Genomic DNA, 72,089 nt, shown 5'->3' on the forward strand with positions numbered 1-72,089 from the left:
ATATAATTTATATTTTGTTGTTTTATTTGTCCCTTTTATAATTTTTAAAGCTTTTTATAGTCTTTCTTTTTCTATATGTATGCATGTGGTCTTAATCTTTTTATTATATTTGTATGGTTGATTTCATTAATAAAATGATATATGACATTTTATATAAAAAAATATTCTTAGCTAACACTAATAAAAAAATATTTTTGCTTAAAAATATTTTAGTATCTTTTAACCCTAATATAATATAAACATCAAAATTAATTTACTCCTAACATCATTAGAGAGAGATTAATTCAATTTTACCGTATAGGATGAGCCACTATTAATTTTTATAATAGAAATTTGAATTTAATCTTTTCTTACAACAACAAAATCTCTCTAAATAAACATTAATAAAAATTGTAAATATTAATTGTTGTCATAGTACCCAGAGGATGAAGAAAATTTGTTATTGCAAATTTCACATCTATTTAATTAAAATAATATATTGTGTGGATTAAAAAACTCACACAAATTTTTATAAGGATGGAAAAGGGGATAGAAAATTTGGGATAACATATTTTTTCCTCCAGGGAGAGACCGAAACCGTAATTACCAAAAAACTCTCAACTTCTTTATCTATGTTTATTAATTTTTGTCAGCTTTTAATCGAAAGATAATACATTGTGGATTAGGAGAACCCGCATCATATGGCTTTTTTATGGGGTCAAATACATGAATATCATAATTAAGTACAAAATTACAACTAAGTCATATCACCAAACTTAATTCTTAATATGTCATTATTCTCTATATATTATGATTTTATACCATAGTTTAAAAATTCTAGATTCCAATTCATAAATTATAAACCCTAGAAAATATAATCTAGACTTCTAATTTACAAATTCTAATCCTTAAAATATATTAAATGTACTGATTTTACTAGTTTGACATAATTCAAAATTATGACTTGACATAGTTGTAAATAGTTGTTAAAAGATGAATTTCTGTATAATTTTCCCTTTTTTTATGTGACTAACAAGGAATTTGGGCCATATATGTTCTTTTACATGGGAGAGACCAAAATCCTCACTCTAAAAAAAAAAACTCTCAATTTCTTTATACAAATTTATGAGTTTCTTTTTCGATTTGTAACCAGAAGATAAATCTCTTCTTAATTTGTTTTGCTTTTTCTTTAGTGATATAACCCTTTTAAACTATTTATTTTAAGTTTTTTATTTTATTTTTTCTGAACGTGTTTCCTACCTTTGTACTTGAAAATTTAGATTCAAATTGATATACTTCTAAATTTTAATTTTTTAATTATTTATATGGGAGTTTATTGTTTTTTATAAGTAAATAAAACAATTACTTTTTTTCTACACATTAAAGCTTTCGAAGGAGAGTAAAATTAGACTAAAATGAGCAAATTTTTATTTTGTACAATAATAACAAAGTTTTCAGTTTTTCTCTTTTTCTTTTTCTTTTCTATAGAAAAAGCTTTGAGTAAACAATTGCTTCTTTTCTTTTCTATAATTATCTAAATCAAATAAAACGGCGTCGTATAACTAGGGATAAGACAGTTTTCCTGAATTAATTGTTTAATAAAAAAAATGGAAATGTGGGTAATTATTATATTACTTTCTGTGCTGCTATGTCCAAATTCCAAACTAAGTTACTTCTCCCATTCAGACAAGCAAACTCCATCATCTCTCTCTCTCTCTCTGCTCTCTGTAAAATTCCTCTCTCTGAAACGGTGCGATTCAAGTTCGAAGAAGGAAATCATGTCGTCCCCAAGCAAGCGCCGTGAGATGGACTTGATGAAATTGTTAATCCCCTAATCAATCTCTTCAATTTTCTCAATTTTTCATCTTCTTCTTCATCATCATCTACTTCTGTTTAATCTTATTTGGGGTTTTAATTCTGTGATTGATTAGGATGATGAGTGACTACAAAGTTGAGATTATCAATGATGGCATGCACGAGTTCTATGTTCATTTCCATGGACCCAATGACAGTAAAATCATATTTTATATTTCCCCCTTTTCTAGATTTAATCTTGTAGTTCATATCTGTAGATTCTAAAATGGTTTATTGGATTTAGGGCAACATTTGCCCTATAAAGTTTACTTCTTTTTGTTGTGTAGTGATTGCTTTCAGATTCAATTTAAGTATCCCTAATCTTTGATTGCTATGGATTAATGGCAGGTCCTTATCATGGAGGTGTGTGGAAGATAAGAGTTGAGCTACCAGATGCTTATCCATATAAATCTCCCTCCATAGGGTTTATTAATAAAATCTACCACCCAAATGTTGATGAAATGTGAGTTCTTAATTACTCATAACAACACCAGTTTCTTTGATTATTGGGCTCAGGAAGATTGATTGATTGATTGATTGAATGAATGAATTGTCTGTGAAGCTGATGTTGATTGATTCTGATTTTAGGTCTGGCTCAGTTTGTTTGGATGTTATCAATCAGACTTGGAGCCCCATGTTTGGTAAACAATTTCATTACTTACGCCCTTGTTGAGATAGGCAATAGGCTTAATTTAATACATTAGGGCATAAACAATCCGATTGACCCTCCTAATTTCGGAGATATATCATTACCCCTTATTGGGGACAAGTTTCCGTTTTGCTTTGGCACTTGTGACTTAGGGGTTAATCATGTGACTTTAAGCGAGTTTAGCGGGCTAATGAGATATCTCCAACATTCAGGAGAGAAATCGGATTATTTGGCCAAGTATATATAGGGATCCCCTTATGTGTTAAGCCTAAGAAATATTTAGTTAGAGGTGTCAGGAATTTACTTGTTGATGCACATTGTGTTCAGATTTGGTAAATGTGTTTGAAGTGTTTCTACCGCAACTTCTTCTGTATCCGAACCCATCAGACCCGTTAAATGGAGAGGCTGCAGCTCTCATGATGCGTGATCGGTCTGCTTATGAACAAAGAGTTAAAGGTAATACCTTTATTTCTTTCTTTTGAGCTGTTGGATGAAAATTGCATATATGTTGAAAATGGCATGCTTTGGCTTTTGCTGATAATTGCTCATCTGAATTAGTAGTTTGTGTTTTTTGTTAATCAAGTCTCGGTTATGATTCGGAACAAGAAGCATGTTCGACTCAAGGGACAACCCGTGTGACTTTGTTGCATTCATATCTTATATAATAATGTGGAATATATAGATTGCATAACATGATTATGACACGGAAACTCAGTTTGACACCCCCAAGTTATCGTTTAGCTCCTATAGTTGGAGACCGCGGTATACTCTAGTTTTTCTTGCCTTTGAACCCTTGACAGATAATTCCGTGTACACACGCACTGTTACACAATCGGAGAGACTATTGGTTGTGAAAATGATCCGACGACAGTGCTTTTGAATGGTCTGTCAAGGGTTAAATTTAGCATTTTCCGCTCGAATGTTACGAAATTCGAAGTTATTCTTGCTTGATGAGTTATAGCAGAAGTCTGTTTTATGCCATCTTTCGTGTTTCAAGGTTGAATAAAACGTTAGACATGGTGTTGTTTGTGTGTGAATCAGAATACTGTGAAAAATATGCAAAGCTACAAGATATTGGGGCAGCCCCAGAAGGAGAAGAAGAAGAAATGTCTAGTGTTGAAGCAAGTGATAATGAATATGAGTCTGATGATGACGAAATGGCAGGCCCAGCTGATCCATAGTGATGTTGCCTCGCATCTTCCGAACTGTTGTATCCAGGGACGGATCTAGGGGGTCAGGAGGGGGTTTGAGCATCCGCTAAAACTCCATTTAACCTGTGTATGGAGCTTCAATTAAGCGTCCATAGGCATTGGAGCACCCCCAAATCCTGGATCCGTCACTGGTTGTATCTGTACATGATTTAAGTAGTGTTGTGTAACTCATTGTAAAATGGAGTTGTGATTCTCTATAATGGCCGGGAAAAGGGAACATTTTTCAGTTTCCGGCCTCTCTGTTTAGTTTCGTCTGTAAATATATGTATCATTGCTTGATGTTATTTGATTAGTGATGTGGTGCTTGATTTATGGTGTCTAGTGACAAAGTTGTGATTAATGGTCAATTTGGCTCTTAAAACTTTTGGCTTTAGGGTTATAAGTATTAATTCAGACATTTGGAGTCAAATCAACTAAAATCATGTATGTTTAGTAAAATAGTAAGTCAAAAATTCACAAATTATATGTACATCAAAGACATGTAGGCAGTGGCGAATACAGGATTAGTTGGTCGGAGGGGCTGATTTTACACGTTTCAAAAGAATTTCGTACAATTCTCAAAATTAAGTTACATTGTGTTTAAAAATCAGATTTAGGAGGAGTCTAATAGATCAAAAAAAATTTAGAAATTTGGATTTAAGAAGGGGCTGACATACCAAAAAGATTAGAAATTTAGATTTAAGGACCTAACATATAAAAAAAAATTAGAATTTTGGATTTAGAGGGGTCAAAAGAAATTAGAATTTTTTATTAGAGACGACCTAACAAACTTAAAAAATAGAATTTTCTATTTAGAAAGAGCCTAACAGGACCTGAGTCTATTTTGGAGTGCTAATTCAGTACCCATCAAAAAAATTTGGAGACAGAAAATCGGAACTATCACAACCTCAAGTTTTGTGGAGACCGATATCCGCCCCTGCATGTAGGAAGATTAATGGCTTAATATATCCTCTTTGAATTTGGCCAAATGTGACATTATAACTTTAATTTAAGGATGTTTATCTTTTGAACTTGTTAAATGTGACATTATTAATCCAATGTTAAAAGATTTGACAAATATTACTTTAACTAATGGTTAATATAACACTTTTAGCAAGTTTTGATATGTTATATTAAACAAGTTAAAAAATATGAGCTGAAATAAGTTTGAATTTTTTTAACCGAACTCGGATTCGGGGGATTAAATTTGCAAATCAAATTCCAAACCCAATTTAAAAGGCTCATCTTATATATTTATTATTTTGGTCCATCTTATTTTCTTTATATATATATACTTATCCATTTTATTTTTATAAATCTTAATAAATCTCAAGTTGGCATAAAAATAGGATAGTTTAGAAGGTTTAGGTGCGCTTTCGGATTTAATGTCATTTTTTTCTATCTAAATCCAACTTATTAAATGCATGATTAGATAAATCATGAGAACTTCTACTATATTCTGGGTATAATACACTATATTAATTAAAAAAGAGACGTATATTATTGCACGAGGTGTAAAAGAGATGAATGAATACAAATAATATCGAGAAATATAAAAAATTCGATAAGATGTATAGATCTATGAACAAATTTACTTTCTCACCCTAAGGGTGCAGTTGATTATTCATGAACCTGGGAAGGGATATGCTTATAAAATCTGTACTATGAGCAAAGATGCAAGATTTGATTGACATATACCTAAATTGATTCATTCATTGTATCTAATGTACCAAAACAATAATTAAATCATATCAAATTAAACAACACTGCACATTTATCTAATATTTTGCACATGTGATGTCATAACATTAATAAATATTAATATGTAAATTTATTGTTTCAAATAACTATTTGAACACTTTTTTGCATGAAAAGTTATTTAAATAATTCAATCTACTTAATATATAATTACATATTTGAACTTGTAATGGAGAACTTGGCTAGACGGTTCTAACGAGAGAGAGTTTTACCTAGTTTCATGCAAATATAAGGATGTGTACATGTGTCATTATTTAGAAAGTATAGGGACGCGTGATACAAGAAGAGCCTCCGGATCAAACCATACTGGGATATATAACTGTCAAGATACGTAGACCAATGAGAGTTATTCTGAATCAATATTGTAATAAGAGTCTAAAATACACGACGGAAATATAAGGATTACAGTTTGGATAGACTATAAATTGCCTAAATTACATCTGCAATCCAGGGGTCGACATCTATCCTAAAAATGAACTACGGTGCGCACCTTCAACCAACTACCGGAACTGCTACTGGTATCTTATAAAATAGAACATGATGTCACAGTCAAGGTACATACACATCTATTACAATTCATACTTAATTGTTTGATGCTCACCTTCCAAAACTCTACTAAATTAATCATCAAAGTGGGTTCTCTAATCATCGACCCCGCCTTGATCCTTTTTTGTTTTACCTCAGGCTTAGAAGGATTTCCATCCATCATCGGAGCATTATCACCCATATTCAACCGTATCAAATTTGTGCAGTGGGTGTGGATCGAACAAATATGCATCTATTACCGAAGAGAGGCCTTGTCCCAAGAGCTAACGACACTGAGCTGAAAAAAGTTCCTTTAACTCATGCAACGGGCTTGGGATTTTGTCAAATGGAACAGACACAAGCTCAACCCCAGCTAAAAACCACCAATGGAAAGGATCACTTGGGTCCGGATAATAGTTCAAAGCATGATCACAAGGAAGATAGGGATAGAGATTGTAGCTTCATACCACTTAATGCCCCTAAGAAAAAGAAAGTGTTGTACTGGGTAAAAAAGATAAACACTGCATCGAAATCCCTTGAAGCTTAAGTGTTCAAGACGCTGGAGCAATGGGACGTACTATGAGTTCCATAAGAGTGAAGGTCACAACACCGAGGATTATGGGCAGTTGACAATAGAGCTGGGCAAAATGGAACATAGGGAAGTATTGGATCATTTTCTAAAGAATTCATCAAAGGAACCATCCACATATCAAAAGAAATCACAAGTTATACGGAGCACACTCTTCGAGGAGCCATCAATGTGATTTTCGGAGGAACCTAAGGAGATCCATCATTAAAGATAAAAAAAAGAGCATATGAAGACAAGAAAAAGCTTTAGGAGTCTAGTTCGGAGTTCTTGTTCAGTAGCTTGAAAAATGCACCTAAGTAGGAACATGAAGATGACTTGGTCATCGAGGTACTCATCGAAAATTCCACCGTCAAAAGGGTATATATTAACACTGGGAGCTCAGTGAATATCATCGACATGAAGGCTTACGAGGCACTAAGTACGGTGTCAAATAGGTTGGTTCCTACCTTATCTCCTTTAGGAATGCGTGGCACACAGTCCCCCTGCTTGGCAGTATCACATTGAAAGTAGAAATAGGTGACAAACATCCGAAATGGAGAACTAAAGTTGAATTCCTCATGGTTGATACGACTGTGAGTGCACAATACTTTCGGAGGGAATCTCACAGCCCTTCGAAAAATAAGTGCATCGTGTCACGAGTGTGATAAAATGATCGATGTTTGGTAAAATGTGACTTTAAACAATACATAGCTGAATTGTACAAAGTCCCCACTTGATCCACAAGATAAAAAGAAAATCAATATAGTAGATAGAGCGCTCTATTCATATACCCTTTAGAGATAGGTTCGGTATAGTCACTTACTTATCTTTAATGTTAAATTAATTTAAACTTTTACACTTAATTTATTTTGAATGATACTTTGATTGATTAATTAATATGAATGTTGATACAGTGGAAGCGAAAATTAATTACATAATTATAACAAATAGATAAATGTGGGAATACCAAACTAGGATATACAACATGGGAACAGTCTTAAATATATACATATCTATTAAACCTGCAGAATAATAACAGTTAGGGTTGAGGGCCTTTAGGGACCATCTTCGGATGCTTTTGGGATGTCGGGCTCGATATTTACAAAACTCAAATATAGATATGAAATATACAGAGTAAGGAGTGCTATGTGAAATGTTGCAAAACGCAATTGATTCTAATTTAATAATTAATTTATAGAAATATATTCAAATTTTCATAATAAATATCAATCAACTCATATTGAATAAAAAATATTACTCAAAATAGTTAACTAATTAATATTTATTATGAAAAATTGATCTCTAATTTCAATAACCAACTAATCATTAATAATTAACGATTGATTGATTATTAGAAAGTATCTTCGAAATGCCCTCACTAAACTTGTCTGTATCCAAAAATTTAACCCCAAATCACCATTCCAATGACCAACAACATCCAACTCCAACAATAAAAAAAAAAAATTCCAACTCTTTTATTAAATCTTGTTTTAAAGCGTTAATCTTCATCTTTAAGCTATTAATTTCATTTCTCAATCCTTCAATTTGTTTAGAATCAAGTTTCCATCGATCCATTATTGTCATCTTAAAAAAAAATAAAATTACAAGCTTTCTTCAATATAAATTCCAAGTTTCCAAAATACATTTTCTTCACTCAAATACTTCTTTAAATTATTAATTATTTTCTCACTTCCATATTCAAGCTTATTAAATTATTCCAATCTTTGTTTCGCATCAATTTCCTATTTTTTAATATTCTCGAATTTTCACATTTGATTCGTTATGTTCTTCATTCAAATCTTATTTGTTGATTTCGACTAGCCAAATCGAATTTTTGAAAATAATTCAAGTTACTTGTTGTCAATTTTTCCATATTTGACTTGTTCGATTTGAGGCATTTCTGCAAACTGATTCCAACATTTTCTTTCGACATCTTCGTGACAAGTTACAACTCATTTTTGTTAAAGCCTGCGGCCTATATTCGTTCAAATTTCTGTTTGATCATTCACATCAATTTCAATTCCAGCTTTGTCAATAATTTCATTCATACTTAATTTAATTTCAACTAATTGATATTGTTAAGCGTAATTTCTCCACGAAATTAATGTAGTTTTTTCAATTTTTTCAGCTGTATTTATTCATTTTCTTTTCCAATTTCATCATTTGTAATCAAAATAATATTTTATAAAATCAATAAAAAGGAACAAAATTAAAATCCTTTGTGTTGATATAAATTTTTTCATGGTGTCATTTGGTGAGCTAGTAAAGCTTTTTACAGTGAAAGTAACCCAAAAATATTTTTATTTTTCAATTCTTGAATCGTTCGTCCAATCACTTGGTTTTCTAGAAGTTAAGTTTAACACATATTTTACAACTCAAAATCTATAATTAAGAATTAACTTCTCTAACACACCTGCATTAAATCTACACGATTCAAAGTTGAAATAGGTATATTTGCAAAATATCGCCAAACACTAATAGCACCCCTTGAGCTCGGAGTGTGCAAACCCAGTGTAACCTCAATATTCTAAAGAAATCTCAAAGGCGAGGTATCTTGCACTACAGGTTCTATGTTTTCCTTATCAATTTCCCCAGTTTCATAAGATTCAGTTCTATTGTTGTCCCCTATAATATTTCTATAAATGAGGAAATGTAAAATAACGTAGTTTTGTATAAAATTTAGTTTGTAGTTTTGTATTAAAGCAATTTTAAATTAATTAATATAATTAATGAGTTGTTCGTGAGCGAAGTTCATGATCTGAATTTTTAAGCTGCTCGCAAGCAAAGCTCATGAACAGGCTTAAGAATAAAATTTTGAGCTCGAACTCATTAATTTTCTAACGAGTCGAGCTTGAGCAGACCAAAGCTCGCCCGGCTCGATTACAGCCATAAGATCGGCACATGCTTCTTTCGAGTGACCATAAAGACTGCTCTTCGTACATGCAACGGAGTCCCTCGTACTCAACTCGATACAATTCCTCTTCATGCTAGAAAATTGAGCTACAATGGGCCTATATAAATCAATCTTCACACGCACTCTGGCAAAACGCCCTCTAGATGCTTTGGCCGTAACTCGAACTCTCGACCGTTTGGTCCTAAAGACTCTGATACCATATCATGGAACCAATTTAATTAAAAGTCCAAGCTGATAACTAAGGTTCAATCATATATCTTATATTAATCTTCATTTCATATTTTTACATACTCCAAGTACAAAGATCAGAATGAGAAGAAAATAAAAATTTATGTTGTGTTTTACCTTATATCAAGCATATTTTTAGGAATCCCACGTAGTCGGACAGGGGGTGCTGATAAGTTGTTTTGGTCGGAGTCTCATTTTGGAACATATGAGATGAAGATCGGATATAGAACGTCTTTTGATCTTAATGGGGTCTTGCATAATGTTCCGGGTTCTTCGGTGGGGCCGAATCCCAATTGGAAACAGTTGTGGAAGCTGTGTTTACCCCCTAAGATCATTCATTTTCTCTGTTCATTCTGTCATAACTCCCTACCTTGTCCGACGAATTTAAAGGCGAGACATATTCCTGTGGATAGCTGTTGCTGTCTCTGTGGTTTTCCGGATGGATCGTTGCTCCACATTTTTAAAGAATGCTTTGTTTCTCGGAAGAGATGGAAAGCGGTCGAATTTGCAGTGAAAGTATATCAGATTGAGGGCGGAAGCTGTATGGATTGGTTCGTGAATATTAAGAACATTCTCTCCCGGGATGATTTTCGTACCTTTTGTAGTTTCCTGTGGATGATATGGTTTAATTTTATCAGGGTGAAGCATGGGTCTCAATCGCTGCCAGATTCGGTCTTCCTGTCGTCTGCGAAAGCGGCTATTGCTAGGATTTCTGGTGTGCGAAAAACCGGTGTGAGTTTATCGGGGTTGGGGGCTGTCTAGGCTCCTCCGCCGGAGGGCTACATTAAGCTAAACTGTGACGCAGCGGTCCGTATGGAGGGGCGAGTGTGTGCGGTGGGATTTGTGGCGAGGGACGGGAATGACGAGGTTATGATGTCGAGGGAGGTGCCTCTGAGCTGCTGTGTTTCAGTAATGCAGGCGGAGCTGCTCGCAATGTTGAACGCTATGGCCAGGCAATGCGGCTTCTCTTCTTTGATTGTTGCATCCGACTGCAAGTTGGCTATTGAAGCTATTGGTTCGGGTCAGGATCGGAGTTATACTGATTCTATTGCTAAGATAATTCGGGTGGAGGCACTGCAATTTTCTCGCTGTGTCTTTGAAATTGAACATAGAGAGTCTAATCTTGAAGCACATGAGTTAGCTCGATGGGGGTGTAATCTCCCATCTCCTCAAATCTTGATAGAAGATTTTCCTTCGTTTCTTTTACCTTGTAATCGGTTGAATGTTTCTACTTAAATGCAAGGTATTTTTCTCCTCAAAAAAACATAAAAAAGAACAAGCATGGAAAATGGAAATATTGCCATAGGATAGTCCATAATTCATCACATACTATATTTTTACTCCCTAAGCTATTCGTGTCTCATATCTGGTTACGAATTCTCATTCTTTTTCTCGTTCCATCTCTTTTATGTCTATTCATCTTTCTCATTAATCATTAGCAATGGATCTCGTAACCTTAAAAAAAATAGCAAAAGAAGTTCAATTAATTACTGTTAGAGCAAAATATACCAAGAATCCAATATAGAGAAATATCAGAGAAAGATGAGAATGAAGGAAAACAAGGAAAATATTATTCCATCATCCGAAAAGTTTTGCCAGCACCCTTACAGACTAAAAAGGTAAAGGAGCAAAAGAGACAAACTCACTAGCAGACAAATGACACGTCTCAGCCAGGAGAAGGTTTCTAACAGTACAAATTAGATAAAAGAAAATAAATACAATAAAATAGGTAAAATAGCTAAGAGGTCCCTTAATACTCCCCCTCAAGCTGAGGAGGAAGAGGAAGAAGTTGCTCCCAGCTTGGACGGATGATAATTGTGTTGCTTGACAGAAAGAACCTTAGTAAGTAAGTCAGCTACTTGATCGGCAGATGAGACATACATCGAAGTGACAGTGCCAGCCTTAAATTGATCACGTACATAGTGACAGTCGATCTCAATATGCTTCGTGCGTTCATGAAGGACTGGGTTTGCTGCAATGGCCAGGGCGGCCTGGTTGTCACATTTAAGAACTGTGGGAGGCAAATTCTTAATGCCCAGATCTTTCAAAAGAGACGCGAGCCAAGTAATCTCACAAATAGTGAGGGTCATAGCCCTGTATTCAGCTTCAGCAGAGGATCTGGACACAACAGATTGCTTTTTGGCCTTCCAAAAAACGGGAGAATCACCAAAAAAGATGCAAAAACCTGTAGTTGATCTTCTAGTATTGGGACAGCTAGCCCAGTCACTATCACAGTAGGCTGTGAGGACAGCAGTAGAAGAAGAAGCTAAGAGAATGCCCTGAGATAGAGTTCCTGCAAGATATCGGAGAATGCGTTTTGCAGCCTGCATATGAACTGAAGAGGGTTGATGAAGAAACTGAGTAACGAGTTGCACAAGGAAGGCAATGTCAGGTCTGGTGATTGTCAAATAGATAAGTTTGCCTAAGAGGCGTTGATAAGAAGTCGGGTCTGGGAGAGGAGTGCCTTTATCTGGGGTAAGATGTAAATTGCCTTCCATGGGAATTTTCAAAGGCTTGCAGTGTGTCATATCAAACTCGGAGAGGATATCTTGAGCATATTTATACTGAGAAATGAAGAAACCAGCATCTGTTCTATCAACTTCAAGACCCAAAAAATACCTCAATGACCCCAAATCCTTCATATGAAATGTCTGTGATAACATATGCTTAAGATGATCAATGGAGGAGATATCATTACCTGTGATTAATAAATCATCAACATATACTAAGACCACAGTAATGATGTGAGCATTATGCAGTATGAACAAGCTGTAATCAGATTTGGATTGAATGAAGCCCAATGATAAAAGAGTGTTAGATAACTTGGAGAACCACTGCCTCGGGGCCTGTTTAAGTCCATATAACGATTTCTTCAATTTGCAGACATGTGGAGATTTAGAATGAGCACTTGGTGATGAATCAGTGTGAACAGAAATCCTGCAAACAAGATGAGTATAACCTGGAGGCATAAGCATGTAAACATGTTCAACCAAATCTCTATGGAGAAAAGCATTGGTGACATCCATTTTAAAGGCATGCCAATTGTTCAATGCAGCAACAGCTAGCAAGGTTCTCATAGTTGTCATTTTGGCAACAGGGCAAAAGTCTCCATATAGTCTTCACCATACTTTTGGTGACAACCAAGTATAACTAACCTTGCTTTATGTCTTTCAATAGTGCCATCAGGGTTGTACTTGGTTTTGAACAACCATTTGCTGCCAATAGCAGTTTTATGAGGTGGCAGAGTGGTGACTTCCCAAGTATCATTACATTCCAATGCATCCAGTTCAAGATTCATAGTTGCAACCCAGTGTGAGTTTTTTACAGCTTCTTTGTAGAAGATGGGATCAGAATTGGTGGTGAGAGTAGCAACAAAGCATTGGGAAGTAGGACTAGAATTAGTGTAAGCAAGGTTGGAAATATGAGGAGCGGAATGGTCTTTGAGCCATGCTGGTGGGGCATAGTGTCGAGTAGATCTTCTTAAGGTAGGTGAGGAAAAAGGTATAGTGGTTTGAGTGGAGTCAATGGGAGGGGAGATAGATGTAGGAGGTAAAGGATTGATACCTGGAGAGGATACAGGTACAAGAGTTGAATCTGGTGAGGATTCAGATGTGGTATGATCAATGTAAAGATCATCAAACATAGATGGAGAAGGTCCAATGGACTGTACGATAGGAAGTGGATGCATATAAGAGGAGGAGGAGCTTGGATGAAAAGGAAAGATGGCCTCGTGAAAGAGAACACCTCTAGAGATGAAAATTTGGGAAGTTGTAAGATTCAAGAGTTTGTAACCCTTCTGAGTTGGAGGATAACCCAAGAAGACACAGGGTACACCCCTTGGTGAGAGTTTATCCGAAGAAAATAAAGGATTAGAGGCAAAAGCCAAACAACCAAACACTCTTAGATGGTCATAAATACAAGGTGCATTGTGTAGAGTTTCAAAAGGGGTGAGATTGTTAAGAATGGGAGTAGGAAGCCTGTTTATAATGTGCACTGCTGTAAGCACACAGTCCCCCCAATAGGACAATGGAAGACCAGCCTGAAATCGCAAGGCACGAGCTATCTCAAGTATGTGCCTATGCTTTCGCTCAACACGAGCATTTTGCTGGGGCCTTCTAACACATGAAGTCTGATGAATTATACCATTTTTGGTAAAGAAATCAATGCACTGAGCATCTGTAAACTCAAGGGCATTGTCAGACCTGAGGTACTTAATGGATTTTTGAAAATGAGTTCTAGCATAATGAAGAAATTTGACAAGAATCAGGAAGCAATCAGACTTATATTGCATTAAGTACACCCAAGTTGTCCTAGTGCAGTCATCAACAAGTGTGAGAAAGTATCTGTATTTTCCTCTAGTGGTAACTTTGTAAGGTCCCCAGGTATCAATATGTATAAGAGAGAAAGGTTCAGTGGCATGAGATTTGCTCAAAGTGAAAGGCTGCTTGGTAAATTTAGATAATGGATAGGTCAAGCATAGTTTACTGGCATGCTTAAGATAAGGCTTGACACAAGAGATATGTTGGAGTTTGGTTACAGGGGCATGCCCCAATCTGTGATGCCATAGATCAAGAGTAGTGGAAACATTTATATTTAGCTCAGCAGTAAGACAAATAGAACCATTTGCACTAGACACCCACTCCTTAGGCCATTTCTCTGTAACATGATTAATCAAATAGTATAGCCTATGTTTTTTTCTTCCTATACCTAGCAATCTTTTAGTGACACCATCAATGATCAAACAATGAATAGGATAAAATGTTACCTCACATTGGCTGGCCTGAATTGTTTTTTGCACAGATAGCAGATTGTGTCTGAAATACGGCACACACAGAACATTGGTGAGTTGCAATCCTGTTGGTAGCATTACATTACCGGTGTGAGTCACAGTTGCAGTGTGTCCATTTGGGAGATTGATAGATGCATTGGTGGGTGAAGCCATAGGATTGACAACATTGTGCAAATGGGGTGTCATGTGATCAGATGCCCCTGAATCAATGATCCATTCATCAGGGTGAGCAGTTGCATAGTGGCATGTGATCATTCCAGAGAAGTGATGGTCAATCTCTTCATCACTCTCTGACCCCTTTCCCTGCTGCATCTGAAGTTTGGGCATAATTTGCATCAATTGCTCAAGCTGTTGAGGAGTGAAGAGGAGTCCTGCAGCATCACTTTTATGACTACTTTGAGCTGTGGCAGCCATCTTACCAGTCTATTGGCCACTTTTAAAGGTCCATTTTGGATTTGTAGAGGTAGATGTGTTCTGATATCCGCCCTTAGGCTTACTTTTATGCCTAGAATGCCATTTAGGATACCCAACTATAGTCCAACATCTGTCTATACTGTGACCCTTTCCTCCACAAGCAGCACAAATCTGCACCTTGTCAGTTTGAGTCCTACTATACATAGCAGAAATTTCAGAGTCAAACTTTGAGCAACTAAGAACTTCTCTTTGAGCCTCCTCTTGTTGCAGAGCTGCAGAAGCAGTTTCAACTGAAGGTAGAGGACTTTGCAGCAAAAGTTGGCTCCTTTGAGCATTATAGGAGTCATTTAGGCCATTTAAGAACTGAAATAGTTTCGCTTCCTCTCTCTGAAGATCAATGGCATTAAGCAGAGTTTTAACTTCATCATTTGGTTCGCTCACAATTGGAAGTAGGTTAAGAGAGTCTAATTCCTCCCATGCAGCTTTCATGGCAGTATAATAATCATTAACACTCATCTGTTGTTGTCTTTCTTCAAATAACTCTTTATTAAGCTTATACTTCCTAGATCCATTAGTGAGAGAAAACCTTTTCTCCAGATTCGACCAGATATCTTTAGCAGATGTCATATACATGACAGATTTCTTAATATTAGGAGAGAGATTATGAGTTATCCAGGCTATTACCATGTTATTGCAGGTCTCCCACAGCTCTGCTTTAGCTTCATCATCACTGTCCTTCTTCACAGATCCAGTTGCAGATCCCAGTTTGCGCTTTGATGAGAGGTTGATCTCCATGGTTCTGCATCAGGCTCTATAGTGCGAAGATCCTTGAAGCTTGTCCACCACGACAGAGTGTGCTCCTTCAGATGGATGAAGAAACAATGGATTGAGCATATCCTGATAGGAAAGTTTTGCAGCTGCCATTTCTGGTTTCTTTGAAGAGAGATGAAAAAAAAAATCCAAGGTAACCCAAGTGAAGGAGAAGAGAGGAAAATCGAACCACAGAGTATTGATTCAAATCTTAGACAGAGAAAGAATGGTGAAAGAAATAGGAAAAATCAAGAACGATGAAAGAAACTCTTATTTCTCTTCATATTGGTAGGCTCTGATACCATAAAGAGCAAAATATACCAAGAATCCAATATAGAGAAATATCAAAGAAAGATGAGAATGAAGGAAAACAAGGAAAATATTATTCCATCATCCGAAAAGTTTTGCCAGCACCCTTACAGACTAAAAAGGTAAAGCAGCAAAAGAGACAAACTCACTAGCAGACAAATGACATGTCTCAGGAGAAGATTTCTAACAGTACACATTAGATAAAAGCAAATAAATACAATAAAATAGGTAAAATAGCTAAGAGGTCCCTTAATAGGATTGCTAGTTTATTCTTAATGAGTGATCCTCAATTAATAAATTTAAAATGAGGAAAGATGAAACATCAGGAGGAGAGGAAGAAGAGAATAGTTTCATTTAAGAGTAAGAGAAATAGAAATATGAGAAACCAAAGAACATGCTTATGTTGTGTGGCAAAATTTTGAATTTTTTATTACTCATCTTTTAAATATAGATAATAGATTTAGAAATAAAAAAGATAAAGAATACTTTCTCATCAGCAAAATAAACAATGTTAAAAGAAATTAACATTCCTCGATTTACTAATGACATAAAATTCAGTCCCCATTTTACAACGAAAAAACCAGACATCAACAGAAAAAAGTGTAACCACGGCGATTTTTTTTTTTTAATAGAATTTACCCTAATTTTGACTTCGATAACATTTCATAATAAGCATTAACAATTTAACCTTAATTTGATAATGCTTTACCATGTATAATAAACAAAAATAAAATGTATTAAATAAACTAAAAATAAACCAACTTCTTTTTTTTTTTTAAAGCAACAGTGTAGCCATTTAAAACGTGAGATATGTTATTTCTAACCAGAATAAGAAATGAAAATGAAACTAAACAGAAAAACAGACACAAAGATGGCTACAAAACGCAGCAAAAGCGGAGTTTCCATTCGACATAATTGTACCTCAAGTTATGATGAAAAAGTAGAAACGTGGAAGAAAAGCGGATAAGCGCAGAAGATGAAAACTATTGGATTTTTTAGATGATGATATTCATGGAAGCAAGTATACAATGGAGGATCAATGGCCTACACTATATTAACATTATGGGGGCTAACTGCACTAATACATTTTGCAGCTCCAATCAGACACCAACAATTTTTCTTTTCTTTTTTCCCATTATACACCAAAACAACCTTAACCAAAAGAAATTTATCAATCAATCATAAATGGCTTGGCCTCCTTTTACCAGCATCTGTCCTTAACCTCTTTACAGGATTTGCCCAACCCACACTTCCACCACTAGCACCCCCGGGTTGAGCCTGGTTAGCCCAGCCTTGCGGATGAGAACTTGGCTGACTCATTCTCGTATCCTTTGAACCTGAACCTGCAACTGGACTCATCATTGTACGAACCATACTAGGAGGGGACACTGGGCCGCTTGATCCAGCCCCAGTCCTTGTCTTAACCACTGACTTGTCACGGTCCTTCCTCTTCTTCTTGCACGTAACTAATTCCCCTGGATGCAGTGGTGAATCGTCTTGTTGATATTGTTCCCGGCTGCTACCACTCCCACTCCCGTGCCTTGTTTCCTTTGGCAATTGGACTTTGATCCTTGTGTCATCGCCAGAAGGAACTGAGCTTCGTGGGACTGGTTTATGGCTAGCACTATTGTCTGGCTCTACCTCGTTTACCAAACGGTGTCTCTTGTTTTGGCTGCCCATAGGAACTTGTCTTGGCGATGGTGTGGAAGTGGAGGTGGACACTTGGGCAGCGAAAGAGAGCGCATTCCTGGCTTCTCGGAAATCTGTGTCTGGAAATGCAATCTTCAAGATGTCAAAAAAGAGATCATGTACTTTTCTTGCCTCAGACCTAACCTGCAAGACGATAATCACCGAGATTCCAATAAATATTTAACACACCAAAATTCCTAATGTAAACATTGGCCACAATACCAACCAACTTTAACTCCAGCTGAAAATTACCAACTCCTCCCTCCGTTCCATAATATTTGTCTTTTAAGGTTAAGGCACAAGAATTAAAAAACGTAATTAATGTTAACTAAATGACTTTGTTACCCTTGTATTAATTGCATCCATTAATTAATTTTTATTTATTCCTAAAATAAAAAGGCAACTTAAATAAGGGTATATTTGGTAAAACATCAAAACGTCAAACATTATGGAACAAAAAAAATTCTCTAGAAAGACATTATGAAACGGAGGGAGTAATATAATACAAGAAAATGGAACACAGGAAAAATAACTGGAAATATATGGAGAATAAAGAATAACACTAATTAAAGTTTATTGCAAGCTACTTTAACAAAGATTTGAGGGTTAATTTCAAATAAATGCCATAGTGGTTTCACATCTTTTGCAGGGTTGGCAAAATTTTCATTTTTCTAAATTTGGCCAATAACGACCTCAAAATGAATTTTTTTCAAGAATTAAAGTTGTTTAGTATCATATTTACTATGGATCCACATTTTTTATTTTTCAAAATCATCATTTTTTGAGTTCTCTCTCTAAACATTACCTCTCTCTAATAAAAAAAACACCTAAATGACCTCAAACCTAAAAAGTTGAAGAATTAAAGTTGCTTTAAATATCATTTAATTCATGAAAATTTCCATGTTGAGTTCGTTATCGGCCAAATTTGGAAAAATGAAAATTTTGCCAACCACAGTACCAATCTGCAAAAAATGTGAAACTACAGGGTTTTATTTGAAATTAACCCAAGATTTAAATGAAAATCTAGAAGAAATTTGAGTTGCACAAAATTAAATAGGAACCTTAAAATTGCAACTCTGGCATTAATTTTGATCAAGACACAAATTCTATGGTTGAAAACTAGAACTACCCGATAGAACACATGTATAACTGCATCATATTTCTTCAGAGGACAGTTAACAAAGAAACCAAAAACCTAGAGGCTTAAAAAAAAAGCTTCACATGCTTCGGCATGGTTGCTTTGAGGCTTCTCCAACAGAAAATACAAGAAAGGGCAAACATACCTCATGTGAGAATCCATAGAATTGCATAGCGCCCTTCAACATAAATTGCACATCAAACACAAGCTCTACTACTCCATTATACTCCAATCTGTCAACACGTGTTTCAATCTTCCGCAAATCCAATAGATTATTTCCAGGACCACCCATGTAGCCAGAATTTTCGATCCTCTTCCACAAATCTGTTAGAAGAGGCACGATTTGCTGGCCTTCCTTGTCTATTCTCCTTTGGAGCTTGCTAACTACATTCTTACACTGCATAAATGCGAACTTTTAGGTACATAGACCAAGAAAACATAGGACAACCAGCAATGCACAAGTCGGTAAGGTGACATATGGGAAGGATAAAGAACTAAAAACGATGTATTGAAAGTAAGATTTTATTCTCTATGTTCAACATCAAACACCTTGTGAACAAAAAAAAAAATCCCCAAACCTGCAGATACCTTTCAGTCATTCAGAAGTTCACCTTTTCAATAATTAAACCCTAATGCCCACCTTACGAATTCAAGACAAGCCATAAAATAATGAACACAAAATGAAATAAAATTCAATTATAATGATAGAAAGAATCCAGAATGAACAATGAAACAGTAGAAGAAAGATATATTGTACTGATTGAACCAAAATTAGAAAGGAAAGAACAAGGTAGATTAACCCCATGGGAAGATTACACTTCCCTCTACCATATCACATTATGGTTCTGTCCATTAGGATTCTGATCCAAGATATTAGCTCCTCCTCTATCACATAATGTGAGTGAAGAAGTACCATATTAGAAATACTGCTAAACGGCATGCACCAGGTAGCAAAAACTGACTCAACAAAATCATCCCCAAATCCTTTTTAGCCACCAATGAAACAATGGATTGAGAAACTAAGGAGGCAGAGCACATGTAAAATTTTAAAAAAAAAATTATCATCAGGTCCTAATATGAAAAAGCAGATCCTAAGAGGTTAACCGTGATTTCCTAATTTCTGTCCCCCTATTTCAGTTGCTTTAAGCAGATAAATCACTATCTTACAATAAATAATGCAACATTAATATGAAAAATGTATGTTTGGAAAAATACAATATCAAACGATCTCATACCCTTCTCTGGATGACATCTGACATCTTGGAGCCCAACATTGAACTTCCACTAGAATTTGTAACTTTGCCATCCCAACTTTCTCTGGAGTGTTCAGCAGCATCTTCCACAGGTGCAGACTGTAAATTCAATCTGCTAGATTTTGGTGAAGTATGTGACTTTGATGCATTAGCTATTCTCCTTGAAGGTAAGTTTCTCCTGCTTCTGGAGGAATCACTCTGATCATGCCTAGAAGCAATTGGCTCTCCAAATGTTTTTACTTCAGATTCAGTCCTCAACTGAGCTTGATATTTATGGTCAACATGGAAAGGCAACAAAGATGAATCTCCACGTTCAGCACCGGACTTCTCCTCTGGCTTTTCCAAATTATGGCGGGGCCGAACCCGAATACTACGTTTTCGTTTTACCTTAGGCTGTAAAACTTGTTCATCTTCACATTCATCACGATCATGAATCCAACTTCCAGATTGCTGGTGATCCATGTGGGAATCTCCAGACATAGCTATTTCCCCTTCTTCTAAATCATCTAGCTGGCATACAAAATTCATATACAAAATGAATAGACAATAAATCTAACCTCTATGAAACACAGATAAAAACAGGCAAAACATACCAGCTTTTTAGGAACAGATCCTGGTCTAGCATCCAATGCAGACAAAGATCCAAATTTCTGTGAAGAAACAGGAGACACAATTCTTGTAATCCTTCGGTTATCAGATGAAGACCCAGACGAACCAGCTTCTTCCAGGATATGATTATTTCTAGTACCGTCCGTAGCTTGAGGATACTGGTATGCACCATCGCATACAGGAGCATCATCTTCTGATTGATCTTTGTTGATGGGAGGTGCACCAACAGCACCACTAGATTCATCATCTTCAAACTCGCGAATTTCCCCCTCCTCTTCGTGTGCAGAATACCCATTTCTCTCATCAGAACTAGCCTCCGAATATTCTCCATTGTCATCTTCAATTTCCTTGTAATTAGGAGATTTTTTCCCCTTGGGCCGCCCCCTTTTCCTTTCAGTTTCTATTTCAGCAGATTCAACACCACTAGTAAACAATATATTTTTTGATGGTTTCTTCGATAATTTAGCAACTGCAGTATCCACATCTCTTGTACTGGCTCGCAGCCACTTGGGTACCTGGTTATAGTTGGTCATCTCCTCAGTCCAATCCAGCTCTTCATCCATTTGATCAAATAATTCAACTTCTTCTTCACTTCTTGCTATCATGCGATTTACCTGCTGAAGTGATGGAACATCATGTAGAGTTTCTTGATACCGCTCTTCATCATGTAACAATGTCTCCAAAGTCATGCGTCTCTCTTCATGTGTTGTTCTTTGGTCAAAGCGTCCAGCATTGATAACCTCATCAGCCATATCAATTTTATATTGTTGAATATTATTCCTTATTAGGCTCTCAATAGATCCCATATATCGATCTTTACCTGCAAGATCATCTTCCAGATCAATTGAGCCTCCACTTCTTAATTCATCTTCTTTCTGATGGCTAGAGATTTTGTCAACAACTGCTTCCATATACAGAACTTTGACTTCTCTTTTCTGACCAATTCGGTGGGCTCTAGCCACAGCTTGTTCCTCATTTTTAGGGTTTGGATCTGGATCATATATGATAACTGTGTCAGCAGACTGAAGATTAAGACCCCTTCCGGCAGCACGAATACTAAGCAAGAAGATAAAGGAGTCTGAATCAGGGCTATTGAAGTCTACAATAGCAGATTCACGATCTTCTAGACTGGTGGTTCCATCAATTCTTCTGTATATTAACCGTCTCCATTGCAAGTATTCCTCCAATATATCAAGGAGCTTTGTCATGGTACTAAATAGTAGCACCTTGTGTCCTGTTCTTTGAAGTTTTATAAGAACCCTGTCCAGAATCCACAATTTCCCACAAGACCTAACAAGGAAATCCTTGGAGAAATCGTTAAAATATGGATAATTGAGCAAAGGGTGATTGCAAGCCTTTCGCAGCTCCATACATCTGTTCTGTAGAGTCTTGTACACCTTAGGCTGGTAATTTGGATTTTTTTGAACCCTGAGCCTCTCCTCTTCAGGATCAAGACGGAGAGTACCAGTGGATTTGATCCAATGATAAACAGCACTCTGAATGGCAGACATCCTACATCTCAAAACAAATGAAACCTGCAACACAGAACTGCTGTTAGATCAAACAGACAACAAGACATGGTCAACTGTAAATACAGAATATCATACCTTGGGTGGAAGGGAACCTTCCACATCTTCAACTCGACGCCTGAGCATAAAAGGCTCCAAAATTTGATGAAGTCGGTGAATGATAATAACCTTCTTTTCAGTTTCAAGCCAGTCATCCTCTCCATCATGTGCGGGAGTTTCTTTTTGAAATGGTTTCGAGAACCAATCATGAAATGCTTTGCGATTATCGAACACTTCTGGCAAAAGTAGATTTAGCAGTGACCAAAGCTCCTTCAAATCATTCTGAACAATATTTGGTTTGTGTTAAAGAAATTTCCAAGTGGGGTAGTACATTCCAAATTAGAATTAGAATTACATGTTTTGATGTCATTGATCACTAATTGTCTACTCCATATTTGGAGAACTTTCACCAATCTTCTATGCGGAAAAGAAAAGAAAAACAAGCATAATAAGAACTGCAAAGGAAATATCTTTACCTCTTATATTTCTGTACATCCAAAGAAAAAGAAAAAGGGAAAGAAATTATAAATGCCATAACCAAATACTCCTAGACTGGCTCAAAGAAAAAGATCTGCATATCTAGTCTAGGTTCAACTTCTAAACAATCTCAGTATCAGGAATACTTCTATTGAATAACTGAAGTCAAGTTCTAGGATAGTGTGGCACATATTCTGATGTGAAGTCCCTTCATTACTTAAAAAACTAATGTGAATGTCTGATTTTACTAATCATACATAGAGTTGTTCCTAAAAAAATTTAAGAACTGAGATAATATCATAGGCATGTTTATAGACAATTTTCATACAGCCAACAGATCTGATACAACTCCAAACAAGTTTTCTAAGTTTAACATAACATTTAGAGTTAAGCAAGTCAAATTAATAAACGTGGTAACTTTTGTGAATAACTGTGCAAGCACACGAACAAGCAAATATAATAGGAGAAAGATGGAAAATAAGGTCCAACTATAGACACAATTGAGATGAGACAAGAGAGAACTCCTGAGGTTACACAAAATCTCAAGCATGTTACTGTGTAACAAAATAACTCTGTAACAGACCTGTAATGGAGTCCCTGTGAGAAGTAAACGTCTCTGACAGCGATATCTATCCAGATCACGGGCCAAAACTGATTCTCTATCTTTCATTCTCTGTGCTTCATCAATTATGATATATTTCCAATCCACTTTGGAAAGTTTTGACCGATCGTACATGATAAATTCATAAGTTGTCACAAGAACATTGAATTTCAATGCACACACCTCCTACAAAGTATCAAGAAAAGAGAAGTCAGCAATTCATAAGAAACCCACAGATGAGCTAAACAACAGGCAACATATTTTTCTTACTTGAGTAAACAATTTTGAACGTTGATCTTTGCTACCAACGTAAAAAATGCAGGATGCAGATGGCAGCCAGGTATGAAATTCACTCTGCAGCATGAGCTCAGTAAGACATACTAGGCACACCATGAGCGATAACAACAACCAAAAAGTAAGATCTAAATAAAGAACCAAATATGACATACCTTCCAATTTACCAAAACAGCATTAGGAACAATTATAAGATGTGGGCCATAGTTTCCCTTAAATTCCATCAAATAAGCAATTAATGCCATCACCTAGACAACAAAGAAAGGCATTTTAGAGAAGAACATGTCCATGAATGAATATTTAGCATTATCTGATCCATGTATTATTATCCAAATAGTACATGGAACCATAGAGTATTCTAGAAATAAAACTAAAATAGATCATTGTTCTGAGTTTCCATTTTCTACGAGGATGTATTCACAAAATATTGAAGGCACAGACAGTCACCTGAACAGTCTTTCCAAGGCCCATCTCATCTGCCAAGATCCCGTTTAATTTGTTATTGTACAAAGAAAGCATCCATTGTAACCCTACCTAAAGGATACAAGTATTTGCAAGTGTAAGTAGCTAAAAAATAACCCGCAACAGGCTAATATTGGTCTAGAAGAAAAAAGAAATTTGCTCAAAATTAGAATCCTACAAGCTGATAATCTCGTAATGTTCCAGCTCGTAACATGGAAGGCTGCCTCATGACCCTCTCACTCACAGCATGAGCAAGATTGTAATATCTGGTGACAACCACAAGTAACAACAAAAGCAAGTAAGAAAGAAAATGCATAAGAAAATTAAATGTGTGTAGAGGCATTGTTAGTACTTCATAATCAAAGGAACAGCTCATTCCACTCTGAAATGCAGAAATATATGAATAATTGAATCCATAAATAACTTACTTGTTAACAGATGAACCGTCCCTTGGCGCATTCATTTCCGTAAATCGGTTTCTTATCATTACTTCCTCCCCAGCACAAGTTGCTGCTGCCCTTACTTCTTCCTCAGACAGACCCTTTATCAACAATGAGAAGCCTAAATAATTAAGTATTCTAAAACCAGGCACAGCCCAGACAAAATGAATAGCAAAAAGTAAATTCTAGTTCAATAAGAAGTAACGAGAATGTAAATCTGCTGAGAAAGCACTAACTAAAAATAGGAATTGAGAGAGAGAGAGAGGGAGGACAAAGCTCAAAAAAGCATGCCTCAAGTCGTGCAGCTATTGCTGCAGCATTTGCTGCCTCCTCTACTTCTTGATTATTCTTGGCTGCTGTTATTTTACTTCCCAGTTTGTGAAGATATTCTTCTGTCTGAGACAAGAATGATGAAAGAACAGAATATCTCTCAGCAGCATCACCAGGGATGGTAGTCTGCTGCTCCATCAACATTTCCCTATATCTTTCAACATCATTATTCTTCAAAGCCTCCATTCTTCTGTTCCTGCCACCATCATCCTTTCTCTTTGAAAACTCTCGCAGCATTCTCTCATGGTATTTGGCAACTCCTCTGTTGCGTGCAGTTCGTGCATCTCGGATAACCCAATGAGCCTCGAGAAGCTTTTTCCTCCATTGGAAGATGGCTTTTAATTGTTTATCTCTCATGGCTTTTTGGGAAGCCTGTACTTGTCTTGCTTGCTCCATTCGCTGACGCTCACACAATCGAACAAACTTCCGATATGGCCTGTCAGGCATTGCCATTATTTCCTGCTGTTGCTGATCCACTTCATCCCTTAAACGTGCCTGCAAATCTAGAAGCCTAAGCTTCTTTTCTTCAATTTGTAACCGCAACACAAGATCTGGTCTAATCCTTTTCCTTTCTAAATTTACTGCCAGTAACCCGTTGATTTTCTTCAGATTTTCTGACCTCTTCTTGTTAAGCACCTCCTTTCCTTCCTCAGAAAGAAGATCTTTGACATCATATGCTAATGTTAGATTATTGTTAGCGTTAATCATCCCTGATGATCCAACCGAATCGTGCTTCCTAGTGAAAAAAGGAAAATCAAACAACGGTCCGTGATACTTCCTGGCAGAACCAACATCTTTTGCCTGGGGTGTAGTGCTTGCTTGTGCAGGCTTCTTAGCTTGTATTGCATCAGACGCAGGAAATTGTGATGCAATGGCTTTCCCCCTATCTGCTGTAAGATCACTTCTAACAGGAGCTTTCTGAAGACTTCGTTCTGCATCATGGTCCGACTTAACAGAAACTGCTGCAGTTTGCTGCTCTTCCTTTCCAGTAGCCACTGGAGTTGTAGGTTCCTTCACCACAGTCGTTGTAGCTTGCATATGACTTCCTGAGACAGTTGCTTTCTCATCTACAAAAGCTTCTTGTTTTGGAAAATTCTGACCATTTGTAGGTGCCAATGACTGAGAATTCTTCTCATTGCATTCCAAATGCTTAGCTTGGTCCTCAGCAAGTTTCTCCACAGATCTATCCTGATTAGTTCCTCCTCCAGGAAGAGATTGCTGCTGAAATTGTGACTCAAGGGGTGGAGGAGCAATAGCTCGAAGAAGCTCTTGTGGAAGTGTACCTTCCCCTTTCTGTCAAGCAATTGAAAAGGAACCACTTGTTATCCACTCAGCAGTCAATAAGTCAATTTTTTCAGATGTACTTTAAATAACAAAACAAAAAAACAACAATCTCAGAGAGAAAAAGAGAGAGAGGGTACGCTTCAGACCTTCAATCGCCTAAATGCTAATATCTGTGCTTTAAGAACATGTAACTGTTGTTTAGTGAACCCAGTCCTCTGAGGCCCCATCTGGACACCATGGCTCACCTGTGACGAAAAGGGGTTGCCTGAACTTCCGTCATTAGAAGGGCCGCTAGATTGTGGAGAAGATCGGTTCAACTGCTTGAGGTGCTGCATCTGTAAATTTTCCTGGCTACTTAATGCATTTTTTACAGGCAAATTTTGATCTGCAGCTTGGCTCGTGTTAGTAGATATTTGAGGAGGATGCATTGGAGGCATTCCATTTCCAAGCACAGCCCCTGTTCTAGGTGGCACTTGGTTCTCTCTGCTGTTAAAAGCAATTGACTGATGGTTGTTAGAGCTGTTAACCATCCCTGCACTGGAACTTGGGCCAAAGGGACCAGGTGGACGGGCTTGCCTGGCTTTAGGAGGACCCGACTGCCCTGATACATCACTAGATGAATTAGCATGCGGAGAACTCTCGCTCGCAACAGGAGGAGATGAAACCTGATGCTTTGGCACTGAGATAGGAACAGGTGAAGCCTGTAGGCCTGCATTGCTTTCATTTGACTTCTGCTGGGCAGCCATCCTTGACTGCATGAGTGGAATGAGCTGCGCCACCAAGTTGGAATTTGCGGGTAGTGACAGGTCAATATTGCGCTCGAGTGCCCATGCCTGCATGGCTTGCAACTGTGCAGCCATTGCAATCTGGTTGTTTGCCATGTTTTGAATGCTTTGCTGAGCCTGTGGTGCCTGCATAGGCCTTACTACAGTACCAGGTATTAGTTGTCCAACGACAGGACCTTGCATTGGAGGCTTTGGCTCATTCCTTGGTTCAGAGGCTAGCTGTTGTCCTTGCTCTGCCTGCTTTTCACCACGAGAAAAATTCTCAGATGAGGTTTTAGAAGATGAAGCCTGAGATTGATTAGCGGCCTGCATAGACATTAATTCCTGCATTTTAAAATTTCCCATTCGTATATCTTGATCCTTGCTTGAGGCAGGGCCCAACATTCCCATTTTAGCCTGTTGTTGAGACTGCATAGCCATAGCTGATTTTTGTTGTTGAAAAGCATACTGGAGATATGCCTGATGAACCGGATTAAGTACTTGCTGGTCAACAGGCTGATTCCTATGGCCATCCTGGGGAGAACCATGCTGCTGAGCTAGATCAAACAATTTTCTAGACTGTTGAGGCATTTGCATTGAGCCTGGAGATGAAGCAAAGTTGCTTCCTCCAATAACCCCTTGAAAGGGACCGCCTTGATAAGCTAGAAGGCTTTCATTTCCTTCAGGTTTTCTAAGTAATTGGTGTTGCAATGCCTGCATGGAAGTTTATACAAATAAGGACATGTGCGTATAACAGAAGTTGAGTATCATCTTTCACTATTTATAATATTTGGCTACCTACAGTTACTTCATGAAATGCAAACGGTAGAACTAAATATACCATGACATGAGGATATTCAAATTCAACTTTAAAAATGAAAACGTTCGCCAGAGTGCACAAAGTAATAGGACAAAAAGAATAGCAGCTTCATTTATACCACATACTACGTAATGGAAAAGGACAGAAACCAGTAGTTATCCAAACCAAAATGTAATATACAAGGTATTCACGTAAAGAATATAAATGATTACAAAAACAATATTTTTACAAACCCAAACAAAAAAAGACCAGCGAATTTATGACCATGAACATCCCAACACATTTTCCAATAACGAAGTCAGAAAGAGCATCAGAAAAAATGACACGAAGGCAGGGTTTAACATAGCTTAACACCTATGCATAATCCCGATTAAAGTAGCTCAAAATTTAAAGTCGATCTCCATTTTATCCAAAATTAGTACATGCTAGTTTGGCCGTACACTCAGACACCTGAAATTTATTAGTTGATCAAAATTCAGCTAAGATGATCACTCACTCTCATTAATCACTTCAATTACTAAATTTAAGGACCGTGCAACCATGCATTTCACATGTACACAGAAAGCAAATGCACTAAATTAGCATATCGAATCCAGAATAAACAAAAACACACTCAAAATCAAACAGAGCTCATAAACCCCTACCTGCCTAGACCCTAATTGTTGCTGTTGTTGCTGTTGCTGCTGCTGCTGCACTGAATCGAACCCTAACTGTGGCGTGGACACTGCAGAGGAAGAAGAAGAAGGTGATGCTGCTGATGACGTGGATGCCGCCCTCCCAACCGGTCCTACCCGGCTGGGGCCACCACCACCACCACCAGCAGATTGCATGCAAATTTGCTATGAAAAAATTTACACAAATTCTTCAAATATCACCCCCCAGAAAATGGAAAAAGGAGCTAGTAGAAATAGAGGAAAAAGCCAAAATCCCTCCAAAATTCTGACAAAACCCCAATTTGACCTCCGATCCCAACGTTCAAAACATAAATACAAACAGCTGTGAGTCTTCCCTCTGTCTACCCACCCACACACTCTCTCTCTAGGTTTTTCTTTTTTAAATTTCGCTCGGATTTTCTCACTATAACGGAGACGACAATTTCGGAGTGGAAATGGAGACGGATCTGAAGAAATGACAGAGAGAGAAAGAGAGATCGGCGATTCCACCACTGACTCACTACGAGTCTCCTGCTTTGCTGTTGTGGGCTTCACGCGATTGGAGAGTGCAATTTTCCCTTTTTTTTCTCCTTTTCGCCTTTTTCTTTTTTCTTTTTTTTTTTCTAATTTCTCTTCAGTCAAACCCTAGGATTTGTTTCCTTTCTTTTTTTTTCCCCCTTATATTTTTTTTTTTTGGTTAATATTATCTTCTCTCAAAGAGGTTTGGTAATGAAGAAGCTTTATGGGTTTTTTATGCAGCCGGCGTGGGGTCCACATGACTGCGGTTAGAAATTCAGGGAAAGGGGCATTTTCGGGAATTACCCCTCGACTTGCTCGTAATTACCATTTCAGCCTTTTCTCTTCTCTTTCTTCCTCTCCTGAAATATCTGGCTGTACTCCCAACTGAAAGCATTCTGGAAAAATAAAATAAAATAAGTGAATTATTAAAAACTAAATAATAAATATATTTTAACCGTTTTATAAAGCTGTAAAATTCTATAATTTGATTGTTATTTCATGAATATATATATATATATATAAATTGGTACCATTATTTATTTATTATATTGTGGATTTGTTGGGAAAAGAATAATTAAAAAAAAAGAAGTCATGTCAAGTGTGCATTGGAAGGTGAAATTAGTTAGGAGGTCCAACAGTGGGTCAGGGGCAGTATTAATTTTAATAACTTTTTTAGAAAAAGAAAAATGATGAATTTATTCCATAGTTGCTAAATCAAGCAAAATAGGTATTCTCTTTAAGCTAAATTACACTCTTCTTTTTTGGTTTTCTTTTCTTAATTTTGTTACTTTATTAATTGTGTTACAAATGTTTAGACCGGAGTTTTAATGTTGTTTGATGTTACTGTTTGTTGTTTACGGTTAGAAAAATAGTGATTCCCTATTGTTCGGAAAACATGTTTTTCACGTATAAGACAGCAACAGTAGTTCTTACATCAAATACCTAAAACTCTCATTTTTAATTTGAAAAAGCAAATAGTAGGAAAAAATAAAATAAACAATCACTGTCGTAGGAAAAAAAAATTGATAAGCTAAAAAATATATATTTTTGCCATTTTGATTCAATAGTAATTTTATTCATAGCATTATAATTGATACAATTATAGGTTTAACATCTGTTGATTGCTCCAATTTTAGATATTAATAATACAAAATTTCTCTCTAATCATGAATTTCGTTGTATTTTATTATATTTATTGATAACATATACTCCCACTCTTCTGGCATTGTGTGCATTTCATCTGGTCTAATTCATTGCCCTTTTTCATATATATATCATGTTATCACTCATTGATAACGAAGCATAGATAAATGCACTCACGTGATATCATAAAGGTTTTTATCTAATCCAATTTTTTGCTACGTATTTTGTAAGTGTTTGACAATAAAAAAAATATTTAAATATTCTTTAGACATTTAATTAGCATGCCTATTTTGAAATCGTTAAAAAAAATTATTTTCTAAATCAATCGATACATTAGTAGCGTATAAGAACCAATGGAGTAGGAAAATGGTGTACAAAGAGCCCTCCTGTATAGAGTCTCAAATTTAAGGGGCCTAATTTTTTATTATTATACAAATCTAACTAAATTATTGTTATTATTTATTATGTAAAACATTAAGTGAATGTTAACTTATCCACTTCTAAATGTTTTTGCTCTTCGCGGAGAGATGTTGTTATCTTATCCCGTCTCTTGGCTTCTCCTAATCCGTCTCCTGCTCCCAACATTATTCAGGTCCATTGGCTTAAACCTCCTCCGGACTGGGTTAAAGTCAATGTGGACGACTCTGCTTTTGGCACTCCTGGTGAGGCAGGAGCAGGAGGTATTTTTCGCAACTATCGAGACTTTTCCAAAGGTTGTTTTGCTTTTTCTGCCCCTCCTTCTTTTGCTTATATGGCTGAATTGAGAGCCGCTATTTTCGCAATTGAACTTACTTGGGAGAAAAATTTGCATCAGCTTTGGGTTGAGTCAGACTCAATGTACGTAGTTAATATGCTTAGACATCGTTCCATGGATGTTCCTTGGAGTATTCGACAAGAGTGGTTGTGATAACCTGTGATGAATTTCCGATCAGCTTCCTTCCATGTGGGGGCGTCGTTGGGTTCAACGGGGGGAAGCTCCGATGCCAAAGTCAGTAAGGAATATAGTGAATAAACTGAATTGACAAAGTAGGATTTGTGAATGAGAATGAGTGAGTGTACCTCAATAGCTTGGGATGCAAGCTATTTATAGTCGTGTGATCGTAACTCCCAGTAACCAAAAAGTCTCCATTAATGCCTCATTAATGCCGGTTACGGATCTCCTTTAAGTGTGACCGTTAGCTTATTAATGGTTCATTAATTGCCTTTATTGGGAATCGGCTCAACTGTTTGACGGACGGATTGAGGCTTGACGGCGGGTCTCACGTAGGTTTGACTACGGATCAAGTGCGGCGAAGCCTAAGTGATCCGCCACTTCGGATGTCTTGTTTGACACGCCATTGCTTCTCAGGCCATTCCAGTACGCTGCCGTTTTGGTAAATATCCCCTTTGATCCCGTGGAGAATATCCTGATGTTATCAGAAGCCCCCCTTAAGTTACGTTAAAGTCATTTAGGGCTTTTGAGCTTCCCGGCACGCCGTCATGATGTACCATATTTATGGCCACTCTGTTCCAGGTCATTCATCGAGCGACATGTGTCATAGGCGCGCTGCTCGAGGTGAGAGGAAATACCTTCTTCAACCTCTCTCTTCTCTCTCCGATTCATTTGCGTCTTCCTCCCTAATTCTGCTTCAAGAAATCCAGAGCTTTTTCCAGCGTCCAGAATCTTCAAAGATCCCAACTCTCATGTAAGTGAACCTTTCCGTCTTGTTTTCTGAATTTTTTATGAGTTCTTCGTCTGGGTCTACTACTGAACTTTTCAATTTAACCTCCACTTCCTTCGAAACTCAAATTAATTGGACCACTTCTTCCGAGAGTTCTAGCTCTTTCGAAAGTACGCCTAGCTGTGATTTGGGTAGTTTGGTGAGGGAGAGTAGGGATCTTGAAACTCATTAGGTTAGAACTCGAAATTTTCCCACCGCCGTGACTCGTACTGCTCCGGCGATAGATTCTATGAGACTTTTTGGGATGGAGGCTTCTTCTTCAACCCCAATTAGGAAAAAGGCTCCTCGGGTGGAGTCTACTCCATCTCGTATGAGCGCCGCGAATCTAGCGGATTTAGCGAATCGTTATCCGTGGATCAAGAATTATGAGACCGAATTGGCGGCTGCGCACCAACGACCCGCTTGCCCGCCCGTTGGATATTTATCTGTGTATAATTGTCATGTGGAGAGAGGGTTCTGTCTTCCTCTTCCTAAGATGATGGCGGATATCCTAGCGTATTTCGGGATCACCGTGTGTCAGTTGCATCCAAACGGCTGGTTGGATGTGGCTCTAGATTGTTATTTAGCTTCAAACCTGGGGGTGATTTGTAATCCTCGAGTCTTCCGGTCCCTTCATAAACCTATGAAGCGTAAGTCCGAGTCTTTCTACACCTTTGCCAAATTCCAAACTTATTCGCCCTTCTGTGGTAAGATGTCAAACGTCCACCTCTGGGATGAAAAATTCTTTTTTGTTAAAGTAAAAAAGGAAGAACCTCTGGGGTTCCCATCAGTTTGGAACGCCAAACCTCTACATATGGCTGGGGATCTTCGCATACTGACGAAAAGCGACGAAGAGGTGGCGGATCTCATGAAGAGCATCAAGTCAGATGCCTGGACATACGCCGATGCTTTGGAATTCATGATGAATGATATTCCTCTGATCCGTCGCAATGTGGATGGAATTTCTTACGCAAAGTTTACTCAACTAGATGAAGGTAATTTTGTTTCTTCCTTAATCTTTGATTATTTCGTTGTTCCCTTGTCAGGGGTTTGTCTGAGGCAAGTCGCGCCCTTGTAGAGATGCGTAAAAAAACAGAAGGAGTAAGAGGCCCAAGGTGATACGCGGGCGGCGGATCACCGTACGGATTCTGGGAAGCGGCCTTCCGATGATATCGTGGATCCTCCTCTGCCGAAGAAGAAGAGATCCACGGCTTCCAGTGGTGGAAAGTTACTGGTGGACGCCATGAGAGCTGAGAAACCAATGGCGAGGCTGGAACAGGTGTGTTCATTCTACCATACTTTTTTTTCTTACCAGGATCTTATTTTTTGCCTCTTAATTTTTGCACAGGTGGTGAAGCCCGGCTTGGGAGGTTACTGGCTCGCCAAATATGGTGACAAAGGATCTTTGAGTAATGAGTCTATCATCAATGACCTTGACGAAGCCCTTAGTCAACTGGGCGAGGTACGGGAGAGCCATAACAAGATCTCGGGATCAGTCCATGTCCAGATGGGAAAAACAGAGCTTCTCACAGTAAGTTTCCTCTATCTCATCTTTCATTTTTGGGTGAAAGAGTGATCTCCTTTGGGGAGAGTTTGCCGTTTTTATTCTTTTGTTTGAATCAGCTTTTGCTTTGTTAGGTATACACACGCATGCGCGCTATGGAAGCGGATCTCCTACAAGGAGTGGCGGATAGAGCTACATTGAAAAGGATGGAGAAAGAGATAGCCACTGATAATGCCAATGCTGCTTCTGCCATTGCCCTCAACAAGAGTAAAGATGCGGAGATCCGTAACCTAAAGGGGAGAATAGATGAGCTGGAGGGGGATGCCAAGAATCACGAGGGTGCCTTACTAAACGCGGAGATCCTAGCGGGAGAACATGCTTATTACTATGGGGAATGGATCATGGCGTATGTCAGGCTTGCCTATCCCGAGATTGATTTTGTGGATCCGGAGTATGTTGTTCCAGAGGTTGAGGACTGCCTTAAGTATCGTAAGATCCCCAACGTCAAGGACTTCATTTGCGATCATATTCAAAAGGTGATGAGCGGATCCATCAAAGAGAGCAAACCCGTGGTTGATCTTGAGTCAGAGGATATTGGCGAGGCATCTCAGAAGGCGGATGACAAGAGCAATGATATCATAGATTGTACAGTTCCTCAAGAAGGAACTATTACTGTAGAGAAGGAGATTCCTCTAGAGGGCGCATCTTTTGAGAAAGATGCTAATGGGGATACCCCTGTTTGATTGTAATTTACGTACAATTTAATCCCTTTTTTTCAACCATTTATCTTTACTTTACGCTTTATATCTTTCAGCAAGTAATTTTATTGGTTTTAGGGTTTGTTGGTTCAAGGTAGGTGGCCAGCCATACCCTAGAGCGTGAGCCTTTTTGAAGGCTTGAAGCTTTTATTCCTTTAGAGGAAGTTAAGCTGCCTTAGGCGATCGATTTGCTTCCTATCTTTGAGGTGAATCGATCCGCCACTAGGACTTAGAACTCTTCTTTGGGAAGAGTGTGTAAGAGTGTAAAGATCTCACATTTGAGAAATGTTCTAACTCTATCTCTGACGGTGATCAATTGCTTCCTATCTTTGAGGTGAATTGACCCGCCGCTGAGACTGTTCTCCTATCTTTGAGGAGAAAGTAGTTATGCCTATGATAGCATTATTTTACCGTGGGGATGCGTTTGTTGCCTCCCCTTTTTTTGAATCCAGAATATTTATATTACTGCAAGGAAATTACTCAAAGAAAGAATTTGCAAGATGAAAAAATATCTCTTCATTAAATGGCGATTCGCCTTATTACAACGAATTGGTCTTATGCGTGAGCCTCGTTAAAACCTTTAATAAGAAAAACCACATGGGATAAAAACTTACTAGAGGAAAAAGAGTACTCAAGACATTGATTACATTTTATTCCCTGGCGAAATACTTGTGGAGGTTCTGGATATTCCACGCGCGTGGCAACGTGCTTCCCTCCATGTCTTGAATTTTAAATGTGGCGGGGCCAATCTTGGTGACTATTTTGTAGGGGTCCGTCCAGGTGATCCCCAGCTTTCCTTTGCCTTCTAAAGATTGAATTTTGTCCGCCTTTCGGAGCACAAGATCTCCCACATTTAGATCCACAAGCTTTGCATTTTTGTTGTGATAGGTCGCGATCCTCTGTTTGTAGGCAACCATTCGTATATACGCTTTTTCCCTTTTCGCCTCCAGTTGATCAAGATTTTCCTTTAACCTCTGTGCATTCTCATTCTCGCAATAGAATGTAATCCTGTCACTAGGGACTTGGATCTCAATGGGGATTACGGCTTCTACACCATGGGAAAGGGCGAATGGTGTTTCGCCAATTGCCGTTCGTGGAGTGGTTCGATACGCCCATAGGACGCTCATCAGCTGATCCGCCCATTTTTTGTTATGCTCCCCCAATCTTTTCTTTATGCCTTTAACAATTGTCCGATTTGTGACCTTAGTCATCCCATTAGATTGAGGATAGTAAACAGAGGCGAACCTGTTTAAAATGTCTAGACTTTCGCAGAAAGCTTTAAACTCCCCACAATTGAATTGCGTCCCATTGTCGGTGATAATCGTGTGAGGGACTCCATATCTTCCTACGATATTGTCTTTGACAAACTCCACCATCCGTTCTGCATTTATGGACGAGACAGCCTCGGCCTCCACCCATTTTGTAAAGTGATCCACAGCTACTACCACATATTTCCTCTGTCTTTTGGTAGGTGGAAATGGACCAACAATATCAATTCCCCAAACGGCAAAGGGTCGCCCCTCGATGATGGGCCTTTGAAGGTGTTTAGCCGTGTGAGTTTCATTTGCATGAACCTGACAATTGTGACAAAATTCTACCAACTTTTGAGCAACGAGTTCCACCATGGGCCAATAGAATCCCGCCAACCTGGATTTCTTCAAAATGGTGGCGGATGCCTCATGAGCTCCACAGGTGCCCTCATGTAGTTCCTTGAGGATCTGTTGTCCCTCTTCGGTCGTGACACATTTTAACCAGTGATGTCCAAAAGATTTTCTGTACAGACAATCATTTACTATGGAGAAATAAGCAGCTTTTCTTACCGTCCGCCTAGCTTCCTCTTTGTCTTGAGGCAAAGTTCCATCTGCGAGATATTGGCGAATCAGTGATCTCCAATCGCCTTCTACAGATATAAGAAGAGATACAGTTTCTGAGGCGAATGATGGTGCTGTCTTTACTTCAAACGGGCATTGTAGGCCCATCCATTGCTCATTGCTAGAAGCCAGTTTAGCTAGATGGTCAGCTTCTGTGTTTGATCCCCCGAGGCACATGGACTAGCTCCCACTTGGTTTCCTTGATATCAAGGTAGTTTAGCAGCTTTTTGACCTCTTCTACATACTTTGCTAGGGTGTCATCTTTTACTTCAAAGTTTTTTATTACCTGGTTGACCATTAGCTTGGAATCGCTATAGATCACGATCCGCTCGGGTGTAATCTCCTTCAACAGGCGTAGCCCTAATATTAAGGCCTCATACTCCGCTGCATTATTTGTTGCGAGAAAGTCTAACTTCGCAGCATAGTGCAGTTTTATATAATGTGGCCCTTTGATCACGATGCCTATCCCTGCACCTTCAACGGAAGAAGCTCCATCCGTGTACATCGTCCATTCTTCAACTTTAGATTTGGGAAGATCCATGCCTTCTTCAGTGAATTCATTCACAAAGTCTGCCAAGACTTGGCTTTTCAGAGCTGGTCTACCTTCATAACGGACATCAAATTCACCCAGGCAGATTGCCCATTCCATTAATCTCCCTGAAGTCTCTGGCTTTTGCAGCACTTTCCTCATGGGTATACTAGTGTGGACAATGACTGTATGAGCCTAGAAATAAGGTCTAAGGCGAATTGAAGTGGTGACAATGGCCAGTGCCATCTTATCCAGTTTCGAATATCGTGTTTCGGCGTCTTTTAGAACTTTGCTCACATAATAGATCGGATATTGTTGGCCGTCTTCTTCCCTTATCATGACGGTACAAACTACTTTATCTGTAACAGAGACATACATATAAAGATTCTCACCTTTCAATGGTCTGCTCATTAGTGGAGGTTCCGTGAGGAAGTGCTTTATTCTTTCAAAAGCTTGCTTACAATCTTCATTCCACTCAAATGCTTTCTGTTTTTTGATCACTTCATAGAAGGGTAAGCATCTACGAGCCGAGAATGAAATGAACCTTCCCAAGGCTACTATACGTCTATTAAGACGCTGCATCTCTCTAACATTTTATGGCGTCTTCATATCTAGAACAGCTTTGATCTTGTCTGGGTTTGGACTCACCCCTTTGTGGCTGATCATGAACCCTAGGAATTTTCCATAAGTTGCCCCAAAGGTGCATTTCTCTGGATTCAGTTTAATGTTATAAAGACGTAGGACCCCAAAGACTTCCCGTATGTCCTCTGCATGCTTCTCTACGGTGGTACTCTTGATGATCATGTCATCTACATAGACAGAACAGTTGTCTCCTTTTTTCCCCTCGAATATTTTGTTCATCATCCGCTGATAAGTTGCCCCTGCATTTTTAAGTCCAAAGGGCATGACCTTGAAGCAATAGGTCGCTTGGTGAGTCACGAATGAAGTTTTAATCCTATCAGATGGCTCCATCGGGATCTGGTGATAACTCAACTTCACATCAGTGAAGGAATACATGGCGTGTCCAGCGGTTCCATCTACTAGGATGTCAATACATGGTAAAGGGTAGTTGTCTTTGGGACAAGCTTTATTGAGATCTGTGAAATCAATACACATGCGGTATGATCCGCCTGCTTTTTTGACTAGTACAACATTCGCTAGCCATTGTGTATAAATTACTTCCTCGATGACTGATAGGGGTCAAAAACCCCTATCTTTGGGTACGGTTTTAGAACGGTTTTTAGCATTATTTATTTAATAAGCGAGCATTTCTCGCATTTAAATGCTTTTGTGTGAGTTAGTTAGGAATTGGAAATGTTTTATTTATTTTTCGTTGTTTAGGCTCGTTTTATGACCAATTTAGGCAATTACGGCCAAAATAGCATGCATAGTATAATTCCGTTATCTTTTGAAGCTAATTGGTCCGTCAAAAGTCGCACCAAACGAAGCGTTTGCTCAAAATAAGCGATTGGCGAGTCAATTTAGCCTTTGGACTAATGTTATCTGGAGTTTCTGTACATGCGCAGGTATAAGTTCGGACGAAAAAGGCATCGACGACAGTCGGCAAGCACGCGGGGGCATACCGGGCAAGAATGCTCGACGAGCGGGCCTCCGTAGGCCATGCCTGCTCGCCGAGCAGGCCACCAGAGGCCTGCTCACCGAGCAGGGCGCTGCTCGCCGCGAGCAGTGCCTGCTCGCTGAGCAGCTCGCCCTGCCTGCTCGCTGAGCAGCTCGCCCTGCTCAGCGAGCAGACCTGCGGGAATTGGTCAAAAAGACCAATTCCGCCCCCATGATGCCACGACTTCCTACCTGCATAAGGACACGAAAATAAGTCAAAAAGAGGGCCGAGCCACGCCTATAAATAGAGTTTTTCCAATGTAAATTATTATCTTCCATTTATTTGTAAATTACTTTAGCTTTCCCCTTGTAATTCCTCTCCATCTCCTCCATATCCTTCAAACCTCCATTGAAGCTCCTTCAAAGCTTTTCTCGAGGAATTATCAAGGTTCGTCCTTAAGATTAGGTCGCCGGCTGCAGAGTAAACAGGTTCCCTGAAAGGGATTTTTGTATCTCCTTTTATCTTTCCTTGTTTGTACTCTTTGATACAGTTGCCGAACCTAGCTTATTGTATCTTGTGACATTGTTCTTCGCCTTTAATAATAATTTAGCTCTTATTTTGTTCTATGATTATTTGTCTAATCTCTGTCTTACGCTTTATTCAATTGGTTTAACTCATTCAAAAGCCCCAAAATCTAGTAGGCACATATTGCGAGCTGAATCTGACCTAGTCAGAGCCTAGGAGATTGACAACCTCTTAGTTGATTAAGCGCCAATTTACTGAGCCTTAGACCTAGTTTCGGCCTTAGGGAATCACGCGCTAGGAACCTCAGGAGGGTAAGTAGGGTTAATCGCCTTGAATACAAGTGACTCAGATTAGGTTTTTACTCAATAGACCTAACAATCTATCTTCATTATTATCATTTATACCATGTTCCTTCGGGTAATTGCATCTAGTGAAAGATCAATTAGGAGTAGTTTAACTTAATTAGGGGTAGAGTAGCTTAATTAGGCATAGAATAACTTAGTTAGAATCAGATAACTTAGTTAGGATTAGTATAATTCAACCTAGGAGTAGATTAACTTAATCAAACAAACTCAAAACCCCCTAAGCCTAGATAACTCCTGAAACCAAGTAGCTCGATACTTGCAGAAATAAATCCTGTGGACGATAACCTGGACTTAACCAGAAATTTATTACTTGATAACGACGGGGTACACTTATCCCTTAGTGAGTCTTCATCCCAACTTAGGTGAGGGCGCATCAATGGCGTCCGCCTTCTTAAGTTTAGAAATCTCCTCCTCTATCACCTTCTGTCTCTCGGGACCATGATTTCTCCGCTTCTGTGCTATCGGGACTGCGTCCTCGGTGATATTAAGCTTACGAGTAATCACATCCGGACTAATCCCTTGAAGGATCTTATCTTTCCATGCAAAGACATCTTCTGACTCAAGGAGAACCTTTGTAATATATTCTTTAATCTCATCTTTTATCCCTCTAGCGATCCGTACCTGCTTTCCATTTGCCATAAGAAACATCTCCGTATCTCCCAGGGCCATTGTGACAAGTTCTTCCTCCTCATCACCCTTAGATTGTGGGCGAATCGCCAAGGATGCAGAATACGTCTCCTGAGCAACCCTTTGGTTCCCTTTGACCATCACACCTCCTTTGACAGTAGGGATGTACATGGTCAAATGGCGAATGGATATGAGAGCCGCCGCTTCAGAGATGAAAGGTCGTCCCAAGATGACATTATAAGCCAACTGTCCATCTAAAATGGAGAACTCCAGGTCTCCCTTCCAGATTTCATCCTTATCTGCTAACTCGCACTCCAATGTTACCTGTCCTTTCATCTAGACGGTGTGTCCTGTTACTCCCCGAATATCTACAATGGTGGTTTCCACTTGGATAAGATCAACCTTGAGTTTGGCGAATGCTCCTCTAGTAATGACATTACATGAACTGCTAGTGTCAATCATTACTCTTTTCATTTCCCATCCCTCCACCATCATGGTAATGACCAAAGCATCCGCATGAGGGGGAATCTCTGGGTCCACATCTGCAAAAGTACGGTTGAGCGATGCTCTATCAAGAGCGGTGGTTTTTGTCTTTTTTAGCACAGGTTGATATCCTGGTCTGCCTGCTATAACATTAATGATCCCTTTTGCTTTCCTTTTTGGATCATCTCTTGGTTTTTCACCATCGCATTTCTTGTCATTCTGGACGAACCTGTCCAACTTTCCTCTTTCAATAAGCCTTTCAATCTCCCTAGCCAACTCCCAGCATGCATCTGTCTCATGACCGTTCCTCCTATGGTATTTGCAATAATTTTTTAGATTTCTCCCTGTGTTGGTGTACTCCCCCCTTTTGGTTCGGGGTATGAAATGCTCCGTTTGTGTTGGTTGTTCTCTATCCACATTAGCACTTCACTCTTGGAGGCATTTAATGGTGTAAACGATGGTATGTATGCTGATTTGTTCCTAGATCTTCTTCGCCTACCTCGGGATGACGAATCAGGGAGCTTTTCCTTGTCTCGTCTACGGGATTCGCCCTTGTCTCTCTTGGGTGGAGATATAGACTCTCTGCAGATGTCGTCAACCTCCATGAAATCCTTGCACCTTTTTATCAGCTCTGCCATATTCCTCGGTTTGTTTCTGATTAAATCCTCTTGTAAGCTTTTACATGTTGTGTTTTTCACCAGCGCTTCTACTGCCATGGAGACATCCACATCAACAATGCGGATACACAACTTGTTAAAATTGTCGACATACTCCTGAAGGGGTTCATTCTCTTTTTGTTTCAACTCAAAGAGCTTTCGCGATTTAACCACTGGAGGAATGCACCCGGCGAATTTCGCACAAAATTCTCGGCTTAACTGATCCCAGCTGTCTATCGATCCTAGGGGAAGGGACTAGAACCAGTCGTAGGCAGGACCTTTGAGCATAGTGATGAACATCTGGCACAGTACTGCCTCACTGGCCCGATTAAGGCCAAGCAATATGCGATATTTTCTTGCATGTGCCTCAGGATTATCCTCCCCTCAGTAGACTTGGATGTTGGGAATCTTGAAGTGCCTCTCGGTTTCCTCAGCCTCGATCCATGCAGTGAAAGGCGAATCACGATTGGCGAATGGATTATGCCTGGCATTCTCCTCGTTCTGACGGCGTACCTCGGCTCTGATCTGATCCTCCATAGAACCTCGATTCTCCTTGGGATGCCTTCTACTCGGAGGTCTACTTTGAGAAGACGAAGAGCTGGAATCGGACGACGGATCCGATAGTGACCTCCTACCACCTCCGCCGCGTCCCCTTGGAGGAGCTGGCCTATTCTCTCCCTGGTTTGGTGGCGGGTGCTGCCCCTCTTGACGAGTTGCCTCAACTGGCCTCTTACTTCTCCTTCATTCAGATGGAGGAGATCTGCCTCGCCGGGGCGATCTATGCCTGTGATGGGAAGGGGATCGAGATCGCTCCTTGCCACGCGTCTTCTTACGCTTCTTATGTCTCCGTCCCTCCTGTCCGCCATCTTGTTGATTCAGCACCATGCTATTAGGAGCTCGAGGTCCGCCGATGGTGATCCCAGGATTAGCGGCGCCTCTAAAAAGAGTTTGATCATTCCTTCGGCTCCCTTCCACTCCATCAGTGAATAGTTGTCGATTCAGCGGTGGGTTACTGGCGGGTACTAGATTAACTACTATGGAGTCCACAAGCTGCGAGGGAAAAAACATCGAATCATGAACATTTGGTCCTACAACAACAGTTTGCCATTGTGATGACGTAGGAACTGGTGTAGGACGGCGGAGGTTAAATGGGGGAACCATCATGTAAGATCGCAATCGACTCTCCATGGCGGGTATGTACTCTCTTTCTATGGACCCCGCGCAAATTTCCAAGAAAGAGTCAGGTGACATGCTCCCCTCGCCATGCACAGTGGGTGTATCAAGATCAACGCGACCAGCGTTCGTTGCAGTAGTAGTTGATGGTGTTATGGGTGGTATTTCAGCCCCGGTTGAGGGGTTAGACCCTCCACTTATCATGTTTTACAACGTGAACGAAATCCTTATTAGGTTAGGATTCCACGTTCACCGCACCAATTGATAACATGTGATGAATTTTCGATCAGCTTCCTTCCCTGTGGGGGCGTCGTTGGGTTCGACGGGGGGAAGCTCCGATGCCAAAGTCAGTAAGGAATATAGTGAATAAACTGAATTGACAAAGTAGGGTTTGTGAATGAGAACGAGTGAGTGTACCTCAATAGCTTGGGATGCAAGCTATTTATAGTCGTGTGATCGTAACTCCCAGTAACCAGAAAGTCTCCATTAATGCCTCATTAATAGCGGTTACGGATCTCCTTTAAGTGTGACCATTAGCTTATTAATGGTTCATTAATTGCCTTTATTGGGAATCGGCTCAACTGTCTGACAGGCGGATTGAGGCTTGACAACGGGTCTCACGTAGGTTTGACTACGGATCAAATGCGGCGAAGCCTAGGTGATCCGCCACTTCGGATGTCTTGTTTGACACTCCATTGCTTCTCATGCCATTCCAGTACGCTGCCATTTTGATAAATATCCTCTTTGATCCCGTGGAGAATATCCCGATGTTATCAGATTGCATTGTCTCAGCATTTGCTATAGGATGAACATTCTCTTTTCACACATCTTTAGGGAATGAAATAGAGTTGCTGATGCATCGACAAAGTTTGGAGTCTCTTTCTCAGTGATCAAGTGGTGGCCTTCAGCTCATGTTTTTTACCACAGGTTTATCAATGATGACATTTGTAGTATTTCACACTTGCGTTTTTCTTGACTTTTCCTATCTTTTCTCCCCTCCCTTCTTTTTGTTTGTTCTCCTTCCTCTTCTCTTATTCAAACACTCACTTTTTTCTTTTATCAATATATTGCGGGTTTGTCAGTTCTTGGGCCATGTGTGCTCACCCCGCCCAAGTTCTGTCTCGTCCCAATTTCTATTAAAAAAATCCACAAAATTAAAGTTATAAGAGTTAATGGGTCCAATTTATTATTATTATTATACAATATCTAATTAAATTATTTTTATTATATTTATTATGTCAAAAATCAAGTTAAATGTATTTTGGTGTTTCATTTTGTAGAAACATTATTGTTATATGAATGTTAATTTTTTAATGAATATAGTAAAAAAATCATTTAGCACAGGGCCTTAAAAATGTTTAAGGCGGTTCTGTATAGAACATGTGAATAAAAAATTTGAATTTTTTTTCTGATATTCGAAATTGATTAACTTACTAACCTTATACCTAAAATTTCTTTTTATTTATTTATTTGGTAACAAGATATTTTTAAGAACTGTAAAAAAAATTGAAAAAGTCATATTTGACCCTCCATTTTAATAATATTTATAAATTTGATTCTAATCTTTTAGTTTTAATATTTAACTTATAATTTTTTGGAAAAATTTATAAAATTGCCCAGTGATGAAGCTCATTTATATGTGTAGACTCATTTAGATATATACTACCAAAATAGACTATTCGACTTCCAGTATAATAATAACACCCTCATTTATGTCCAAACTCATTTCGAACTTATTCATATTTCATCTTTAGCAAAGTGCGAAGACCTTTTATAGCGAAGTGCGAAGACAAATAACAAATGGCGAAGATGGATAAACTTAGAAATAAGCAACATCATGATAAAACTAAATCAAAGGTAAGTCTCTACATGTGTTGGTTTTTGCATTGTTTATTTCAAATAGGTTTTAGGGTTTTGCATGGATTGAATGTGTTATGTTTGGTTACGGTTAGAGTTTAATGGGCATAATAATGATTTTCGAACTCATTTGGGTTATATATATGTGATTTATTGGTTTATAATTTGTCATATTTGTTAGAACGCTTGTTCTATGATAGTTCGCATATTATGATTTTGCGTCGTATTTCAAAAAATGTGAAGCGATAAACTCATAACCCCTCAGATAAGGTTTTGCATTTGATAAATCATAAGCCTTGTGATGATATGTGAAGTCCTTTTCAGCAAATGGGATTCACATATATTCAAATGTGAATACTATGATGATATGGGAAGCCTTTTTAACAAAAAAGGTTTCTCATATATCCAAATGCGAAACCCAAAACATGGAATGCAATTCGCATTTAGTTTCTGATTCGCATTTTGAGGTGAATGCAAATAGTTTGCCTTCATAATTAGCTAAAGGTGACGCCATAAGGTGAAATGCGAATATGTTCTATTTTGTCTGAAATGCAAATTGTTTTCATTTTTATAGAGTCTAATTGTCAAGGTAAAAGCAAATAGTGGTATAAAATTCAAGTATCCTTGGAGTTTGGGTTTAAAAGGCACAATAAGAGTAAGAGGTGATATTGAAGCGATGATTGGCCTGCAAAGTAAATTGATACCCTCACGTATAAAGGCTTTCAAAAGTAGATATTTCGAACATCTTATGGATTTAGATAAAGTCGCTTTCTCCGATACCATTGTCCATATGTTGTTAAATATGGAGATTATTGAGCGATTTCCGCAAGTGCACGGTTTCGCTTGTAGTAATAAAAAGATATCGAACCCACAAGGAACACTTTTTAACGAAAACTTATTTTTAATTCAGTTTGATTCACGTTTTAGGTTTATAATATGGAAAATCGTTTAATTGGATTTGGTTTTGAGATTGAATTAATAAGAATTAGATTAGAATATGTAGAATGTTTAGAAATCAATTCTGTTTGAATATGAATTATAAAATAGAAACGTTTAGTATTTAGAAAAAGAGAATAAATGTATTCGTTTGCATTAAGCAAAGAAAACAACTTTAAACTTTGTATAAATTATAAAAATGTAATAACGTAAACTCCTTCAATTAAAAGGCTTTGAACCGCAGACAATCCTCCTACGGTCGGGTTAGATTGCTACCTTAACCAAATTCATTCTTACTTCCGATAAGCCGACTTAACGATACGATCATATCGATTGTAAGAATGAATTTGCCCAAGTGTTCAACAAAGTTTCCTTGTAAAGATATTGAATTCAACTACGTTTTAATGAAAACACCAGAACTCACTTCGGATCATTTACCATAAGTGCTACATAAAAATTTATTGAATTGCATGAACTTTATTAGATGAAGTATGAATTTGATACAAGTTTATAGAGAACAAGAAGCATGGAAGCTTTCGTCGACTTTCAAGTGAACGGGTCGTCAATCCTTTCCTCGAACCTCGATTAGAGTTTGTCAGGCTCCTGGGTCGAATCATCTACTTAATCTTCTCGCTGAATCTTCGGAATAGAGACGGGTACTTCTACTACCAAAATGTAAACTAATATAAACTGATCTTAATCTAAATCTAATTGCTACTGTGTTTGTATTAATGAGTAAACAATATGTGTACGGCAAGATGCCTTTTACAAAAATGAAATCTAATCTCTGACTCATTTTTGAGTCAGAGTTTCTGCATAAACTCTGCACTAATCTTACAAATCTAACTCTCTTCAACTCTGAATCAATATTTTATTTATAGATGTTGAAGAGTCGTGATTGAAGGGTCGTATCCGCTGTGAAGAGACGTATCCGTTGTGAAGAGACGTTTCTATCCACCCAAACGAACGCGTTTCTTGGAATTTAAACATACGAATGGTATGCTTGCCAGAATTTCTGATCTTACCGAGAATGGAAATTCTCGGTCGAGAATGGGGAACTGTTGATTTGTCTTCGAAATAAAGGAGAGAGGCGCCAGAATTTAGCATGTCGCGACCGAGAATTTGGGATTCTCGGTCGTGACCCATAATTCTCTACCAAGAATTTGGAATATTCCCCCGTTTTTGACTTCGTTCTCGTCTTTCTCGTATTGGTGTGCTGATTTCTTCGTCTTTTGGCTCCTAACTTAGGGTTTTTCCTTTGTTTTTGACCTCTTTTCGTTCCTATTTGGATTTTACCAAATATTTAGGTACCTTGCATGAAAGAAACATATTCGGACGTAAAAGTACTCTAAATAGATATAAACAGCACAAATTCATAGCAAAACTGATGTAAATATTAATGATATTTTAGGTATATTTTGGGCTTAACAGAGATTGAGCATGTTGGGTCTCTCCCTATAGAGATGTGGTTTTCTATTGGAGGAGTTTAATTGTGGGTTCTTTTCCAAAATCGAAAATAATTTCCTTAAGCGAAAATAATTTCATCAAAATATAACGTCAGAGCAATGGCGGGAATGTTCCCACCATTATATTTTGACGGAATTAGCATTCCGTCAGACAATATTGACGGAATGCATTTTGACGGAATTCCGTCAAATATTACTGACGGAATCCATTCCATCAAAAAATGCCGTCAGTAATCAGGATTTTTCTAGTAGTGCATTGTCTATAATTTCCTTTTTCTCTCAAATTAAAAAAAATAGAACACACTCTATTTCTCTCTCTAACTCTTCTCTCTCTCTCTAAAAGCTTTCAATCTCTCTATCTTTCCCTTCTCCTCTCTCTAATTTTTACAAATCGTCCTTACTGCTACTCCTCCTACTCTTTCTTCTCTAAGTAGCAATCATTTATGAATTTCTTTTATGGTCTCCTGGTTTGTGATTTCGTTGTTCATGGATATAATGTATTATGAGAACTCAACTTGTAGGTTGCACTACTAGAAAACAGTCGAACAGTGACGGAAATTTCCGTCTCAGATATGCGATTTCCGTCACAAAATTGAATTTGTGACGGAATTTATGACGGATCGAAACCGTGGTTATATCGGTCGACGCAAATTCTGCTTACGTTTCTTGTGACGGAATGGCGTGACGGAATGGTGACGGAATTCCATCACAAAGGGAGATGAAATTAGAGACGGAAAAAAACGTTAAGACGTCCTAACGTTTTTACAGACGTTTTTCCGTCACGCCTTTATGACGCATTACAAAGACGGAACAAAGCGTCTCAATCTTTAATACGTCACAAAGCTTCATTCCATCACGGAAATTTCCGTCACAAATATCAAATTCCACCATATATTAATATCGTCACAGATCCAAGAATTGCAGTTCATGATTTTGGTCTTTGAATATTGCTTCTGATAAAAAAAAAAGTGTGCAGAAAATTGGGGCAAATAGGATGTTTGTGCATTTGGAGTTATTTTGGTCTTCGTCACAATCAACACTGAAGGTTTGTTGTAAAATGTGATACTAGTTAGGACTTAATTTGAGAAAATACAGATATTCTGTTAATATACTGCTTGTGTTCGAAGGGTCTCAATATTCATAAAGCATAAAGGAACAACAAACATAAGACTGAAATAACATCAATTAGGCACACATATTTTTTAAATTTAAACCCAATAAACTTGAGTGTATCAAGTTAAATGGAAACGGAATACAGGCGTCCAAGGATTGCACTTTATATGCATGTCTCAGAGTTCCCTAACCAATAACCATAAAGCTATCCACACTTATTAAACCATCGATGCCCACATACACCACCCATAGAAAGCATAACAAGTTGTACAGATACTCTTACACATCATACCACATTCACTGCGAACAGATCTTTTCTGTTCATATTGAACATGGAAAGTGACATTCTCATACTTATCAAAATAACATATAGAAATGCTGGAAGAGAAAAAAAAGATATGCTGCTGTAGACACCGAGTCAAAGGACCTGTGACGAAAACCTGAAACAAGACGGTTGAAGCGGTTGGTTCCGGGAGTTTTAAAACGAAAAAAATGTATAATAAAAAAAAAACGAAAACGAGAGGTCAGTAGGAGTCGCGATCGCCGAGTGGACGGCTCGCGAGTGCTCAGCAACGTGGTGCGAGCGCCTAGCGGCAGTCGTCGCGTGCCCGACGACAGTTGGACGCACGCCCGACAGCGCGGGGTGCACGTCCGACGGCCGCTGGGCACGCACGCCCGACAGCGCGGAGCGTACGCCCGACGGCCGCTGGGCGCACGCGCCCGGCAGCCTCTGGGCGAGCGCCCCACGATGTTGGGCGAATGCCCAACGGGCGTTGGACGAACGCCCAACTAGTGTTGAGTGATAGCCCAACCTACTTCGGGCGACGCCCAATTTTAATCGGGCGTCGCCCAAAGTTTCCGGGGATCCATGCCTATATAAGGCACGAATCCCCATGCATTTTGAGGGGGAGGGATTTTGGAGAGCTTCTCACACTAGAACATTTTCTAGAGAGAGAAAGTTGATTTTTTTGGGAGAAAACATTTTTTTTCCTAAAAATTAAAAATCTCCAAAAAGTTAAATATTTTATCAAAAACATAAAAAACACCGGAAAATCACTACTCGTGGAATCGACCGACTTCGACTCTCAGATACCGAACTTGAGGTATTATCCGAGGACTAGACTCGTTTTATTTTATTTTATTTATTTCTTTTATTTATTTATTTTTATGTGATAATTTTATTTATTTAGTTATTTATTTATTTATCACGTTTTATTTAATTTTTCGTATTTATTTAATTTTCGTCTCGTATTAGATAAACATTCGGTTTTGTTTTTAAAATAAAAACCTCGTTTTAATATCCCAATACGAACCGTGATCCGATTCAAAGGTAGTTCGGGTATTAAAAACGTTGTAATTATAAGTTTTAGAATTTTTTTCTAAATAACGTTTTAAATAAAAAAACATCGTTTAAGAACCTCCGTTATAGACTATGATCCATTTTTGGTAGTTCGGAGTTCTAAAACGATAGAATAGATCTAATTTAAGGTGTGTGAATAAATCTGGAAATAGTTGGAGCAGTTCTATAATTTTCCGTTTTCTGTCACTAAAGGTTCTTTACCGACGGATTTTCCGTCGGTAAAGCTGCTGAAATGTAAAAAATGCTATTTTGGTCCCTCTTTCTCAACTTTTAGACCTTTGGTCCTTTATATATATATGTATATTTATGTAACACATACTTTCAAGCTATTTTTAAATACTTTATACATATAGTTATTTAATGTGTTTATATATTATTAATTTGATTTAATAAAAGTATATGTATATATATAGATTTTCCTTTTTATTCATTTAAACTAGACCTATTTGGGAATTTTGGGGTCAAAAGCTAATTTCTCATTATTTGGGGATATTATTATCATTTTTATCTATTAATCAAAGTCTTTATTGTTTATCTTTTAAATATATATGAGTATCATTTCTATCAAAATATGTATACATATCATTTTCTTCTTTTCCTTTCAAATTTCTTATATATATACTATTTGGGAAAATGTTTTGATGGGTTGGATTTGAGATTCGATTTATCATTTGTTGTTATTATATTCTAGTAAGGTAATGGAGTGAAAAAAGGGAAAATAAATCACAAAAAAGAGAGTTTAATTGGTGGGTTTAAATTAAAGCTTTTTAGATGTTCTTAAGGTGTAAATAAAAGGTTTTCTTATCACTTTAAACCGTTTCTAAAACATCACGTTTTAAAACCTTAATTCGTTCCAACGACGGATTAAGCGAACCTTGTAATTAAAACCGTTTCTTAAATTGTACGTAATGGAGTTTTGAATTGTTTTCCTAATTAAATGGTTTTTGTACAAAATAAATTGACTTGTATGTTTAATCACGTTTTCTTGTTAAAGCTTTTATCTCAACATTTTCAAACGCTCGAGTCGTTCCAACGGCGATTCGAGTGAACGTCATTAACGGGGTTTTGAAACGTACCTAAATCGTTCCAACGGCGATTAAGGTACGAACCAGGTAAATAAACTCATTTTTGGGAAGTGAGTTTAGTTTAGAGTTAGTGTGTAATACGAAGCATAAATCACATTGTAAACAAATCAATTCTTTCTTCTCCCCCCTCTCTCTCCTATGTATTTTGAACTGATGTAAATGGGTGATTCTTTACCAAAATGGCTTTCGATAAATGCTCAAAACGGTTTTCAAAATGAGAAAGAAAAGGTTTCAAATGAATTTTAAACTTAAAGAAATATGCGATTAGTTCGTTATCGCCTAACACGCTGAGTAGGAGGCCGGTGGTTCATAATTGGGCGATGTCGGGGTGCCTAGTAGCCTTTCTCCGGAAAGGAGCTAGCCTTCTCGGCTCGTACCTAAGTTTACCGAACCCTCACCGGTCTCTCGCAAGGGATCGGTGTTCATTTTCCCATTCGTGGGTGGCGACTCTTCCATACTACGAGCTCCGGTCCTGCCGAGCAGCTTGATTCCACGATTGGTTGCTTTCGGCGCCAATCACCGCTTACGTCGCCATGAGGTGTCCACCCCCCGGTCCGCCCGGGAGATTAGGCCGCGACACCTCGTCTAACAAGTGGCGACTCTGCTGGGGAAGCGAGAAATTTGATTCCGAAAGGCGTGTATTAAGCCCTTAATGGGGACGGATCGTATTATTTCTTTTCGTATGCATTCATAAGCATTATTGCAAACCTTTTGGGTAATTTCCGCGAAACCTCTAGCGAGAGTCCATTCGTCGCTCGAAAGAGGCTAGTGTAAGTTCCCCCTTACAGTAAGGCGCCAAAGGGTCCCCATCCATTCGTTAGGGGCGAATTTGTGCGGTCCTGTGAGGTCCCGTGATCAGCCGTGTCAGCATATAGTAGCCTTAGAAGTTGCCATAGGATTACCCGTTACCATTTTTTATGTGATAAATGAATCAGTTCGTTTTTTCAAATTGCCATGATACGTGTCTAATCCTAAAATATGTAAAGAAAACGAAACGATACGTTAATATATACTCTTAAACCGATATACAAACTACCCCAAAACATCAAAACGATTCGAACTAAAGACGACTTAGTCATCTCGTAAGAATGAACTTGTGCGACCCGCCTGGTCCCTTTTCGTGTCCCGAAGAAGGCACATGTTCAGAAAATGCGTTGTGACGTAAGCACGTATTAGTTCAAGTCGCTTTGATATCAAGGATAGTTATATCTCGATTCAAAAGACTATATTAACAGTAGCCGTTATTCACATTCTTTAAATAGGTTGGGATAAAACGAGATTATGACAAAACGAAAACAAAGAACATTTCTGTTTCGAATGACCTCGCTGTAACGTAAAGAGTTTCGCAAACGTGGCCCGTCCCTTCTGAATAAAAGACGAGCTCTTACGTTATGCCTGGTGTCGTTCTTAAGAGAAATGGACGTGTCCGCAAAAGTGACTAAGAAAATAAAAGAAAAGCCAAAAATAAACAAACGACCAAAGTCATTCTGTATCTACGATGTATATCCATCCCGAGGGTAGTTAAAGAAAATGAACCAATACCGTTAAATACGTGTCTCGAGCCGGTATATACGCCGTTTAAAATCACAAAGCCGAATTAAGCTAAACCGCATAATTGCGCTATATGGACGAGACTGTGCGTTTGACTAACGACTCGATCATTTCGACCGTTACCAAAACTACAAGAAATATGGCCCGATATACACGTTTGCTTAACTCGTGCCTAACTGAAAAAGAACGATGATATCCCTGCTTCGAATAAACATGCGATTCAACGAAACGTTGATTTTCTATAACCACGCTAAGGTGATATATCCCGTAGATTGGAAGGAATAAAGAGTTGTTGCTAGCCGACAGATTACCGTGCGCTCGAATAAGACTCGCCGTCTTCTCACGTAGCTAAAACGAGCAAACGGATTCTTGACACTAAAAAACAAACACGTTACGCAATGAGTCCATTCCCTAAAATAAAATCCAAAAAGTGATTTCATCACTGAATGAACACGTGGTTACGTCTCTCGATAGATCCAAAAGACCCCGTCGTAATCCAAAAATCGAGACACGAACCCACGCGAATAAGAGGGAACGAGTCATTGTCAATAACGAATGGTTGGACTGAAAGAATAACTCGTACCACGTCTAAAAAACCGAGATGCGCTCAAAGGGAGTCAAAACCCGAACTAATGCGTCTCGCAAAATGACAAAAGACGAGTTATCCCGAAAGAACAATCCAACTTGGTCGATATCTTAGTCACTAAACGTTGATATGTCAAAATGAACTGTATTGTCTGATGAATGATTTACTTTTCCGCAATAATCGACGACATCACGCGTCCTCTGGACCACGATGTGAGCCCATACCAAAATCCTAGGACAGAGACTTGGACCAACGAGTGTGTGGGGGAATAAGGATGGAAGAGAGATGGCGTGATAATTGTGATTGATATCTAACATTTTCTTTCTCTTGTCGCGATCTAATTACGCGTTATGTACGATTTTCGCTAACTAGTTTGTTTGTATAGATTTATATCTTGTTGTACATCAGTCAAGTCAGATTTAAGTTATAATGCATTCTATGCTTAACGAATCATGGTAGTCATGCCATATAGAGCGCCGCATGCTAACCAAATTGCGTGCAGCCATTCTAGGTTTCGTAGACTTAGGACGTGTTTATTAGGAATATGAGAAAGAGTCGACCCCAGCGTCGCGTGTCATTCAGGAGGCATACCAGTTATGTCGTGACGTATCCCATACGTCTTTGCCTTGTCGTACCTATATGTTGGGACGTATCCTATGCGTCCTTGGCATGTCTCGTGCGTCTTCACCGTGTCATTGGTATGCTAGCTAGGAGGCATGTCCATTATGTCGTGACGTATCCTATGCGTCTTCGCCTTAGCATACTATGCGTATAGTAGCGTACCTTGTACGTTTTTCCAGTATCGTAGGCACTAGTCAGAAGGTATAACCATTATATCATGGCGTATCTCCTACGCCTTGGTGTTGGCATACCCTGTATGTCGCGTCATCTCCTGTATATCCTTGCCCGATTAAGAGGCATACCGTTCTCTCATGACGAATCCCCTATGGCCTTGCTACGTCGTGTCATCATGCGTCCACCCGTCAGGAGTCCCACTTGTCATGTGGTGACATATTCCTTGTATCTTCACTTTGTTGTACCCCGTAGGACGTAATGCGCCCCATGCATCTTCCATTAATCGTCCGGGCACCAATCAAGAGGCATACCTGTTATGTCGCGACATATTCCATATGTCTTTTCCCTGTTGAGCCTCGCTTATTGGGACCCATTCCTGGTGTCTCTATTATGTCATTACACACCGTTCAAAAGGTATACTATGTGTGACATAATGCCTCCCGTACGTCTTCGCCTCTTCCCTTACGCCAAACGAGGGGCATGAGCTTCATGCCCCGTATGTCATGGTGTATCAGGCGCTTTTTCACCATGTTATATACGTTTGACGAGAGATATACCAGTTAGGTCGTGACGTATCCCATACGTCCTTGACTCATCCCGCCTTCCATATCATGAAGTGTCCCGTGCGTCTCCATCGCGTCAGCTATACACTAGTCAGGACATGTACTCGATGCACCGCCATGCATCGCGTGCATCTGGGTATTGTTAAGGTCGTACATCACGATAGGTCGCATAAGCGTCTTCCATATCGGGTACACTAGTCTAGAGCCATACCCCGTATGTCACGATTTGAGTTCTCGCCTTGCTAGGTACCTAACAGAAGACATACCCCGTATATCGCAATGTATCTCGTGCGTCTTTACCATGTCTCATATACCCGTCAAGTGGTCTACCTTTAGACCCTGATGTGTTCTCTACTTCTTCGCCAAGTTATACTTTGTGTGGGATATGTCGCACATATCTTTATCGTCCTGTTCATACTGTTAGGGGGTACCGCCTGCATCGTGACCTGTCACATGCGTCTTCGCCATCGTGTTTAAGTCATCCGGAGACATATCGCATATGTCGTGACGTACTCTGCCTCCCTCTATCATGGTTAGGAATACCAAACTGCTTGGTGGTCGTACCTCGTTGTCATAACATTCACCTCGTGGGGCAGATTCCGTTCACTTTCCGCATGGTCGACTCGAGACACATTATGTATGTTGACACGTTGCTGACAACATATCGATAGATCAAAGGTTAAAAAAAAATTATCACGACGTCGGTTCCCTCAAGACTCGAATTAACCATTCATCACATGTCTCATACACGTCCTACTTACGCCTCAAGACATACCATGTATGTCACTATGCCTTAGCCAACACATCTCAAGATTATGACTGGTACCTTGATCTCAAATAGAACCATAATCTCACGGGTCGTCGTCACCTCCCTTTCGTATCTCAATACATACCCACGGATGTCGCCACCCCTGTACACAATGCCCAGGTGATTCCAAATTACGTTGTTGTATTATCCATGCCCCTCACCTCGTAGGTTGCCATCATAACCTTCGCACGCTACGACATGCCGCGTGTGTCGGTGCACCGTGCACCTATACTCCAAAGTTACGTGGTTGTAAGATCGAAACCTTAGGGTCGAGTGAACTGTTTCATACGAATCTCATTTACCTGTCGTCATTCGCATCTGGGGAGGTAATCCATACGTAGCACCTCCGTATTTCAGAATTATGGGCAATACCCTGAGCTTCGAAACGAACCCTTGACTGGTGTGTTGTCCACGTTTCCTATTTGTACCTTTAGGTGCGCCATGTGGGTCGTCATAGGGTCCCCTCGTATTTACATCATCCCACTGTCCGGACCCCAGGTTCACGTTGACCCTCTGACGCACGCTTCACACGAAGTCATGGCGTCACATCCGCGCTTTAACTGGCGCCTTATATGTCGCCTCGTCACATCTAATGAATCTATGCGTCATTGTACTAACCTCTTGGCTAGTAGGTCATCCTCATGCCCCATTGGTACTCTCGGCCGTACCTTGTATATCGACATATCGTTGTACTAGGGTAACCCGCACATCCTTGGTCTTCTTGAGACACCCAGTCGCATCTTCAAAACAGCCAAATCGATATGAGACGTACTAGGTGTGTCACCGTATATCGTAACACGTCAGTATTCCAAAACATGTGACACTAGTGCTTCGAACACGTATCAGCTTTCGGTGCATATCCTGTATGTCACCGCTTGCGCTTTGGTCACACGATGGGCCTTGTCAAAACGTGCCCCACATGTCGCCTTGTCATCGGCAATATTTGCAGTCCACGAATATGTCATTAGGCTATCCAATTCTGGACCGACCTTTGACGCGCGTTCCGTATGTCATCCCTCGCACCTTACTCACATGTCAAGGACTGAGTCGTTTATACCACCCAGTTAGGGTTAAGCTTGTGGCACACACCCCCATACGCGGTTCGGTACGTCCGGTTCGCATGTCAAATGTCGAGTCACTCATGTCATTGAGTTCAAGTCGAATCCGGGGCAAGTTCATATATGTCCTCACGTGCATCTTGCTTACATCTCCAATGTTGAGTCATTTGTATCGACAAGTTCAAGTTGAACTTTTGGCACGTACCTGTCATATAGAGTGATTCATGTCATCGAATCCAAGTCATACCCTTAGGCACGTACCCTATGGGCCTTCTTGAGCATCCCGCTCATACCTTAACACACTGAGTCGTTCATGTCGTGAGGTTCCTATCAAACTCTTGACGTACGCCCTGTAAATTGTCACTCATATCTTGAGTACGCCTCAAACATCGGTTTGTTTATATTGTCAAATCCTCGACACGCTCCCCCTACATCATTGGTATTATTGTCTATGCGCCCCAAACTCCGAATTGCCTTACTTACGAGTCTAAGACATATGCCCTATGTGTCGCTATTTGGGTCTCGCTCGTATCAGTAGTATCAAGTTGTTTGTACCGTGGCTAAGTCCAACATTTGGCACTTACCTCGAAGGTCTTGGTTTGTGCCCTCGTTGCTCCTCGAGTTGTTCATAGTAATAGGTTCCAGTCGAACTATGGATGTCTACCCTGTGTGCCATTGCTGGTATCTCAAGTATCGATGATGGACCCAATACGTCATAAATATCCACATAAGATCTTTAGGGATTCTTATAAAACATATCGTCGTCGGGTTTGCGCTATGAAACAAATTGACCTTCGACACTTACCAGGTAAGTCGTCGTTTCCGTCTCGTTGATACCTCGATCGGATTAGGACACCTCTCATTCTACCAGACGCATCGATGTCCACAAATTCATCGAGGTATTTGGGTCTCTAGCTTAAGTTAATCCTTGAACCGCACCCTGCGTGTCGGTATCGTGTCTAGTTGACGCTTCCAATATTGTTAGAAGGTACCTCTTGAGTCATCTCTGTGCTTCATCTATACCCAAAGTTGGTCAGATAATACGTGTGTCGTATGCGTACCCTATTCGTGTCTCGTACCTAGCATGTTGGATTTCCCCCACGATGGTCGAAATCCCAAAATCAAGCCATCACATCGTTCATGAGTTGCGTATAAATCAATCGTGGGGGCACATCAAGTGGGACTCCCATCATGCCATTTGGCTACCTCTAAGGCATACCACGTACGTCACCGTATTTCCTAAATGCACCATGTTTCAAACCACTCTGCCCAGGCACTAGTGAGCCAAGTAGGAGTTAATAATTGGCACATACCTCGTGTGTTGACATATGCTTCCTATTCGAACCTCGAGTATCAGGTATTCCGTGTGCATTATCCCGTCAAATAATACCCATCATCGTAATAGTTGCTTTCCAGGAGAAGCTGACAATTGGCGCACATCACGTATGTCACTCGAGTCTCCCTTATGCCTTAACCTGTTTAGGGCATATCCCGTGCGTCACCACTTTCTGCATAACATGCCAAGGTTCCGTTGGTACGTCTACGTATTTGTGTCTTGGGTTTAAACTAACCATTGACCCACACCCGATATGTGGTGGTCTCGTTCCGCTTGCTTCTAGTTTAGGACACACCCTCTATGTCGGCCTATTTCAGGAAACTTGTGTTTCCCAGAAAGACGGTTCCTTGCTATCAGTATCGTTACCAGGTAAACTATGGACACATGCCCCGCACGTCTCCATCATGGTCTGTTTAGGTCTCGGACATACCATGAGCGTCACATCAGCCCGTGTAACGCCCCGTATCTTCGAAGTACGTCATTACAACCGATGATGACAATCCCTAACATACACCTCATACATAGTCGCTTATGTTGTTTTTTTAGATCGTGAGTCATGTCGATGTACCAAGTATGTCATTCCCCCCACTCATGTCGCTACCCCTCGAATGTATCTACACGTCACGGATATCATCGGGGTACACTCTCATCTACCTAGCGTCCTAGGGAATTTTACTCATCAGGAGGGTCGTCTCAATCTCACAAGTCTCAGTCGTGTCAAGCGTCATTTAACATTATACAGCTTGTGAAGCATTACGAGGTAAACTCGTAAGGTTCATACTAATGTGTGCATAACAGTTGAAATGGTTTCAGGCATTCGCACTTCCAAACAGGTAAGTTAGCACAGACGATCGAAGTGCTATCGATGACTCTGGTAAAAAAAAAAGAAAAAGAAAAAGAAGGGGTTTAGCTCCAGTCAAATCGTGTTTATGTTGTAAGAAATAAAGCGCAGACCACGAATCATGCATAAATCATACATCCATCTATATGAGGCACAAGTAGATAGCTTTAGCATTCGCATCGCACGTGCATTGCATCATCAAAATTCATAATGCCTAAAAAACTCCACTCATCGACCCTTTCTCTTTCCTTGTTAGAAACCCAACCCATGGCCCAGTCCAGCAATTCAAACCACAATCTTGAGAGCCGTGTGCAAGGGGCTTTAGCCAAATACATCTTTTCTGATGAGTTCAAACGTGCTCTTAATGATCCGGAGAATACTAAGCATGAGGGGGTTGAAAATTCCCAAGAGATGATAGGAGATTTCAATCTCAGAGCAGAAATCGAGCGAGTTCTTCCCGATATCCTTGCTTCAGATGAATTCAAGATAGAGCTGAAAAGGTTGGTCAGGGAGGTCCTGAGCGAGTCACTGGTTGCGGAGATCCCGAAAGCTGTTGTGGAGAAACCTATGTTCCAGCTCGCGTCATAAGTTAATCCACAAACATTCACTCCACCAAGGGTAGTCTCACACCATATTTCATGAACACAACAAGATCCACACCATCAGGGACATGAGATTACCAAGGTTGTTCGCCCTCCGTCGCCCACTCAGTATAGAAGGGAGGGAAGGGAATTCTCCACTTTCACTCAACCCTTGTTTGAAGTGTTGGAGGGTCTACAAATGCATGACATACTTCACCCTCTACCAGCCACGGGAGGTCAAACCACTGAATTAGTCAAACGCAGGGGCTACTGCCACTTCCACCAGAAATATGGTCACGAAACAAACACTTGCATGAGGTTGAAGCATGAAATCTAAGATCTCATCGAAGCTGGAAAGATAAGTGATCTAGATCCTTCTCAACGAATGAAGCCTTCGACTTGTTCCTTGAATGGCGAAGTCTACAACGGATAAGGATAATCTAAAGAAGAAGTTCCCGAGATTGAGGACACTTATGAAGTGGGAGAATCTGAAGCTTCTTGAAGTAGCATGAGAGAGAGGAGTGCACTTGTAGTCTTTATCCTTGTCTTTTATTTTATCTTCTATTCCACAAGATGTTATTAACCTCCTTTTGAATTCAATGAAATTTCGTTTCCGCAAATTTATCCTAAACATACGTACTTACATTTGATATCTACTCAATTGAGATATTCCCGCTTCTATCATGGCACGGACGTAAGCTCTAGAATATACTTATTGCTCAGTACTTAACCACTGAAGAGAGAAAATTAAGAGAGTAAAAAAAAGCAAAATAAATCATGAGAAACGATTCCCTGACTCTACGATGATAAGTCGGGCGTAGACCCATCAAACGAAGGGTTCTCACCGGCTTTTGCCAGAAAGAAGATTGAGCGACAATCAACAAAGTCCAAAAGAGAGAAAAAGAAAAGAAAATATGGAGCAAGCAACAAGCCCTCAGAGCCATACTTACATTGAGGCACCGGCAAAGATTTCTCCCCCCCAAAGGGGGACACAAGTACATGAGTGCGTCATTCAGAACAAGGCAGGGGCAACTAACCTATCAGCGATAAAGTATTTTGTTCCAGGATCAACGAAAGGGTTTAGACCTATGATGACTCAAAGTTAAACAAGGGAAGAAAAAAAAAAAAGAAAAAAATGATGCTAAAAAGGCCCAGGGGCAAAGTCAAGTCAATCGGAAGTAAAAGCAAATAAATCAAAAGCTGACGTGATCAGCCAAGAGGCGTCAAGGTGGCAAGAGCGGTTGACATTGTCCAATAAATGTGTAATCAAATGTACGAGAGAAGCTCACTGTAACGAAGAAAGATCAAATGCGTAGTCAAGTGAAGCCGAAGGCGGCGACAAAGTTCAGAACTTTAATCAATCTCGAGGGAACCGAAGGATCCTTCTTATGAAAATTAAAAAGAAAGAAAGAAAATCTCGATAGGTTGAAAATCCACAAAGGGCGGCCTATGCAACAATAAGGGACACCCCAATAAGTGAAAACTCCACGGGGCGCTTATTTGAAAATTCCGGGGTAAAAGGAGAGAGTTAAAATAACTGAAGTGTGAAAACCCGAAAGGGCATGCTTTGGTGACAGTGGTTAATAAACTGAGCAGTAAACAATTTAATGTATCTTTGCCAGGTGCTTTATTTAAGCTAGACGGTTGCATTTGTAATGACAACACCCGCATCAATAGACACCCCATCTCAACTGAAATCACCCCAACACCCATAAACCGATCCAAAATCTATAAAAAAAGAAAAACTAAAAAAAAAGACTATTCCTCTCTCTCATGCTCCATGAAGTCTGGTTCCTCTGCTCCTATGTTGTCCTCTCAAGGGTCAAATTTCTACCAAAGCGTCTCTCTTCCATAGCTACTCCCAACGGCAGTATCCCTAGTTTGGCGCACATGAAATCTCACCTCGAGTTGGCAGGGGCATACGCCCGCATCAACTTCTAACCTACACCAAGACGGTAACTTTAATCGGGGGCACGACCCTACAATCAGATCAACGTCCATCTCACTCCGGAAGCTTCTCCATTAACGAAGGCATCGGGCATGAACTCATCGTCAAATGATTAGCATAGAAATGGCCCGTGGATATAAACCCCCTGTGCTATCCGGTATCATTCACAATCAAGAAATAAAGAAAAGGAGAAGAAAAATTGAACAAAAAGGTTGGATTGAAAACCTCAAAAGAGGCGATCCAAGCAAAAGGAGAGATAGAGAAAATCAGTGAGATATAGAAAAGATGAATTGAAAACCCCTAGGGGCAGTTCACGCAAAAGGAGAGATAGAGAATATCGGAGAGATCGCGTTGAGTTGAAAACCCGAAAAGGGCAGCTCAGGCAAAAATTAGGGAAAAAATGAATACGTCAAACTCTGGTTAAAAGCGAGAGCCCCTTTGACACGAGCTCATCAAGACCAAATCCTCATCCTTACAACCCTTGGTTTCAAACTTAACCTCGCCCTCATCCTCGCACTCCTTGGGGACGGCCCAAAACATCATTTCTCGATCTGAAGCTACGAAAATCCTCCAAGCCTATGAAAAGGGAATCCATCCGAGCATCTCATCCACATGTACATAGTTTGCATTCCCACATGTCCATACATCCATATAAAGCAAAACACATAGGCCACACGTATGCACATTCAAACACACGCACGGTCACCTGCATACGCACATATAAGTGTTTACATGCATCCATAGATTAGGCTACATCCGCCCATCTATATGCATCACTACATACCTCCCCTTGACACAAGATCATCAAAACCAAATCCTCATCCTTACAACCCTTGGTTTCAAACTTATCCTCACCCTCATCCTTGCACACTTTGGGGATGGCCTGAAGCATCATTTCTCGATCTAAAGCTACCGAAATCCTCCAGCCTATGGAAAGGGAATCCATTCGACCATCTCATCCACACATACATAGTTTGCATACACACATGTCCATACATCCGCATAAAGCGAAACGCACAGGCCTCACTTATGCACATTCAAACGCACGCACGGTCACCTGCACACACACACATAGGTGGTTACACGCATCCATAAACTAGGCTACATTCACCCATCCATATGCATCACTACACACCTGCGGTCGATTTAGAGGCCAGGGTTGCTATTGAGCCTTTTTACCCACGGTCGATTTAGAGACCAGGGTTGCTTTTGAGCCATTTTACCCGCGGTCGTGGACCAGGGTTGCTATTGAGCCATTTTGCCTGCGGTCGATTTAGAGACCAGGGTTGCTTTTGAGCCATTTTGCCTGCGGTCGATTTAGAGACCAGGGTTGCTTTTGAGCCATTTTGCATGCGGTCGATTTAGAGACCAGGGTTGCTTTTGAGCCATTTTACCCGCGGTCGTGGACCAGGGTTGCTTTTGAGCCATTTTGCCTGCGGTCGATTTAGAGACCAGGGTTGCTTTTGAGCCATTTTACCCGCGGTCGTGGACCAGGGTTGCTTTTGAGCCATTTTGCCTGCGGTCGATTTAGAGACCAGGGTTGCTTTTGAGCCATTTTACCCGCGGTCGTGGACCAGGGTTGCTATTGAGCCATTTTGCCTGTGGTCGATTTAGAGACCAGGATTGCTTTTGAGCCATTTTGCATGCGGTCGATTTAGAGACCAGGGTTGCTTTTGAGCCATTTTACCCATGGTCGTGGACCAGGGTTGCTATTGAGCCATTTTACATGCAGTCGATTTAGAGACTAGGGTCCCTAGAAGGAGCGTCCGTCGATAGCTGATTCAAAGGCAATGACAAGACAGCCAAGGTAAAGATTGAAGACGAAGAGGGAACTTGCGACATGGAGATCAGGTATTTCTCCTCCCACTCTTTACGTGTCTTTTACTTTAATATATTTACATTGCATGTGTTGTGTTAGCAAAAAACGTTTTCCAAAACACACACATCACTGTCAAAATAGAAAAGTAGGGGCAACTGTAAACACCGAGTCGGAGGACCTGTGATGAAAACCTGAAACAAGACGGTTGAAGCGGTTGGTTCCGGGAGTTTTAACGCGAAAAAAATGTATAATAATAAAAAAAAAACGAAAATGAGAGGTCAGTAGGAGTCGCGATTGCCGAATGGATGGCTCGCGAGTGCTCAGCAACGTGGTGCGAGCGCCTAGCGGCAGTCGTCGCGTGCCCGACGATAGTTGGACGCACGCCCGACAGCACGGGGTGCACGCCCGACGGCCGCTGGGCAAGCACGCCCGACAGCGCGGAGCGTAGCCCGACGGCCGCTGGGCGCACGCGCCCGGCAGCCTCTGGGCGAGCGCCCCACGATGTTGGGCGAACGCCCAACGGGCGTTGGCGTGGTTGGGCGAACGCCCAACATAGGTTGGGCGTTCGCCCAACTAGTGTTGGGTGATAGCCCAACCTACTTCGGGCGACGCCCAATTTTAATCGGGCGTCGCCCAAAGTTTCCGGGGATCCATGCCTATATAAGGCACGAATCCCCATGCATTTTGAGGGGGAGGGATTTTGGAGAGCTTCTCACACTAGAACATTTTCTAGAGAGAGAAAGTTGATTTTTTTGGGAGAAAACATTTTTTTTCCTAAAAATTTGGAAATCTCCAAAAAGTTAAATATTTTATCAAAAACATAAAAAACACCGGAAAATCACTACTCGTAGAATCGACCGACTTCGACTGTCAGATACCGAACTTGAGGTATTATCCGAGGACTAGACTCGTTTTATTTTATTTTATTTATTTATTTTTATGTGATAATTTTATTTATTTAGTTATTTATTTATTTATCACGTTTTATTTAATTTTTCGTATTTATTTAATTTTCGTCTCGTATTAGATAAACATTCGGTTTTGTTTTTAAAATAAAAACCTCGTTTTAATATCCCAATACGAACCGTGATCCGATTCAAAGGTAGTTCGGGTATTAAAAACGTTGTAATTATAAGTTTTAGAAAATTTTTCTAAATAACGTTTTAAATAAAAAACATCGTTTAAGAACCTCCGTTATAGACTATGATCCATTTTTGGTAGTTCGGAGTTCCAAAACGATAGAATAGATCTAATTTAAGGTGTGTGAATAAATCTGGAAATAGTTGGAGCAGTTCTGTAATTTTCCGTTTTCTGTCACTAAAGGCTGTTTAGACGGATTTTCCGTCGGTAAAGCTGCTGAAATGTAAAAAATGCTGTTTTGATCACTCTTTCTCAACTTTTAGACCTTTGGTCCTTTATATATATATGTATATTTATGTAACACATACTTTCAAGCTATTTTTAAATACTTTGTACATATAGTTATTTAATGTGTTTATATATTATTAATTTGATTTAATAAAAGTATATGTATATATATAGATTTTCCTTTTTATTCATTTAAACTAGACCTATTTGGGCATTTTGGGGTCAAAAGCTAATTTCTCATTATTTGGGGATATTATTATCATTTTTATCTATTAATCAAAGTCTTTATTGTTTATCTTTTAAATATATATGTATAGTATCATTTCTATCAAAATATGTATACATATCTTTTAAATATATATGTATAGTATCATTTCTATCAAAATATGTATACATATCCTTTTCTTCTTTTCCTTTCAAATTTCTTATATATATATTATTTGGGAAAATGTTTTGATGGGTTGGATTTGAGATTCGATTTATCATTTGTTGTTATTATATTCTGGTAAGGTAATGGAGTGAAAAAAGGGAAAATAAATCACAAAAAAGAGAGTTTAATTGGTGGGTTTAAATTAAAGCTTTTTAGATGTTCTTAAGGTGTAAATAAAAGGTTTTCTTATCACTTTAAACCGTTTCTAAAACATCACGTTTCCTTAATTCGTTCCAATGACGGATTAAGCGAACCTTGTAATTAAAACCGTTTCTTAAATTGTACGTAATGGAGTTTTGAATTGTTTTCCTAATTAAATGGTTTTTGCACAAAATAAATTGACTTGTATGTTTAATCACGTTTTCTTGTTAAAGCTTTTATCTCAACATTTTCAAACGCTCGAGTCGTTCCAACGGCGATTCGAGTGAACGTCATTAACGGGGTTTTGAAACGTACCTAAATTGTTCCAACGACGATTAAGGTACGAACCAGGTAAATAAACTCATTTTTGGGAAGTGAGTTTAGTTTAGAGTTAGTGTGTAATACGAAGCATAAATCACATTGTAAACAAATCAATTCTTTCTTCTCCCCCCTCTCTCTCCTATGTATTTTGAACTGATGTAAATGGGTGATTCTTTACCAAAATGGCTTTCGATAAATGCTCAAAACGGTTTTCAAAATGAGAAAGAAAAGGTTTCAAATGAATTTTAAACTTAAAGAAATATGCGATTAGTCCGTTATCGCCTAACACGCTGAGTAGGAGGCCGGTGGTTCATAACCGGGCGATGTCGGGTTGCCTAGTAGCCTTTCTCCGGAAAGGAGCTAGCCTTCTCGACTCGTACCTAAGTTTCCCGAACCCTCACCGGTCTCCCGCAAGGGATCGGTGTTCATTTTCCCATTCGTGGGTGGCGACTCTTCCATACTCCGAGCTCCGGTCCTGCCGAGCAGCTTGATTCCACGATTGGTTGCTTTCGGCGCCAATCACCGCCACTACAAGAAAATTGCTCTTTGGTAACAAGTTTTGGCAACAACAGAAAATATTGTTGCTAAAAAAGAGCATAAGCAACGAATGTTTTTGTATTGTTGCCAAAGATTGTTGCTATAAATTTCTTACCTCTATCCTTTAAAAACTTGTGACGGTGAAATTTGAGAGAAAAAGGTAACAACTTTGACAACAATAGTTTGGTTGCTATAAATGAAAATATTTATAGCAACGACTGGATGTTGTTGCTGTAAATGAAAAAATTTACAGCAACAACTGTATGTCGTTACTGTTAATGAAAGCATTTATAGCAAAGACGATGTGTTGTTTCTGTAAATGAAAGCATGTATAGCAACGACAAAGTCTTGTTGTTGTAAATGGAAGTATTTAAAGCAACGACTATATGTTGTTACTGTAAATAAAAGCATTTACAGCAACGACTACATCTTGTTGCATAAGAATAAAGTATTTTGGCAACAAAAATGGTTATTGCGAAAGAAATTATTAAATTAACTAATTTAAAAATAAAATAAATACATATTATTTTTATAATAGAAAATAAATTGATTATTACACTTTATAATATAAATTAAATTAAATATTTAAAATATATGTAATATCTTATTTTTATTTTATATTCAATCAATATTATAGATATCATTTATTTGTTTTTAGTAATAATAAATTTTATTCAGTAGGCGGATTAAATTTTAAAAGTTAGTAAAATATATAATTGAAATTAAACTTCAATATAGACAAAAATTTATAAATATTAACAGTAATAAGTTTTTTTTTGAGCCAACAGTAATAAGTTAATAACCCTCAAGTAAAAACAAAGTTCAAACTTGGGTGCTGTTGAATTATTGATCTATTACAATCTAACGGTTGTAAATAAAAACCTAGTATAGGAACACGTTATCTCTCCTGTCAATTTCGCTCCGCCCCTCTCTCTCTCTTAGCATATCCAAATCGATCCATTTCTCTCCATTTCTATCACCGTCAATGGCGATTTATTCTCTCTCTACAGTGGTGACTATCTCTTTGCTCCAACCGTCCAATTTTCATGTGGTTCCCTCTAACTCTGTCCTCTCTAACTCCATGGCGCCACTGGTGGAGATGGGTTATGTTTCTTAAGCTCCTTAGCGCAGAAACAAGTTGAGGAGAAATGGTGTCTAGCTTTAATAGAGATGAAAATGGAGAGAAGGAAGAAGACAATAAGGGAGATGATGACTCAATTTTTAGTGTCTGAAGCTTACTTTGGCATGGTGGGTTAGTTTAGTCGTGCTTCAAATCAGGTAATAAAATCAAACGAAAACCCAGTTCATAATTTCATTACAACTTCCCAAATTATGCTCTTGTGAACAAAAAGAACTTCTAATTTTGTGTAATTACAAAGTTGCTCAGGTTCTATTGACTATTCCCTGCCCTTTCTCTCAAATGGGAATTCTGTCGGACAATTTTTCAAGTGTTCAAGGGTAAAATGTGTACGACTTAGAGTCTGCTTCATTAGCTTTTATGTATGTGATCTGCTAATTTATACTATTCAGACTTCAGTATTAATAGGATCGTGTTTTTTTTTTGAAATATTAATTAAGATAAACAGGAACATAGATTATGTTAGATGCTGCCATGTCTCGGGTTCTCTCCATCTAAAGGTTCTCGGATTGTGGCTTTGACTCTTCATATTGTTCTTGGCTATAGTTGTCTATGGGTTAATGTTACAAGGTTAGATCAGAACCCGGAGTTATGATGTTGATTTAATTGTACAACTTTTTGTACTCTTACAAGGAGTTAACATATCCATGAATCCAAATATGGCTTTCCTATAATTTTTCTCACCAACACATTTGACGAACTCTTAAATACAGTCAATATCATAAAAGATTTCATTTAGAATTTATAAGGTTACATTGTTTCACTCATTTTTTACTTGTTGAATGAACATCAGGTTCTTAAGTCCACTGTCAACTGTTCCTTGAATAATGCTTGTTGGTTTTGGGCTGTATGAGCTTAGTTTTCCCGGGGTAAGTTTTCTTGTTCTTCTTTTGTGTGGGGAATGATAAATAAAATATATACATGCTTACTATGAAATGAAACCTCATTATTTTTTAGTATTAACTTTTTCATTCACCATTTTGTTGCCAAGTGTGTGGAGATTAGACTGCCGGAGCTTATCATAATAGTATTTGTTTCATATGTTTTTTTTATTAATCTGTGAAGTATACATCTTCTTAGAGTTCCTGCAGATTTTAGATTTTGCTGTCTCTTGCTTTTTGAACCTTTATCGCTCTCTTAACATTATAAAACAATGTTTGTATATGAGTTTCAGGATTGATTTTTTCCTTTTTTCTGTTTCAATGTCCCATTTAATAAATTCTGGAAAACATATCTTTGATTGTTTTTCTGTAATATTCGCCATAGTGATTGTGTGGATTTGTGCTCATAGACTTATTATTGGTGGAGCCTACAATGATGCATCACTGAAAACTCAAAATACTTCTAGTACTAATCGTGCAGGATTTATTGTTGCTGCAACATAACATGTTGTTCTTAAAATTTTGCTTCTTGGCATTTATCAATTGACATAAGATGTTGTTCCTGGATCTTATGCAGGGGACTTGATTTTCATATTGATATATATTATTCACCATATCACAATTATAATTAGTTGATTTAGCCATTAAAACAATAATAATAACTACCATGATGATAATTTATTGCATCTCAATTTTGTTGATAAGAAATTATCATTATTATACTTAGTTGTCCCTATTATACTTAGTTGTCTTTGTTTGGAGATTTTGTTTACAACACGTCCTATGATGCAATAACTTGGCAATCTATTATAAAACATATATTTCTAAAATTAAAGGCTTTTTAAGCAACTTCTGTTTTGTGTTTTAATTTAATCTGCAGGTGCATGTTTTGCATTGGTAGATTAATTTAATTTTCATTATGTTTAGTTTATCAAATTTTATTAACTGTTCCAATTCTGATCGATCGATTATACCTCTCAATTTGGCCTTCATCGTCTTAAACTTGGTCCTATTCAATTAAAAAATGCTACTAGAAAAACTTTTGTCTTGGATGTTGCTACTTTTTCTAAGATCAGTGTTTTAACTTGGCTCATCATGCTATGCTCATAAGGAATATAATTGCCATTTTACTGGCTATAGTATTAACTAAGTACAATTTATCTTCTATATTCTAACATTGTGGATTCACGTTTCTTATCAGTATTATGGGTTTACAGGATAAGAGTTCCTTTTTATCCTTTTAAATGGAGAGCACCTCATTTGATGCTGGTGAAGCCTTTGCAATGTTCATTTGTTTGCACATGAAGAGGTTTTCTATTTGCTTTTTTGGTTTCTTTTTATCCTAATACTTTGTAGTTTTCTATTTCATTGCATAATCTTTTTTTGTTTCCTAAATTAACTTATCTTTTCTTGAGTTCAAATATTGTAAATTCTTTATTATATTCTTGTATTATTTGTATTTTTATTTAGCATATATATATATATATATATATATATATATATATATATATATAAATAAAGAGATCCCTTCAATCCAAATAAATTAATAAACAAAATCATAATGTTTTAAAATTTTGGAAAATAAAACAAAAATTTGTAAAATTTATGGTAGAAAAATTATTTTGGCAACATAAAAGTTGTTACCATTAATATAATATTAGCAACGATAACAATTGTTGAAAAATTGTCAGAATTTATAGCAACGACAAGTGTAGTTGCGGAACTTGAAAATAAATAGCAACGATACATGTTGTTGCAAAACGTCAGAATATTCCGCATCGTTGGATGTTGTTGCAAAAAAATTGAAATATATAGCAACGCTAAAGCTTATTGCGAAACATTACAGTAAACAGCAACGACATAAGTTGTTGCAAAAGACAAATTTCCTTCTCTTGCCTACGGTCTATATTTGGCAACAAGTACCTTTATGCAACAAACGTGTTGTTATCAAATATATACTTTTTGCAACAACAGAAAGTTGTTGCAGAACCTTTAGTAACGGAACTTACATAACAAGCCAATGTTGTTGCGAAAAATACATTTTCGTTGCTAAAAATATTTTTTGCAACAAGATGCTTCGTTGCCAAAAATCAATTTTCTTGTAGTGTTACGTCGCCATGAGGTGTCCACCCCCCGGTCCGCCCGGGAGATTAGGCCGCGGCACCTCGTCTAACAGCTGCTTTTTATACAAAATTATAAATCCACAATAATCAAGAAACTTACATGATCTCGAGCAAATTATAACATTGTCACCTGCCTTTAGAAACTCTTTAGCTAGTACATACCCTATTCATGAATTACAAAAAATTAATGTTTGTCAACCAACAGCCAACCAATTCAACAAACAAAAATATAAAAACGAAGACATTTTCAACCAGTTCATAGCACATCTCCTATTGCTGTAAACAACTGATGGTTCTGGAAACTTAGTTAACAAACATCAAAAGGGAGCATATCCTCATTTTTTTACATAGTTAAATAACAGAAAAATAACATAAAGGAAAAATAAATCAAGGAACAAGAAACCCATAAAAATAACATAAAGCAACAACAAACCCATACCAAATAAGCAAAATAAACACCAAAAGAACTAAAGTTTACCTCATAATGTTTGAAATAAGAAAATTTCTTAAAACCCAGTACAGAAACAGTCGCGATGATGGTGAAATTGACGGTACATTCAGTGCTTGGTAGGAATAACGTAAGTTTGAAGTGAAGAACCAAGTTTCAAGTGAAGAATGAAGGTTTTAAGCCAAGAATTATAGTTCCCATTGAGAATCGGGGGATTCTTGAAAGGGTTAGGGTTTCTGTTGAGAGCCTTTATCGCAGGGGAGAAGGAAAAATCGTGGCATGTGATAAATGAGCCAATAAAACATTCTACATATATTTTTGGTTTAAAATAAAATTTTATATAAATTAAAATTACACACTACACCTTAAATGGTCTATAACAATACAAAACAAATGTGTTGCCACATATATGTTGCAATTTATACGATTAAATTGGATCTAATGCAACACTATTTATAAAGTGTTGCAATAGATACAAAATACTAATTTAACACATATATATAGCAACATGTTTATTAAGTGTTGCCGTTGAGATTTTGTGACACATACGTTTTCTTAATTCTTAGATGCATAACTACGTGTTTAACTTATGGAATTAAGAAAAAAAAAGGATAATGTGTAAAAATGTCCCTAATTTTTATACGTATGAGCAATTTTACCATTAACGTTTAAAATTATGCAATCTTACCCTTAATATTGACACCCAATAATAATTTTAACTCTGGGTCAATTTTAGACATTATTTTAAAACACGGATATTTTGTTCTTTATTTTGCACCAAGTGCGGGTAACTTAATTCTAGAAAAAAAGATTTCATATATTTTTCTGATTTAATATAATAGAATTGTAGATTAATATTTTTAAATTCGGTACAATATTTGATTTTTTTTGTCCAACTCGTATAAAATACAATATATTTTTAATTTTTTTAAAATCTTTTTCAAATTTAAACATATGTTTGTGATTTGTTACTAATGAGTGATGAAATGACGCACATGTGAAGTGTAAATGAATGATTCATGACCGAGAAGACAATTTGATGAATAATTTTTCAATTGACCGAACTTGTCAATATTAGGAATAAAATTGCATCATTTTAAATGTTATGGGTAAAATTGCTCATAGTTATAAACATTAGGGGTATTTTTACACTTTATAAAAAAATAAGGTACCAAAATAGGCTTATAGTTTTTGTGTAAGTATCAATTTAGACTCCACGTACAAAATAGCACCAATATAGGCTTAACGTTTACAAAATGTATCAATTTAGGCCTTGAGAATGAATTGGACACAACATTCCTATTATTCCGTTAAGTTCTGATTTCTCCCTCCATATATAATTGACAGAACTTAACAGAGTAATATCAAATAACATGTCTCGTTCCGTTAATGAGACCTAAATTAGTACCTTTTTTAAACGTTAAACCTATATTGATGCTATTTTATACGTTGAGCTTTAAATTGATATTTTTCCAAAAAAACATAGATATATTTTGGTACTTTATTCTAAAAAAAATAGGTGGCTATATTTTATTTTGGGGGGGGGGGGGGGAAAGAACTAAATTATTTCCCGCTCTTATTCTTTCCCCCTTCTCTTGGAGCGAAAGAAACAATTTGGGGAAAAAGAAGTTCATCCCCGTCAAACTCTTTACCCAAAAAGGATTGGGAATCAAAATTCATCCCCATAATGATCTCCTCTTAACAGTCACCACAATCATCCTCCTCTAAAAATTCATCCGATCGGTCTGCTACTCCCAGTCGGTATTGTCTCTGCAATCTTCTCTCCTCCGGTGCTCAGTACGGTAAGATTTTTTTAATTTTCTCTTTTCTTTTCTTCTTCTCTTATCTATTGACATGGAATAAAAGAAAAACATCCTTATAATGATCTCCTTTTAACAGTTGCCGCAATCACTCTCCTCTAAAAATTCATCCGATGGGTCTCCTACTCCTTGTCTCTGCAATCTTCTCTCCTACCGAGCTCGGTAAGGTAAGAATTTTTTAATTTTCTGATTTCTTTTCGTTTGCTCTTATCTATTGATATGGTGGGTAAATAATGCAAATTTAGCGTTAAATTTATATCTTGTTATTAGAGATTGTTCTTCCACTCAATTTTTAGGACAACTGATCATCAGCGATTGTTCTTCCGTTAATCCTTGTATTTTTTGAGTAGTGTAAAATACGATTATGTTGTGTTATGCTGGATTGAAAATCTATTATGATGCCTCCACACAATTTACAGTTAGCTATTCTTATTAAAATAGAGGTACTACAAATTTATTATAACATAGTTACTACATATTTACAATTAGCTCTGTCTATTGTCCTTTCTATTACTCATAAGCTTGGCTTAAACATAGAGGTACTACAAATTTATTAGATAGTTTTCAACTAATAGAGTTTGGCATAACACAACCTCATAACAATACCAAGATTCAATTCATTGGATTATGTCTCAATTGAAGATGAGCAGATTATTCAATTTTCTGTCTATCACTGCTGTAAAGAAATTGGTTGTTTACAAAGCCTATGTAAGAAACAATCTAATTGTCTTAAAAAAACCCAAAAGGAACTTGTTAAGTTACTCTATTAGAAATTGGTCCTGTTTGGAAAATTTTGTTCAAATAGCTTGATTAGTGTAGAGTTGGGAATATATATGCTCCTGGCCTGCAAAGTATCTTTTTATGAATATCATTTTTATTTTATAGTATAAACTAATAAGGATCTTATATAGTGTAATTATTTAACTTGTACAATTAATAAGATGGTGGCTTAATACATTAGGAGCCAACTTGGCCCAAAAAGTATCTCGTTAGCTTCTAAACTTGTTCAAAGTGACATGATTAACTCCCTAAGTCCAGGTGGCGGAACAAAATTAGTTTTGGACACCTTGAAATATATATCACTTTAAGCAAATTTAAGGAGCAAATATATGAATGTAAGTAAGTTCAGGAGGCTAATAGATCATTTTAAATAAATTAAGATGGTTAATATGTAATTTTAAATAAAATTAGAGAGCTAACGAGACAGTTTGTAAGTTCATAGACCTGCTGAATTTTTTGAGCTAAGTGGGGCTGTCGATATTAAGCCTAAGATGGTGGTAATTATTATCAATATCATGGATTGTGACTAAAAACCAAAATTATAATTGGTCAACCTTAAAAATGTATAAAGATAATGAAGACCTTAATGAAGTATCAGATACAATAACAAAACAACATT

The 72,089-nt window shown here is 38.4% G+C and overlaps 2 protein-coding genes across 2 annotated transcripts; one reads left to right on the forward strand and one right to left on the reverse strand.

Annotated features, from left to right (window-relative positions):
• The first annotated feature begins 1,630 nt into the window (after window positions 1-1,630).
• On the forward strand, window positions 1,631-4,005 carry LOC136217007 (ubiquitin-conjugating enzyme E2-23 kDa). Its single transcript, XM_066003567.1, has 6 exons — window positions 1,631-1,801; window positions 1,911-1,990; window positions 2,182-2,296; window positions 2,422-2,474; window positions 2,810-2,938; window positions 3,524-4,005. The coding sequence occupies exons 1-6, from the start codon at window positions 1,758-1,760 to the stop codon at window positions 3,661-3,663; spliced, it is 561 nt and encodes a 186-aa protein (XP_065859639.1). The 5' UTR covers window positions 1,631-1,757; the 3' UTR covers window positions 3,664-4,005.
• A 12,946-nt stretch (window positions 4,006-16,951) lies between these two features.
• On the reverse strand, window positions 16,952-29,064 carry LOC136217008 (ATP-dependent helicase BRM). The gene is made up of 14 exons (XM_066003568.1): window positions 28,361-29,064; window positions 26,279-27,610; window positions 24,810-26,141; window positions 24,507-24,619; window positions 24,257-24,344; window positions 24,064-24,150; window positions 23,772-23,864; window positions 23,593-23,676; window positions 23,305-23,508; window positions 22,284-22,526; window positions 20,661-22,211; window positions 20,050-20,577; window positions 18,960-19,211; window positions 16,952-17,820 (listed from the first exon to the last, which is right to left on the reverse strand). The coding sequence occupies exons 1-14, from the start codon at window positions 28,544-28,546 to the stop codon at window positions 17,167-17,169; spliced, it is 6,747 nt and encodes a 2,248-aa protein (XP_065859640.1). The 5' UTR covers window positions 28,547-29,064; the 3' UTR covers window positions 16,952-17,166.
• Between the last annotated feature and the right edge of the window lie 43,025 nt (window positions 29,065-72,089).

This window comes from Euphorbia lathyris, chromosome 2, assembly GCF_963576675.1.
Source record: "Euphorbia lathyris chromosome 2, ddEupLath1.1, whole genome shotgun sequence".
Taxonomy (NCBI): domain Eukaryota; kingdom Viridiplantae; phylum Streptophyta; class Magnoliopsida; order Malpighiales; family Euphorbiaceae; genus Euphorbia; species Euphorbia lathyris.

Bases quoted from the DNA above. Each gene is read 5' to 3' on its own strand.
- LOC136217007 (XM_066003567.1), top strand. From the start codon at position 1,758: ATGTCGTCCCCAAGCAAGCGCCGTGAGATGGACTTGATGAAATT. The intron at 1,991-2,181 runs GTAAAATCATAT...GATTAATGGCAG, and splicing joins TTTCCATGGACCCAATGACA to GTCCTTATCATGGAGGTGTG. The intron at 2,297-2,421 runs GTGAGTTCTTAA...TTCTGATTTTAG, and splicing joins CACCCAAATGTTGATGAAAT to GTCTGGCTCAGTTTGTTTGG.
- LOC136217008 (XM_066003568.1), bottom strand. From the start codon at position 28,546: ATGCAATCTGCTGGTGGTGGTGGTGGTGGCCCCAGCCGGGTAGGACCG. The intron at 27,611-28,360 runs GTAGGGGTTTAT...ACTTCCATGCAG, and splicing joins AACAATTAGGGTCTAGGCAG to GCATTGCAACACCAATTACT. The intron at 20,578-20,660 runs GTATGTTTTGCC...TTTGTATGCCAG, and splicing joins GATCTGTTCCTAAAAAGCTG to CTAGATGATTTAGAAGAAGG.